Below are 72,089 nucleotides of genomic sequence, written 5' to 3' on the forward strand. Positions count from 1 at the left end.
CATAAGTACAGGATTTTTTAATAGAAATTATTTACAAATCAGTTTAACTTTCTGAAGCCAGTTGATATATAAAAATAATTTTTTTTCCTGGATAACCCCTTTAAAGCTATTATTAATATTCCCCAACTTACCTAACAGTGGACCATGATCCGACCAAAGTGGGGCTTCGATTGTACATTTAGGAAAGTTATCTAAAAAGCTTTGAGATCCAAATAAATAATCTATCCTCCCATAACTGTATTACTGAGAAATGACCATAATCTCTTTCACTTGGAGGGATCATTCTCCACAATTCCACCAACTTTAGTGATGACAAAGTTCGTCTAAAGCTTTTAATGGCTTCACGGGCACCGAACTTTTACCAGAGAACGTGTCTATGTTTGGGTTCAGTGGAATGTTACAATCCCCACCCAGAATAATTTTTGTTCCATCCGCAAAGACTTAAAACTTTTTCAAAAATTCTAACTCAAATAATACCTGATGCCTATTTGGAAAGTACACATTAGCCAATGTAAATAACAGATCTCCCACCTTCATTTTCAAAAACAGATATCTACCTTCCACATCCACTTCTGTATTTAGAAGAGAAAATTGAAGTGACTTATCTATAGAGACCCCGTTCTTCCTACTAGAAGGGTGCGGGGAATGAAACCAGTTAGTCTAATTCTAATTCAGACAATTTGGGACGCTAGTTATCTTACAGGAGTCGTCCGCTGCTCAACGTTTGAAAAAAACTGTTTCGAACGCTGGATCCGGCGTCGGGAGCTCGTGACGTCATAGCCCCGCCCCCTCATGATGCCACGCCCCACTCCCTCAATGCAAGTCTATGGGAGGGGGCATGACGGCTGTCAGGAAGGAACTGGAAGACACATAAGGAACAGGGAGACAGAACAAACATTAAATTTATATAAACAAAAAGCCCCTATTGGAGGTGGATCAACCATATTGGACCAACTCAACAAATCTATAGAATATCTATCCATATCATATATCCCTACAGTGAGCAATAAGGGAAACAAAAGTACTAGGCAAACTATGACCAATTCTCAACACTAGAGATGAGCGAACTTACAGTAAATTCGATTCGTCACGAACTTCTCAGCTCGGCGGTTGCTGACTTTTCCTGCATAAATTAGTTCAGCTTTCCGGTGCTCCGGTGGGCTGGAAAAGGTGGATACAGTCCTAGGAAAGAGTCTCCTAGGACTGTATCCACCTTTTCCAGCCCACGGGAGCACCGGAAAGCTGAACTAATTTATGCAGGAAAAGTCATCAACTGCCGAGCTGAGAAGTTCGTGACGAATCGAATTTACTGTAAGTTCGCTCATCTCTACTCGACACCTCTAATAATGTAGTATATCTAATATTCAAAAAATTTTTTAGAAAAATCAGGGTAGGGGAGAAGGGAGAGCACAAGAGGCAACAAAAAAAAAACAAAGGCCCACATTTCATAGATATTTCAATACCCTAAAGCATACCTCTTTAAAAAAAATAATAAAATTATATATATATATATGAAATAAACCTCTCTTTTTCCATAAAAAAGGTATATTTTTATAAAAGTACACAAAAAACTAAATAAAAGTGGTCGCACTTGTCGCAGTCAAACTGACCCATAGAACCATAAAATAAAGATCACGATATATTTTTGCTGCATAGTAATTAGTAAAACAAAAGCAAAATTACAAAAACAGAACAGAACTCTGGTCGGGCCGAGTGTTGCGCTCATGTTTGGTGAAGCATCATATACATGTAGGTCATGTGCGCTAGTATCAAATTATTGTTTATTATATTATTTTTATTGCCCTTTGTTGAGACGTAAAAAATATTTAAAAAAATACCAACTTTTTTTTTAAAAAGCCCCCACTCAATAAAAATTCAAATCACCCCATTTAAAAAAATAAAAAAAAAATAAAAATAAAGAACAATAGACATATTTGGTGTCGCCGTATGAAGAATTGTCCAAGCTATTAAAATATAATGTTATGAAAACGCACGGCGAATGGCGTAAACAAATAAAAAAATAAATAAAACAAATGCTGGAATTGCTGATTTATGGTCACTTCATATACTAGAAAAAAATATAAAACATGATAAAAATAACTGTACTGATAAAAGCGACAGATCACGGCGCAAAAAAAATTTGCCTCATACAGCCCCAGAAAATAAGTGTTATAGGGGTCAGATTAGCGCAGTTGTAAGCATAAATTATATAAAAAAATGTTAAACTCATAAAATAAAACAAAACCTACAGAATAGAAACAATGAATGTGTCGGCAGATAAGAACCATGTGGCCCATCTAGTCTGAACAATATTCTGAATACTATGAATAGTCCTTGTCTTATATGAAGGATAGCCTTATACCTATCTCTATCTTATATGAAGGATAGCCTTATACCTATCTCTATCTTATATGAAGGATAGCCTTATACCTATCTCTATCTTATATGAAGGATAGCCTTATACCTATCTCTATCTTATATGAAGGATAGCCTTATACCTATCTCTATCTTATATGAAGGATAGCCTTATACATATCCCTATCTTATATGGAGGATAGCCTTATACCTATCTCTATCTTATATGAAGGATAGCCTTATACCTATCCCTATCTTATATGGAGGATAGCCTTATACCTATCCCTATCTTATATGGAGGATAGCCTTATACCTATCTCTATCTTATATGAAGGATAGTCTTATACCTATCCCTATCTTATATGAAGGATAGCCGTATGCCTATCCCTATCTTATATGAAGGATAGCCTTATGCCTATCTCTATCTTATATCAAGAAAAGCCTTATGTCTGTCTCTATCTTATATGAAGAATAGTCTTATACTTATCCCTATCTTATATGAAGGATAGCCTTATGTCTATCCCTATCTTATATGAAGGATAGTCTTATACTTATCCCTATCTTATATGAAGGATAGCCTTATACTTATCCCTATCTTATATGAAGGATAGTCTTATACCTATACCTATCTTATATAAATAAAGATAATGTCCCATTTTTACCGAAAATGGCATCATTACAAAGTACAATTGGTCCCTAATATGGCCCGGTAGATGGAAAGAGTTTGGGCTTTAAAAAGGTCACTAGCCAATGGGAGGAGATCAGATGGAGCAGATGACGTCAGTCCCCATCATGGTCCTGTATAATGATATCTGAGGCTGCAGCTGATCCTGCGATGGATCCGGATGATCACAATACATAGAACCATCAGTGACCGACTCTGTGGATGGAGATGTCATCTCTGGTTATGGCTGGATGTTCCTTACCGGAGTGGTGTGGAGTCATGTGATGTCTGTTCTCTTCTCTATGAGACGTCTGGATCCTTTGTATCTGCCTCCTTATCTATAGCAGTGCGGGGTCCCAGGAGAAGGACCGTCTGCACCTCCGGGATGATTGTGCGATGACTTGTTACCCGGGATCCTTCATTATATTAATTGCATCTAAATCTGGGAATATTCACTTATTTCCCATAATACACAATGATCCTGAAAGGAGAAGTATCATGTAAGAAAACGTATCCCCTATCCAAAGAATAGGGGATATGTTTTAGATCATGGGGGTCCGAGTGCTGGGGAGCCCAAGCTCTCCTTCACTGCGGCATGTCATGACCCCCGCCAGAAGCAGGGGCCGACACGCCCCCTCCGTGTAGATCTATGGGAGAGCTATTCGGCAAACTTCGGCTCTCCCATAGAGATATATAGAGGGGGCGTGGCGGCCCCTGCTTTGGGTAGGGGTTGTGACGTGCCACTGTGAAGGAGAGCCGGGGCTCCAAACAGGAGATCGCGAGGGACCCCAGGGCTCGGACCCCTCACAATCTAAAACGTATCCCCTATTCTTTGGATAGGAGATGAGTTTTCTTACATGATACTTCTCCTTTAAGTTACCTGAGATTTCTAAAAAATTATGTTTAGAATGAACTGGAGGCTCTAGAACTAGAGGACCAAAATTGTTCCCTAAAAACTTTAACTTTTCCTCCACTCCATGATATCATGGTTTACTGTCTACTTAGGACATATATGTGATCCTCCCTGTTCACACTATATGGAAAGGTCCATGTATATACTACTATATCTCAAAGGGAAGAACAAGGTTCCACCAGAACAGAGTATGGGGGGTGCAGGAAGTTGTGGATACTTACATGGGTTGGACAAAATAATCAGAACCCCCCTATTTTTACATAGTCTAGTAGACCTCGTCCTGACACAACCTCCATTCCCCATAATGTCTACTTCTCTTCCCAGTCACGTAGTTTATGATGAACGAATTACTTGCACTGCTCTAAGAATCATTTACTATTGCAAACCCAACATGTTTTGTCAGGTTGTGCGCCAGAAATTCTGTCTGCACCAGTATTTGCGATAAAATTTGTGCCAGAATTGAAAAAAAACCTGACTAACTCAATTTTACAAAAAAAAGAAAGAAAAAGGGCTGGGGCCATCGGGAAAAGGGGGCATGGTCACCGAAAAGGGGCATGTTTCCGACATTTTCACAAAAACCCAACATATTTACTAAGGTTTCCACATAAAATGTGGTGGATTTGAGCCGAGGAAAACCCCACAGATCAGAGGAGGTGTAAAAAAAAAAGCAAAATGTAGGGAAAGTGGAAAATGTAGGGAAACCTTAGTAAATACCGTGGATAATAAATTGTAGGGAACTAAAACCCACAAAGAAACCTACACAACACTCTTAGTAAATCAGGGCCAGTGTGTTTGTTTTAGGGGTGTGATATGACAGATCTAAGAGAGTCCATAGGGGAATTATTGTTGTGCGCATGATGGGCTTCCTTGGCCAACCTCTAATTGTTGCCCACTTTGCTCTGAAATCTTAGCTTGGGACAGACCTTGCTGGTGTAATGTAATTGCCATGTGTCTTGTTGTGCTCAGTCTTGTAATGGTGTAGGACCTCTGACATAACATTGTGATCCACAGCCTTTGTAGCAGAGTTTGGCTGTTTCTTGCCCAGTTTCAAGCCTCCTTAAAAGCTATTTCTGTTTGTTTATGACTGCCTTTCAACCCACATATAAAACCAATTAGTATAATTGGTTAAATATAAACCTGACCACAGCCGTCATCCCCCCCCCCGCCTCTCATACACATGAATGGAGGGGACATGGCTGGGGTGCTGGCCTGGAGATAGCAGGGGTAATTTTAGGGGCTGTATTATTTGTGTTTTTTGGTTCTCCTTTGTCCCTAGTGTCAAGCTTTTGCTTTTGCCCACAGCTACTTCTGTCTGCAAATGTTTTACTGGTCTTTACATGCTGCGATGTGATCAAGGAAACAGTAGACCCCAACACACCCACTCAGGTCCCATATACCCCTACCATGCGCAAAACAACAATATAACCGGCGTGGGAACCGGTTGAGGAGGAGCTGACCTGTTCAGATCAGGAGGGTAGTGGTAATGTCAGCAAAGAAGAGTATAGCCAAGGTAGGGGAAAAAAAGAGGGTGGGCCACATGCAGTTGTGGGTGTGCAGCACAGTGCATGCCACTGTAAATACGTAAAGGAGTAGTTTTGGCCTGGACCAACACGTGTCTTTCACAGCCCACTGGGTAAACATCCTGCAGCACAGGAAAATTGTAGTGACACCTCCACGGTTGTGCTGATCAGGTTCCACTGCTGACACCACTTACTTATTCTCCTCCACTGACATCTTTCATCACCCTACGGATAAACAGCATAGCTTACTCTGCTCCCAAATCAAGTGCTGTCATGCTGTGTTACACTTGTTGAGTCTGGGAGAGAAAAGCCTCACAGCGGAGGAGCTGCTGCCCTGTCTGCAACAGGAAGTGTCACTCCGGCTTTCTGGCCATGATGTGACATTGGGAAACATGGTCACCGATGACGGTAAAATCATCATAGTGCTGCATCTAGGTGACATGACACATTCTCCCTGGTACATGTGCCAAATCTTGTCGGCAAACGTTCTTGGGAAATTGTAAAATTGTAGCGGTCTCAGGGATGTATTAGATATGTGCCGGAAAGTGCATGTACGTTTTAGCCATTCTTCTGTTTTTTAAAATTCCTTCCTTCACCTACAGCGTATAATGGTCTACGCCTCACTTGCAACATTTCAACACGATGGATCTCAACATTACACATGTTGGACCGCCAGTACCATCAGCGCAAAGTGGTGACAGACTTCCTAATGCAGCAGACAGATGCCTTTTGGAGCCAGTGTGACTTTCAGCTGAGGCATTGGCAGCTAATCAGAGACTTCTGCCGCGTGCGCCTTTTGAGGAGGCTATAAGAATTGTCAAGAAGGAGAACAGCGGAATTAGTGATGTATGAATACTAATGGGGAGGATTGAGCAAGGAGCGATGGAGGAGAGTTCACATCTGGCTGGCAACAGTATGGATGTTCTACTTGAAGAGGAGGGGTTCAATGAGGAGGATGAGGAAGTAGAACCTGAGACAATGGAGTTGGATGAGTTGGATGAGGAAGTGAGACCTGAGGAGGAGGACTTGGAGATTGAATCTGTCAAAGAGATAGGGGACAAGGAACCTACACAAGGATATCTAGCTGGATGCTTTGTTGCGTGAAAAGTGACAGGCATATTACGCGCTAAAAGGAAAAAAGTAACTACTGGATAGTAACGCTCTTAGACCCTCAGTATGGAGGAATTTTTCTTGCCTTCTGAGAAGGAGGCTGAATTGGAGTTCAGTAAAGAGAAGCTACAAAGCCAGTTTGCCACAGCTTTCCAGCACAAAACACCTGCAAAACGATGGTCCAGTCTCTGCTCTCCACTGAGTCTTTGCTCCACTCTCTCTGTCAGCACTACCCCTGCAAGAGAAAGGAGCAGTAGCAACAGCACCAGCAGCACTCTTCACGCTGTAGCACATGATGATGGAAATCTGCATCCGGTATTCTCCCCTGACATCAATCGTCATCAAAGGTATGTGAACCACCACCTGAACAACCAGGTTGAGGCCTACCTCAGCAGTGCCCTTTCTCTGACAGACACCATGAGCCCAGACCCCATGGACTTCTGGGTCACCAGATTAGTCCATTGGCTAGAACTTGCCCAGTTTGCGATGGGTGTTCCGTCTTTTCCACCATCTACTGTAGCATTAGAGAGTGTTAAGTGCGGCAGGCGGCATCGTCACCCCGAAGCGAACATGATTTTCAGCCAACGTGAAAAAACGTACATTTGGTAAAATCAATCAGTCATGTATAAGAGAGAAATTTACACCTCGTGTGTCAGATGCCCCTCATAAGACAGTACTACCACCACCCCTGCTGCATGCTGACTACTACTAGGAACACCAATGAACCACTTCCTTCTGTATGCTGGATACTGTAGAAACACCAGTCTGCCACTTCCTGCTGTACACTGGAAACTACAAGATGCTACCTCCTGCTGTACGCTGGTTACTACAAGGAACTCTAGTCCGCCACCTCCTGCAGTATGCTGGCTACTAACAGTAAGCCACCTCGTGCTGTACGCTGGATTCTATCAGTCAGCCACCTTCTGCATTACACTGGCTACAACAAGAACATCAGTCGGCCACCTCCTGCTGTAGACTGGATACTACAGGGCAGCCACCTCCTGCTACATGCTGGATACTGCTAGCAGTAGTAGTAACACTAGTCAGCCACCTCTTGCTGTACACTGGATACTACTAGAAACACCAGTCTGCCACCTCCTGCTGTATGCTTGATCCTACAGGGACACCGGTCCATCACCATCTGCTATACAGTGGCTACTAACAGTCAGCCACCTTCTGCTGTACGCTGAATTCTACTAGTAAAACCAGTCTGCCATGTCCTGCTGTACTTTGGATACTACTAGAAACTCCTGTCAGCCACCTCCAGCTGTACGTTAGATACTACCAGTAAGCCATGTTCTGTTTTATGCTGGTCGCTATTAGTAACACCAGTCTGCCACCTCCTGCTGTACGCTGACAACTACTAGTACCACCTTTGCCGGCGGCAAAGGAGCAAGGTCAAGTCACAGTCACAAGGTCAGGAGGCAGACGGCAATGGGGCAAGGTCAGGTCACAGGCTGGAGGTCAGGAATAACACAATGTAATGCTTTCTCTAAGGCACTAAGCACGAAGATCTGGCACCATGATAGGGACGTGCCGTACTTATATAGAGTCTTCCCCACAAGAGACCAATTATGGGCGTACTGGCCCTTTAAACCTAGCAACGCCGGCACACGTTCCCTAAGGGAAGGGGATGCACACTCTGGCGAAGCACAGATGAAGAACAACCATGGAGAGGTGAGGAGATGCCCGGGGCTCTGCATGTAGGCGCGTCCCACATAGTCCCAGAGCCACTGCCAATACTAGAAGGGGAGCGCTCACGGCCAGACAGAACTGCCAGAGTGTTACCCCTAGCAACGCCTGGGACACGCGTGCTAGTTCCAGGACCAGTAAGGACAGAGGGGAGGGAGCGCTCACGGCCAGAATGAATGGCCAGAGCGCTACCCCTTACAGTACCCCCGTTGGGTCTCATTCTCTTCTTGGGTCTTGGAAAGTCTCGAACTAAGCTGCAATCAAAAATATTCTCCTCTAGTTCCCAAGACCTCTCTTCTGGACCAAACCCTTTCAAGTCAACAAGAAAATAACATTTTTCTCTTACAGTTTTCATAGCAAGGATCTGCTCAACCTCGAAAACGTCCGAAGAACCAGAGACAGTGGTGGGAACAATGTCTTTTTGAGAAAAACTTTTTGAGCAGAGAAACATGGAAAGAATTTGGAATACGCAGCGAGGAGGGCAGATGTAATTTGTAAGAGACAGGATTGGTCCTTTGAAGAAATACAAATCGACCCAGGCAATGGGGACCCAACTTGTAACTGGGAATTTTTAAGCGTATATACTTGGAGGAGATCAAGACCCTGATAGCAGGAGAATAGGATGGAAGAGGTCTTCTCTTGTCTGCTTGAGATTTAATTCGGGAGGAAGGGCATAGCAATGAGCGCCTAGTCTCCTGCCAGATGGATACAAAACATCTACGGCTGGCACTCCTGAGGAATCTCATAGACGAAGAGGTGGACGAGGATGAAGACCGTAGATGGTGTGGACTCTATGATTATAAGAGAACTCTGCCCAAGGCAGCAGATGAACCAAATTATCCTTCTGAGCCGAAACAAAATGATACAGGTAGCGATGTGGGAAGGAAGACCATATAGATGAAAAATTTGTTGAAGAAAATGTTTGGCCAATTGAGGAGCAGAAGGAAGCCTGGGCAAAGGAATAAAATGTGCCATCTTGGAGAACCGATCAACAACCACCCAGATGACGGTATTGTTAGAGGAAGGAGGAACATCGGTAATTAAATCCATGGCTATATGAGTCCAAGGGGTATCTGCAATAGGCAAGGGCTGTAAGAGTCCAGCAGGTCTCAACCGGGGAGTCTTGTCACGAGCACAGGAGGTACAAGAATTGACGAAGTCAATGACATCCTGTTTGAGGTGCGGCCACCAATAGTGAAGAGAGATTAACTGTAAGGACTTCTTAATCCCAGAGTGTCCAGCCAGCAGAAAGGAGTGTCCCCAACTGAGGACAAGACGTCTGAGACGAGGAGGCACGAACGTCTACCCAGGTGGGACTTGAAGAAGGGAAGCTGGAGCCGCAGTAATAAGGCTGACACATTTGATGTCATAATTTGTTATATGTTACATTTCTTATGTATATAAAATTCAATAAAAACATTGTGAAACAGGAGGAATGATATGACGAGGAGTGATATCCTGACCAACAACATCGGAGGATCGAAAAAGAGCATTGGCTTCAACATTTTTCTTAGCCGGACAAAAATGAATGAAGAAGTTGAATCGAGAGAAAAAGAGCAACCATCTTGCTTCACGGGGATTCAGGCATTGTACAAATTGTAGATATAGAAGATTTTTATGATCAGTAAAAATGCTGACAGGATGTGTAGAGCCCTCTAATAGATGGTGCCATTTTTCTAAGGCCAGTTTTATGGCGAGGATTTCCCGATCACCAATGCAATAGTTTCTTTCCCCAGGAGAAAAGATCTCTGAGAAAAAACCACAAGTAATGTTTTTGTGCTCCCCCAGCACTAACCAGCGGTACTGGCTGGTAGCGCGGGGGACGCTGATCAGTTTAATGCCTACCATGGCCAGATTCGCCACGCCGTTTGCCCGTTATCTTCTTTCGTCTTGATATGCAAATTAGCTGCTAACTGACACAGGCGGGGTTACTGCCTTCATCTGGCACTGTGACGTAACCGCTGCTGGCCCGCAGCACCATCCATCATATCTCTCTCTCCTCCCCGCTCTGTACAGGACTCCCCTGCGCATGTGCTGGCTTCCTGTCTACACCCGGAAGTCACTTCAGTGCAGTGAAGTCCTGAAATCAGCGGGGAGGAGAGGGAGATGATGAGGGAGAACATACATATTCATAAGCTAGGCGGTGCTGTGGGCTGGGTGGCGGTTATGTCACATTGCCAGATGAAGGCAGGAACCCCGCCCATGCCAGTTAGCAGCTAATTTGCATATCAAGAAGAAAGAAGATAACGGGTGAACGGCGCGGAAGATCTGGGCTTGGTATGCATCAAACTGATCAGCATCCCCCACACTACGAGCCAGTACCGCTGGTTAGTGCGGGGGGAGCAAGCTGACAGTTTTCCTTTAAAGGATTTTTTTGTCAGAACTGCATCAGCTCCTACAGATGATGCATCTACCTCCAAAAAGAACGGTTTTCCAGGATAAGGTCTTGAAAGAAGAGGTGCAGAAGCGAAAACAGACTTTAACTGAGAGAAAGCCTCTTTAGCCTCAGGAGACCAATTTTTTCAGTTATTGTTCTTTTTACTAAGGGCTACAATTGGGGCAACTAAGGAAGAAAAATGTGGACTGAATTGAAGGTAGTAGTTGGCAAACCCCAAAAATCATTGAATAGCCCAAAGACTAGAAGTACGCGGCCAATCCAAAATGTCAGAAAGCTTGGCAGGATCCATCAGAAAAGGAAGACTTGTTCTCTCAAAGAGACATTTCTCCAGCTTGGCAAATAGACGATTCTCCAGGAGATGCTGCAGGACTTGGCGGACATGAACACGATGAAGTTTTAAATCAGGGGAGAAAACTAAGATATCGTCCAGAAAAACTACCACGCAGATATACAATAGATCACGGAAGATGTAGTTTACAAATTCCTGGAAAACAGCAGGCGCATTACAAAGACCAAAAGGCATGACTAGGTTCTCAAAATGGCCGTCTTGGGTGTTAAAGGCCATTTTCCATTCATTGCCTTTTCGAATGTGAATTAAATTGTATTTTCCTCGCAGATCTAATTTAGTGAAGATTCTGGCTCCACCTAGACAATCAAATAGTTCTGAGATCTTGGGCAAAGGGTATCGATTTTTGATTGTGATTTTATTAAGTCCTCGCTAGTCAATGCAAGGACTAAGAGAACCATCCTTCTTCCCAACAAAGAAGAATCCAGCCTCAGCAGGGGAGGTAGATATCCAGATGAAACCTTTTTTGAAGGTTCTCTTGAATATATTTTTCCATAGCTTGAGCCTCAGGTACAGACAGCGGATAAATTATTCCCCAAGGAGGTGTAGTACCAGGATGGAGATCAATGGGACAATCATAAGGACAATGTGGTGGAAGAGTCTCCGCTTGTTTTTCGCAGAATACATCAGCAAAATCATGATAAGGGGAAGGCATGCACAACATAATGAGTGATGATTGAACAGGAGCGTATGAGCCTCGTTTTATGTGGAACCAATTGTACTTTGAAATGACACTAGTTGTTTTACTACAAAACAGTGGAATGAAAAAAACCTAAAAAAATCATTGTGCGACAAAATCGAAGAAAAAACGCCATTTTGTTACTTTTGGGGGCTTCCGTTTCTCCGCAGTGCCTATTTCGGTAAAAATAACACCTTATCATTATTCTGTAGGTCCATACGATTAAAATGATCTCCTACTTATATAGGTTGGATATTGTCGCACTTCTGGAAAAAATCATAACTACATGCAGGAAAATTTATACGTTTAAAAATTTTATTTTCTGACCCCTATAACTTTTTTATTTTTCCACGTACAGGGCGGTATGAGGACTCATTTTTTGCGCTGTGATCTGAAGTTTTTATCGGTATGATTGGTATCGGTATGATTGGTTTTGTTTTGATCGGACTTTCTGATCACTTTTTATTAATTTTTAATGGTATAAAAAGTGACCAAAAATACGCTTTTTTGGACTTTGGAATTTTTTTGCGCGTACGCCTTTCACCGTGCGGTTTAATTAATGATATATTTTTATATTTCGGACATTTACGCACGCGGCGATACCACATATGTTTATTTTTTTCATTTACACTGTTTTATTTTTTTATGGGAAAAGAGGGGTGATTCAAACTGTTATTAGGGAAGGGGTTAAATGATCTTTATTAACACTTTTTTGAAACTTTTTTTTGCAGTGTTATAGCTCCCATAGGGACCTATAACACTGCACACACTGATCTCTTATACTGATCATTGTTATCCCATAGGGACCTATAACACTGCACACACTGATCTCTTATACTGATCATTGTTATCCCATAGGGACCTATAACACTGCACACACTGATCTCTTATACTGATCATTGTTATCCCATAGGGACCTATAACACTGCACACACTGATCTCTTATACTGATCATTATTATCCCATTGGGACCTATAACACTGCACACACTGATCTCTTATACTGATCATTGTTATCCCATAGGGACCTATAACACTGCACACACTGATCTCTTATACTGATCATTGTTATCCCATAGGGACCTATAACACTGCACACACTGATCTCTTATACTGATCATTGTTATCCCATAGGGACCTATAACACTGCACACACTGATCTCTTATACTGATCATTATTATCCCATAGGGACCTATAACACTGCACACACTGATCTCTTATACTGATCATTGTTATCCCATAGGGACCTATAACACTGCACACACTGATCTCTTATACTGATCATTGTTATCCCATAGGGACCTATAACATTGCACACACTGATCTCTTATACTGATCATTGTTATCCCATAGGGACCTATAACACTGCACACACTGATCTCTTATACTGATCATTGTTATCCCATAGGGACCTATAACACTGCACACACTGATCTCTTATACTGATCATTATTATCCCATAGGGACCTATAACACTGCACACACTGATCTCTTATATTGATCATTGTTATCCCATAGGGACCTATAACACTGCACACACTGATCTCTTATACTGATCATTGTTATCCCATAGGGACCTATAACACTGCACACACTGATCTCTTATACTGATCATTGTTATCCCATAGGGACCTATAACACTGCACACACTGATCTCTTATACTGATCATTGTTATCCCATAGGGACCTATAACACTGCACACACTTATCTCTTATACTGATCATTGTTATCCCATAGGGACCTATAACACTGCACACACTGATCTCTTATACTGATCACTGATCATTGATCACGGTTAAAATGATACCCAATAAATGTAGGTTTTATTTTATTACTTAAAAAATGTATAACTACATGCACCTAGGTTTGATTTTTTCTTACTTCTGGAAAAAATCATATCTACATGCACGAAATGTAATACGTTTAAAATTCTCATCTTCTTACCCCTATAACCTGTACAGGGGAGTATGTGGTCTCATTTTTTGCGCCGTGATCTGAGATTTTTAGCGGTACCATTTTTGTATTGATCGGATTTTTTGATTGCTTTTTATTCATTTTTTTATGATATACAAAGAGACCAAAAATACGCTATTTTGGACTTTGGAATTTTTTTGCGCGTACGCCATTGACCGTTCGGTTTAATTAATGATATATTTTTATAGTTCGGACATTTACACACGCGGCGATCCCACATGTTTATTTTTATTATGGCTACATATTAAGGGGGGTGATTTAAACTTTTAACAAGGAAGGGGTTAATGGGTGTTTTTTCAAACTTTTTATTCAAAAAATTTTTTTTTTTTTTTTACACTTTTAGTCCCCTCTTGGGACTTTTAGGATGAATCATTAGATTCCTCATACAGATCAATGTGGTTTTATAGAACCAGCTGCGCAGCAGCCAGCATAGGACGTGAGGTAAGCCCTCCGGCTACCTCAGCAGTGGATCGCCCCCCGTGATCTCGCTACAGGGGGGGGGGGGGTTTGGGTGATCCACCCACTGAACCACCAGGGAGGGTTTAAATGTCCCTTTAGATGCCACAATCTAAAGGGTTAATTGCCGCATGTCGGCTATTAATCCCGGCCCCATCTAATTTTTAAAGGGGTTAATGCCGAGCATCACCGCGATTGGTGATTAGACACGGTTCCTGGCCGTTGATAGCCGCAGGGACCACCCCGCTATGAAACGGGGACAGCTCGTGAGCCCTTGTCATAGCAAGGGAACCGTACAGGTACACCCTGTGTCCTTAACAGGTTAATCACTTTTTGTTTATTTTTTCTGATATATCATGTGACCAAAAATCATCCCGGTGTTTGTTTGCTTTTGCTGTTGCGGTTTCAAAAATATATTTTAATAGTTTTGACATTTCCACATGTCTGATACCAAATGTTTTATTTTTGGATTTCAATTTTTATTTAAAGTGTGATCACTGATGTTGGCTCCCCCAGCCATCTATAATGCTCAGTTTATAGTTCATGTCCATCATGTTTCAACAAAGAGTTAAATCTGTCAGAGCACAAAAGGCAGCCATGTTGGGGCCTGAATGACCACGTAATTGTTTTCCTTTTTTCATCATGATTTGCAAAACCTACCATATAAAGTTTTTGGTTTTTTTAGGGAATCCTGAAAAAAGGGTTTATATATTGTTTATTGTGTTTTTTTTAATTTTTACATAAAATGAAATATTATGAGGCTTTTACTCTCTTTTGTTTTTTTTTCCCCACTAGGGTACTACAAGCTGGAATATGTAGTACTCCAAAGAATTGCTGCCTGTCAGTGTTATACCGACTCCAGTCCATAATAGATGATCTGATCCATTTAGTCTTATAAAACCTACTGTAGGATGGGTCATAGGCCGCTAAGGTCTGATCATTAGGGACCCAGTCTGCCACTAGTTAGCACAGTAAAGGATCAGCAGATCTCCGTAGCACCTTCACTGCCCTTCACCGATTGTTGGGCCGAGTCCCTTACAGTAATGGCCTATCCTGACCTGTCATTTATTGGTTCCCCAGGAGAGACCACCACATGCCAGCCCTACATTTGTATTCAGATCCATATTTAGGGTTCATTTTCTATCTACTAGGAACTCGTCACATGAAAGCTGGACTATACCGATAGGTCTTCGCAACGAGATGAGACAGGCCAAGAAAAGAGGTGATCTGTAAGGAAACATGTATCGGAAGGGGACACCACTGATAACTATGTATTGGGTCATCTGTCTGAACCTCCATATGACCAACCATGTGCCCATGTCCCTATAGAGGTTGTGTCCTTACTCATCCAGTTTAACCACCATTTTCTTTTAATTTGTTTTGCAGCTTCTTGAGGAGTAGTAAAATATTAATGTTCACATCTAATGTTTATTCAAGGACAAGATGAATCAAAGCCGGCCGGCAATGTTTGAGTTTTCCGGACTGACCGATAATACAGCTCTTGCCGTTTTCCTCTTCGTATTCTTCCTCCTTGTTTATACGATAACTGTGGTGGCCAACATTGGGCTTTTTGTCGTTGTCTATAAGACGTCCTCCCTCCACACCCCCATGTACTACTTTCTTCGGTACCTCTCGGTGGTGGACCTCTTTTATTCCTCAGATATTGTCCCTAAAATGATTTCAGACATTTTTTTCAGAAGAAAGTTCATCTCATTTCATGGGTGTGCTCTTCAGTTCTACTTCTTTGCTGCTTTGGCCAGTATTGATGTTCACCTCCTCTCGAATATGTCCTATGACCGGTACGCTGCCATCTGCCAGCCTCTACAGTACGTTTCCATAATGACCACAAACAAATGTTTCTATATGGTTCTCATAGCTTTTGTTCTTGGCTTTTTGCAGTCCTCAGTACAGACCAGTTGTATATTCAGCCTTCAATATTGTGGCTCGAATCATATCGACCATTTCTACTGTGACATTTCTCCACTGCTCAAGCTTTCCTGCTCAGATACCTTTACGTGTGAGATGGCCATCACATCCCTCATTGGGTTTTACAGCATAGTTTCTCTGGCCACCATCCTGATTTCCTACAGTTTCATCATATTTTCCATTTTAAAGATTAAATCGGCTAAGGGCCGACAGAAAGCCTTCAGCACCTGCTCCTCACACGTCATCTGTGCCTCCATCTTTTACGTGTCCGTGTTCCTCACTTATTTACATCCTCCCTCTAATGTAAATGATAAGCAAAGTAAGGTGGCCTCCATCTTCTATTGTGTCATGACGCCCATGTTAAATCCTCTCATATACAGCCTGAGGAACCAGGAGGTAAAGACCATCATTGTCCAAGCAATGCACAGTCTAAATAGTAAGACAATGTAAATTTTTAATGCCAGAGCTCAGATCCTATCTATGTTATTTGCCTCCTGACGGGTTACCTGCAGTATTCGTGGTCCATGCTTCTCCCCACCATCTCCCCTCCACTCAAATACCCAAAATCTGTCCCAAACCTATCCCAGCTCTGCACCCCCTATTTAACACAGTCACACCTGCTTTTACTTGATTGACCAATAGGTTTTCTCATGTTAGAAGGTGAAGATGTTCCTCTTAGTGTATTTCACATTTGACCTCTGCCTGTGTTCCTGACTCTATTCCTACCCGATCCTTTCCTCCATGTTGCCTCTCTGTGATGCCTGACATGTCCATTCTGCCTGTCTCTGACCATGATACTTTGCTGTCTTAATCCGACTTCAGCTTGTACCACAATTGTCTCTGCCAGTCCCCTCAGTGTCTAGCTCCAATGTCTTCTGGTCCACTGGGCCACCAACCATACCATGGACACTTCCAGAAGTAGCAACCTAGTAGATTCCGGCAATGAAGACAAGATTCCTTTATACTGGTTAAAGGGTGAAAACCTGGGAGCTACATAGTCAACTCTCTCAGGGGAAGCCCAAAGCAAAACCAGTTGGGTGGCCTTTCAGGTCTACGTCCATTACAGGTTACAAGGCTCATCAAATTATGGGACTTTTGTTAAGCTCTTGTCATTCTATTCCACAAGAAGTATATATGAAAATACATGGCCCCATAACTAAGCACCAGATGTCAGAATACATCACATGATGGATGCTATGTATTGTTGGTCAGCTCTATCTTCCTTTTTCTCCTCCTGCTTTCCCAAACTCAACATGGAGAAAACAGAATTCATCATTTCCTCCCCATCCTGCTCCACCCCCACCTGGTCTTTCAATCATAATCAATGGCTCCAACCCCCCACCCAGTCTATCAATCACAGTCAATGGCTCCAACCCTCCACCCAGTCTATCAATCACAGTCAATGGCTCCACTCTCTCTCCAGCCCCACAAGTCCGCTGCCATTGAGTCACTTTTGACTCAGCGCTGTCTTTCAAACCACACATCCAGACCCTTATCACTGTCTGTCGCCTTCAACTCAAAAACATCTCTCGAATCCGCTTTTTCCTCAACTTTGACTCAACTAAACTCCTGGTGCATGTCCTCTTTATCTCCCACTTGGACTCCTCTGTGGCCTTCCATTAATAACACTTGCTCCCCTCCAATCCATCTTCAACTCTGCTGCTCAACTAAGCCCCCTCTCACCTCGCTTCTCCTCTGCTTCTCACCTTTGCCAATCACATCAATGACACTGGCCGCTGCCCAACGAATTCAATTTAAACTGTTCACCATTACATATAAGGCCGACTACAACCTGTCCCCTCCATACATCTACAACCTGTCCGCTCCATACATCTACAACCTGTCCCCCCATACATCTACAACCTGTCCCCTCCTACATCTCCCTATACTGCCCCGCACGTAATCTCCGGTCTTCTTGAGACCTCCGCCTACGCTCCCCCTGGTCCGCACTTCACATGACCATCTCCAAGACTTCTCCCGAGCTTCCTCCATACACTGGAACTCACTACCCTGGCACATCCGGCTCTGACCCACAATCAAGACCTTCAAAAGCTGAAAAACCATCTATTCAAGCAAGACTACGACCTTCAATAATCCTGTTGCCCCTGCACGATTAACCTCTTCAGGACGCCGGGCGTATGCATACACCCTGCATCCCAAGTCCTTAAGGACGTAGGACGTATGCATACGCCCGTGGGAATTCCGGTCCCCGCCGCTAGCCGGTAGGGGACCGGACCGGGATTCCTGCTGAAATCATTCAGCAGGCATCCCGGCACATCGCCGAGGGGGGTCCTGAGACCCTCCTATGTCGGCGATCGCAGAAAATGGCATGTCAATTCAGACATGCAATTTTCTGCTATTCCGGTCTGACCGGGTCTCTGGTGACCCGATCACCCAGAAAATATGGATGATCGGAGCTGTCAGGGACAGCCCCGATCATCCTGAGGGAAAGGAGCGAGGTCGCAGTGCTGCAATCTCCTCCTATCCCCTGCCATTGGTCAGAACTGATTCTGACCAATGGCAGCGCAGGACAGTGGGTTGCCATGGCAACCCCCTGTTCTGCCCACCCCTGGATGTCGGGCAGAACGGGGGGAGAAGTTGGAGACCAGTACCTCACCTGAAGATGGCGTGGGGACCTAAGATGATCGTGGAGACTGCAGAGATCCCGGCTCAGGTAGGGAAACGACGATTTGGGGAAATGAAAGTGAAGGTAAAGCAATCTTTACTGTGGCAACCACTAGGAAGGCAGAACTGCAACTCACAGCATGCCCAGACAGCCAAAGGCTGTCTGGGCATGCTGGGAGTTGTAGTTTTGCAACATCTGGAGGGTCACCGTTTGTAGACCACTGTTACAGTGGTGCCCAAATGGTAGCCCTCCAGATTTTGCCAAACTACAACTCTCAGCATGCCTAGACTGCCCAGGCATGCTGGGAGTTGTAGTTCTGTAACATCTGTCCCTTCAGATTTTGCAATTTTCATGAAATTTTAGAAAATTGCTGCTCTACTTTGAAGCCCTCTAATTTTTTCAAAAAGTAAAACTATGTCCATTATATGATGCTAACATAAAGTGGACATATTGTATTTGTGAATAAAAATAAAATGTATTTGGAATATCCATTATCCTTACAAGCAGAGAGCTTCAAAGTTAGAAAAATGCAAAATTTTCAAAAATTTCATGAAATTTGGGGATTATTCACCAAAAAAGGATGCAAGTAACAATGAAAATTTACCACCAAAATAAAGTAGAATATGTCTCGAAAAAACAATCTCAGAATCAGAATATTCGGTAAAAGCGTTTTAGAGTTATTAATTAGTGTTGCTCGCGAATATTCGCAATTCGAATATTATTCGCGAATATCGCATATATCGTTTTTTTTTTTCTTCACAGTACACATCACAGTGATCATCCCTCTCTGCTTCCAGCTTGTGTGGTGTAAAGAAGGCTCTAATACTACTGTGTGAAACTGGAGTGCGATAATTCGCATATGCGAAAATTAGCATATGCTAATTTTCGCATATGCGCATTTCCTCATATGTTAATTTTCGCATACGCGAATGTTCGCATGCGCGAAAATAAAACGAGAATATAACGAATATGCGAATATTCGCGAATATATGACGAATATTCGTCCATATATTCGCGAATATTCGCGAATTCGAATATGGCCTATGCCGCTCAACACTATTATTAATGCGTAAAGCGACGGTGGTCAGAATTGCGAAAAAGGGCTCAGTCCTTAAGGTGAAAAAGGGCTGCGTCCTTAACCCCTTAAGGACGCAGGACGTAAATGTACGTCCTGGTGAGGTGGTACTTAACGCACCAGGACGTACATTTACGTCCTAAGCATAACCGCGGGCATCGGAGCGATGCCCGTGTCATGCGCGGCTGATCCCGGCTGATGATCGCAGCCAGGGACCCGCCGGCAATGGCCGACGCCCGCGATCTCGCGGGCGTCCGCCATTAACCCCTCAGGTGCCAGGATCAATACAGATCCCGGCATCTGCGGCAGTTCGCGATTAAAATGAACGATCGGATCGCCCGCAGCGCTGCTGCGGGGATCCGATCATTCATAACGCCACACGGAGGTCCCCTCTCCTTCCTCCGTGTGGCTCCCGGCGTCTCCTGCTCTGGTCTGTGATCGAGCAGACCAGAGCAGGAGATGACCGATAACACTGATCTGTTCTATGTCCTATACATAGAACAGATCAGTATTAGCAATCATGGTATTGCTATGAACAGTCCCCTATGGGGACTATTCAAGTGTAAAAAATAATGTAAAAAAATGTAAAAGTAAAAAAAAAGTGAAAAATCCCCTCCCCCAATAAAAAAGTAAAACGTCCGTTTTTTCCTATTTTACCCCCAAAAAGCGTAAAAAACATTTTTTATAGACATATTTGGTATCGCCGCGTGCGTAAATGTCCGAACTATTAAAATAAAATGTTAATGATCCCGTACGGTGAACGGCGTGAACGAAAAAAATTTTTAAAAGTCCAAAATTCCTACTTTTTTAATACATTTTATTAAAAAAAAAATTATAAAAATGTATTAAAAGTTTTTTATATGCAAATGTGGTATAAAAAAAAGTACAGATCATGGCGCAAAAAATGAGCCCCCATACCGCCGCTTATACGGAAAAATAAAAAAGTTATAGGTCATCAAAATAAAGGGATTATAAACGTACTAATTTGGTTAAAAAGTTTGTGATTTTTTTTAAGCGCAACAATAATATAAAAGTATGTAATAATGGGTATCATTTTAATCGTATTGACCATCAGAATAAAGAACACATGTCATTTTTACCATAAATTGTACGGCGTGAAAACGAAACCTTCCAAAATTAGCAAAATTGCGTTTTTCGTTTTAATTTCCCCACAAAAATAGTGTTTTTTGGTTGCGCCATACATTTTATGATATAATGAGTGATGTAATTACAAAGGACAACTGGTCGCACAAAAAACAAGCCCTCATACTAGTCTGTGGATGAAAATATAAAAGAGTTATGATTTTTAGAAGGCGAGGAGGAAAAAATGAAAACGTAAAAATTAAATTGTCTGAGTCCTTAAGGCCAAAATGGGCTGAGTCCTTAAGAGGTTAAGGGGTTAATGGCTACTTCACCACCTGCCCTCAGGTGACCTGCTGTCCCCCTCGCCTACTGTTCCTTCCGCTCTTCTTGTAGATTGTAAGCCCTTGCGGGAAGGGTCCTCCCCCCTGTCTGTGTCATTCGCCAAGTTTATCTTTGTAATGCTCAATGGTCCCATGTTAGTGTTATGTATTGTTACCTTTATCATATGTAAAGTGCCCTGGAACCAAGGGCACAATATCAATAAATCAATAAATCAATAAATAAAAATAATAATAAATGTACATGGGTTGGTTTATTGGAGGTTGGGTTTATGGCAGGTCTGAAATTTTTTTCCTAAAGCAAAGGTTTGGGCTTTTATCCATTTTCTCCTCTTCTGAACATCATCGAGATTTCTTATCAAGTTTAGTAGACTTAGAGCGCAATTGGAGATATGTCATTATGTCTTCATTATAAGGGTAACCACAGGACGCCTCTACCTGTAATTGTCAGGTATGGAAATGTTCTTCATATGATCTTTATTACTGCTCATAAGCCGGAGCTTAAATAATACCATCAAAAATTATAAATAATACTATCACACTGTAAGGGAATAGAAACCACTATACACAAACCAACACGACCTAAAACACCACTATACAAGTGACAAATCGTTGTACCACACTATAACTACACATTACCATCACATAATACCACCATACTGATACTGAAAACCCCCCACAATATACAGACCAATTCCCCATACAGTGTCCATATAGTGGTGATCTCAGCTCTAATCAGGCTCTGCAGACCGTATAAGTGATTACAGTGCAGTTACATCCAGTGACTCACAGGAGGTGTGTTCTTGGAGTCATTCTCTTTTCTTCTTTACCATGAAGACTTCTTCCAACCAAGACTTTCCTCCGCAGAATTTGCCAGAAAACCCCAAAAATTAGGCCCTGCATTTTTCCAGAACATTCCTAACCTTTCCCCATATGATGCCTCCCTTGATTCCCTGCATAGTATGAAGGAGTAGGTTAGTCTGTTGGTGGGAAGAATAGGGCTGGTGGGTAGGTTATTCCCTGCATTACCTGAGATAAAAAGAAAAGAGAAAGGGACCGCGCCTCGCGTATTAACCAAGACCCTAGATGGGAGGTAGAGTGGAATGGCACCAGCCTTTCGGTTGGCCGCTCACCGTATAGCAGATGAATAGCGCTTATCACCCCTAGATACCTGTATCCTTGGTCTGGATGAACTGCAAAGCCCAATGGGTCACAGGAGTGGATGATCCAATCCTGTTCTTATGAAGTAAATGGAGAGAGCAAAAAAACGACCCACACATCAGGCGCTGTTCAGAGTCCCAGAACGCTGAATAATTATATCCAACGCAGATATAGCATTTAAAGTGCCAACAGGCACTATATTTATTAGGAAAAGACAAATCTATAACCTCGGCCTGTAGATTTACTCGTTTGTGAGTTATCTGTCTGTGCCTCGGTCAGTTGTCCGGTCCAGTTCGATATCATATATTAGTGACTTGTTCCTTGTGGCTTGTGTTCACACCTGTTTCTGTGAATCTTGACCCCTGTTTAGACCTGTTTATATTTAGCAAATTCCTCCTACGTTCAGGTCTATTCCTTAGAGTGTGGCTTTGTCCCTAACCTGAAGTCTATGTGTTCTTTTTATGTTGTATTCCTCCATTGTTGGAGTTTGGTTTTGTAGTCAATCTAGTGTTAATTGGTTCTAGGTCATCCTGATCTATATAGTGTCTGACTTCAGATAACCTTCCATCCCCTGAATCCCTGGTTAATCTTTCTGCTTTATATTTCCTGTAATCCAGTTCCGTTCACATTCTCATACCTGCCGTATCTTGCTATTATTAGCCTTTTGTCCGTACGTTATATACCCTCCACTATGTTTCCCTAATATCTGTTTGTATCTACTTTGCATTCCTGAGGTTATTTAGTATCCTGGTTCCCTGTCTTTGTTAGTTTGGAACCTTTCATATTCTGACATGTGTCCCCAACCTTGTACAGTTCCTGTTTTGGCTCTGTCACCCCTGCACTTTAGTTCAGCGTAGGGACTGGTGCCCAGTTGTAGAGCTGCTGCTTAAGGCGGCTATGCATGTAGGCAGGGAAAGCAGAGGGAAAGCTCAAAGCTCACTCTTCCCTGCCCTATGTGACATGATCATGACAGAAATCCCCCCCAGTAGATCGGTCGGTAAAGAATCCCCCTGGTAGATAGGCAGGGAATCTCTTTAGTAGGTAGGTAAAGAAGAAGATAGGTAGGGAATACCCCCAGTAGTTAGGTAGGTAGGTAAAGAATTCCCCCGGTAGGCCTGTAGTTAGTTCACTCTCCCCTCCAATTTGGTAGATGCCCCTAGTAGATAAGTAGGGAATCCCCCTGGCAGTAATCCTCTCCTTCCTTTGCTCCAGTAGCTCGATATGTAAAAAGTTACCTAATATACCCCTAATGATAGAAATTCCACTCACCTTTCCTCTGCTTCTTCTGGTGCCTCCTTGTACATATCACTAGTCATTTTACTTTCTCATGGGGTCGCCTCTGATCAGAATCCCCAGCCAATGACTGGGGATTTGGATTTTTTCACCTCCCACCACCTTGGTGCCCTAAGGTAGCTGCCTTACCTGCCTTATGGGTAGTGTAGACACTGACCATAAGAGCTTACACTCCACAGAGAGAAATGGAGAGAGAAACAGGAGGGAGAAATGATGAGGACCTGGAACAGGGACTAGAGATGTTTTAGGTGAAAGCTACAGGACCTGGTAATGGACTGAATGTGACAGATCAGAGACAAGTCATTGGCCCTGTATATTACATCTGCACCACATCTGATCACCAGATCCATCACTGTCACATTATGGTGTTAGACAAGGAAACTACAAAGGGTTGAGAATTTAGGAAAGTAGAAAAAAATAGGTTCAGGGGTCGGACAATATACAGAACTGTGCAAAAGTTATCGGCAGGTCTGGAAACAATGCTGCAAAGTAAGACATTAATTTTTAACAAATAACAAAATGTAAAGTGAATGAACAGAAGAGAAATCCAATGGATCCATTCCATGAGGAGCCAGAAACTAATTCAAGAGCTAAAGGAGACGGGTTGGTAGAGCATGGATTCTGGTGGTTTATCATGGGGCACAGGGACAAGACAGGGTGACCATTTAGTTCATAGTCAATGCATGAACAAGGACTTTACAACACCAGATACTCTCAGAGACTCTTCTTCTAGGAGTCTATTATACCATTGGCACATATTGCACCTTTCTCTGAGTTGAACACTGTTGAGGGTGTACAGGAAGCCTGGGACCTTGTGAACTGTCTTCAGGAAGCTCTGATGTCCATCCAGAACTACTTTTTTTTTTTTTTAGAGAATCAGTACCAGGGAATGTCCCCATACAGATACTGGTATCGGTGCCAACACCAGACATTTGTACAAGTACACGTGCAAATGTCCTTAATCCTCATCCCGATAAAAATCCTTCTCACCTTCCCCATGCTCCCGCGCTGAGGCCTCTTCATCCTTCGCCCTATTATCCAGAGTGGTACAGAACCTGCTGTGCTATGATGTCTTTTCATCGGTCAGTAGATTCTGCACCACTCAGGTCTGAAAGAGAAGATCCTGCACCACTCAGGCCTGAAGGAGAAGGTCCTACACTCAGGCCTGAAGGAGAAAGTCCTTCACCACTCAGGCCTGAAGGAGAAGGTCCTACACTCAGGCCTGAAGGAGAAGGTCCTGCACCACTCAGGCCAGATGGAGAAGGTCCTGCACCACTAAGGCCTGAAGGAGAAGGTCCTGCACTCAGGTCTGAAGGAGAAGGTCCTGCACCACTCAGGCCTGACGGAGAAGGTCCTGCACTCAGGCCTGAAGAAGAAGGTCCTGCACCACTCAGGTCTGAAGGAGAAAGTCCTTCACCACTCAGGCCTGAAGGAGAAGGTCCTACACTCAGGCCTGAAGGAGAAGGTCCTGCACCACTCAGGCCTGATGGAGAAGGTCCTGCACCACTATGGCCTGAAGGAGAAGGTCCTGCACTCAGGCCTGAAGAAGGTCCTGCACTAAGGCCTGAAGGAGAAGGTCTTGCACCACTCAGGCCTGATGGAGAAGGTCCTGCACCACTAAGGCCTGAAGGAGAAGGTCCTGCACTCAGGTCTGAAGGAGAAGGTCCTGCACCACTCAGGCCTAATGGAGAAGGTCCTGTACTCAGGCCTGAAGGAGAAGGTCCTGCACCACTCAGATCTGCAGGAGAAGGTCCTGCACCACTAGCAGAAGGATGGAGAGGCCTCAGTTCAGGAGCAGAGGAAAGACAGTTTTTAATATGTTCTTTACTTGTTAGGGGAAACTATTCAATGGTGGCATCTATCTAATAGGGGGTTCCCTACCTATTTGCCTACCTAACTATTGGGGGCTTCTTCCTCTAAAAGGGAAGGTTTTCTACCTACCTACCTGAGGCTATAACTTAATAGGGAGATTTCCTAGTTATCTATCTTTTTTGGGGGGGGGGGGGGCTTGTTCTGCCTAGAAGGGGAGGATTCCCCACCTATATACCTACTGGGTGCTTCTACCTAATACGGGGGAGGATGATTCCCTACCTATCTACTTGGGGCATGGCGATTTAAAAAAATAGGTGGTGTGATCAACCATCATGTAAGCCTGCGGAGAGACTTTTTGACATAGGCCATATAGTGCATAATTCTCTTTTTGGTGCAGGGGGTTGGGTCTACACATTTACTTCATAACACAACATTGAGGAAGCCCTATAGGAGAACCTTGTAATCTGTGAACTGATTGTATAATGATACTTCTAACACTTTGGTTCCTCAGACTGTATATAAGGGGGTTCAGCATTGGTGTCACTGCTGTATAGAAGACTGATGCCACCTTGTCTCGTACGGTGAAGGCGCTGGAGGGAGGATGCATGTATGTGAACAATACAGTGCCATAGAAGATGAAGACGCACATGAGGTGTGAGGAGCAGGTACTGAAGGCTTTCCTCCGACCTTCTGTGGATCTCATGTGTGTAACTGAAATGATTATTAGGGTGTATGAGACAAGGATAGTCACCAGGGAGCCTGAGGCCAAAGCACCTACAATGTAGAAAGTGACCATGTCACAGGAAGAAGTATCTGAGCAGGACAGTCTGAGCACTGGGGGGACATCACAGTAGAAGTGGTCAATGAGGTTGGACCCACAGAACTGTAGACTGAAGGTGCAGCTGGTCTGTACCGAGGACTGTAAGAAACCAACAGAGAAGCATAGAAGAACAAGACGTAGACATTTCTTCTTAGTCATAATAGACACATAATGGAGAGGGTGGCAGATGGCAACATAGCGGTCATAGGACATGGCGGAGAGCAGAAATGATTCGGTAGCAGCCAAAGCAGCATAGAAGAAGAACTGAAGAGCGCAACCTACAAAGGAGATGGTCACGCTCAAACACTTAAGGTCCACCAGCATCTTTGGCATTATGGTGGAGGAATAGAAGACGTCCACCAGGGAGAGGTAAGTCAGGAAGTAGTACATTGGGTTCTGCAGGTTTGATGTGTTACTGACAATGACCACCAGGCTAACATTGGCCAATACAGTCACAATGTAGACGTGCAGGAAGAGTACGAAGAGGAAGGATCTCAGGTCCTCATCGTCAGTCAGTCCAGAAAACACAAACTCTGTGACCTCGGTCTGGTTCGTGATGTCCATGAAGAAACAAAATAATCGATCCAATGAATCAAAACGGTTCCAGTTTATAAATGACACCAAGAGACATGAACTACACCTGGAAAAAAAACAATAGATAAATAACTAGATGATAACACAATCAATGATGCTGGTATTGTACTAGGTTTAATTTGGATACATGTTGTCACTGAATTACTTTTAGGTTATTTTGCATAGTTAGTGTGGTTAAAGCCCTGTCATGGTGGCACAGGGTGGTAGCAGGGCAGTCCCACGCTCCCTTGGGCCAGCACATTGGTGAGAGGGTCACACTGGTGTTGGTAGAGAGATTAACCCGGGGTACACCCTGGTGACGGTATCCTGGCTGATAGCATTTTGGTATGCCTATGATATTGGGGAGATGCAGATGAAGCCAAGACACTTGGACATGAGAAGTTGTGTTATATTAAAGTCAATTTACTGGACAAAATAACATCTTCCACAAGATGGCGGTAGAAAAGCTTGAACTGATCAGCCATGATGCCATAGATAAGCAATGTATGAGAGCTGGAAGCCTCGACTCTGTACATTGTTTGCAGTGTGCTGATGGATTATCACCATCACAAACAGTGTACAGAGCCCAGGCTTCTGGTTCCTTTCCATTGTATATTTTAGGTGCCATGGCTGTACCAATCGGCTAATCAATGGGGGTGCAGGGTGTTGACATGCCACTAATGAACTATTGATGAGCTACAGTTTCCTATTGCAGGATGCAGGTCTGAACAGAGACATGATTTGCTGTAGAAGAAGAAAAATTCATTTAATATTCCGATACCTCTGTGTCCATTATAACATTGTCAGGGGTTACCGATAACCAGGGTTACTTCATGCAGCTATATTTTAGTGTTTAAAAGTCTATAAAACCCGCTAGAGCATTAAACAAGCTATTGGTTACCGCATGTGACAGGAACTTTGACACTGACTGTATTACCAGTTTCTTAGTTAACTCTAAATATGGCCACGTGTATCGACCTTTCTATTTATCCAAGAGCTGGAAACTTTTCTTATGTGACTGAATTAAATATATTCATCTCGAGTGTAGCTTGTGTCAAAGAGTGGTCCAGTGAGAACACATTTTTCCATTCTGAACCTCCATCTGGTTCCATTCTGTACTCTTTCTATGTATACTGCTCTCCTTCTATGTATACTGCACACCTTCTATGTATACTGCTCTCCTTCTATGTATACTGCACTCCTTCTATGTATACTGCACTCCTTCCTTATAGTCCTGCCTCCTCTTGGCTTTCAGAGTTTATCCTGTCTCCCTCCCCCCTCCTGAGCTGAGATGGTGACCCTATTGACCCACCCATTGTCCTATTGGGTCACCATGAGATCACTTGACTCAACTGAAGGAAAGGATTGCAGGAATTTCCAAGTAGAAAGGAATTACTAAATATGTTAGCCATTTATTTATGCCATACATAAAAAGCTTTGTACATATACAAGAACTAAGCTCGGTACATACAGTACCAGAACCAAGCTCAGTACATATATGAATCACAAGAACAAAGCTCAGTACATACAATACCAGAACCAAGCTCAGTACATATATGAATCACAAGAACAAAGCTCGGTACATACAATACCAGAACCAAGCTCAGTACATATATGAATCACAAGGACTAAGCTCAGTCAATATATACAAAGTGTCACGATTCGGCTGGCTGGAGGTGGATCCTCTGTGCCAGAGAGGGATTGGCGTGGACCGTGTCGGTGGTCCAGTTCTAAGTTGCTACTGGTATTCACCAGAGCCCGCCGCAAAGCGTCTTGCAGCGGCGGTAGCAACCAGGTCGTATCCACCGGCAACGGCTCAACCTCTCTGACTGCTGAGATAAGCGCGGTACAAGGGAGTAGACAAGAGCAAGGTCGGACGTAGCAGAAGGTCAGGGCAGGCAGCAAGGATCGTAGTCAGGGGCAACGGCAGGAGGTCTGGAACACAGGCTAGGAACATACAAGGAAACACTTTCACTGGCACAATGGCAACAAGATCCGGTGAGGGAGTGCAGGGGAAGTGAGGTATAAGTAGGGAGTGCACAGGTGATGACACTGATTAGGCCTGCTGCGCCAATCAGTGGCACAGTGGCCCTTTAAATCACAGAGACCCGGCACGCGCGCGCCCTAAGGAGCGGGGCCGCGCGCGCCGGGACAACACAGACGGGGAACGGGTCTGACCGGGGCGCTGTGAATAAGAGAACGCTGCGAGCGCTCCGGGGAGGAGCGGGGACCCGGAGCGCTCGGCGTAACACAAAGCCAAAGACTAGGCTTAGTACATACACTAACAAAACCAATTAGACAGTATTACATATATGCAGCACAAGAACTAATAGGATAACATTCTGTACCAGCTCCCCACATACAAATGGTACCTGAACCAAGCTCATTAATGCGAGTTCCTTACATAATACAGGATAAGAACTAAGCTCTGTGCATATAGACGTAGACAAAATGCTTTCTGAAATAACTTTAAACTGATGAAAGTTATGAATAAAAAATTACTGAAAATTACCTGATGACAATCCGACATTACTTCTGACTTGTGGTTCAACAGAAGCATTTTGAAAAAACAAAAAAAGAAAAATAAATGATTAAATTATAAATGATGGTCCTTAAGAAAGAATATGACAATAGGGACATATTTACGTTGCGTCCTTCATTTAGGGTCACAGGTGTCCAAAACTTGTCATTAGTCAGTCGCCTATTTATAGGGTGAAGCAAACAGTAGAACTCCAAGGTGTAGACGGGATATACGGACACTCAACCACCAGGTAACAAGATAAAACGTTTATTCACCCATAATGCAACGTGTTTCACAGCACAGCCTGATGAAGCAGCTGTGCTGTGAAACACGTTGCATTATGGGTGAATAAACGTTTTATCTTGTTACCTGGTGGTTGAGCGCCCTTATATACCGTCTATACCTTCGAGTTCTACTGTTTGCTTTGCTACATTTGATGAGACGGGGAGTGGCTGCCGACACCTCTATTGTATCTTACGTCCTGATCCATTGTTGCACTTGGTGGAGTGTAACCCATTGTGGTAAGTGCAATATCCACCTGCATAATTCCTTTTTGTGCAACAACAGTATTACACTATGGAGCGCTGTCTGTTTTTTGTTTCTATTTATAGGGTGAGGAGTAGTCACTGTGCTGTTTGGTAACATGATGTGAACCACATTATACATGGACCACAGAAAGACAAGGAGAGAGTTGTCTCAGGAGATTCGAAGGAAAATTATAGACAACATGTTATGGGTAAAAGCCATAAGACATCTCCAAGCAGCTTGATGTTCCTGTGACACATATTATTTAGAAGTTTAAGGTCCACAGGACTGTAGACAACCTCCCTGGACTGTAGACAGCCTCCCTGGACTGTAGACAACCTCTATAGACTGTAGACAACCTCCCCTGGACTGTAGACAACCTCCCTGGACTGTCGACAACCTCCCCCTAGACTGAAGACAACCTCGCCTGGACTATAGACAACCTCCGCTGGACTGTAGACAAGCACATTGTGCCCCCTGAATATTATAGTGCTGCACACTGTGCCCCGTGAATATTATAGTGCTGCACATTGTGCCCCCTGAATATTATAGTGCTGCACACTGTGCCCCCTAAATATTATAGTGCTGCACATTGTGCCCCTTGAATATTATAGTGCTGCACATTGTGCCCCCTGAATATTAAAGTGCTGCACACTGTGCCCCCTGAATATAATAGTGCTGCACATTGTGCCCCCGGAATATTATAGTGCTGCACACTGTGCCCCCTGAATATTATAGTGCTGCACACTGTGCCCCCTGAATATTATAGTGCTGCACATTGTGCCCCCTGAATATTATAGTGCTGCACACTGTGCCCCCTAAATATTATAGTGCTGCACATCGTGCCCCCTGAATATTATAGTGCTGCACACTGTGCCCCCTTAATATTATAGTGCTGCACATTGTGCCCCCTTAATACTATAGTGCTGCACACTGTTCCCCCTGAATATTATAGTGTTGCACATTGTGCCCCCTGAATATTATAGTACTGCACATTGTGCCCCCTGAATATTATAATGCTGCACATTGTGCCCCCTGAATATTATAGTGTTGCACACTGTGACCCCTGAATATTATAGTGTTGCACATTGTGCCCCCTGAATATTATAGTTCTGCACACTGTGACCCCTGAATATTATAGTGTTGCACATTGTGCCCCCTGAATATTATAGTTCTGCACACTGTGACCCCTGAATATTATAGTGTTGCACATTGTGCCCCCTGAATATTATAGTGCTGCACATTGTGCCCCCTGAATATTATATTGCTGCACATTGTGCCCCCTGAATATTATAGTGCTGCACATTGTGCCCCCTAAAGAAAAGTATTCCCTAAAATAACAGTACCAAACATGTATTTACCAAATATATATATGAAATATATCTGTACCCCGATATAATGCCCTCCGGCTGCCGCACCATTGTCCAGGAAGCAGTTTGGATGGTCCTGGTGAATGTTTTATCAACCTCCCAGATCCCATCCCCCCTCTGCGGGTGTGTGTATATATGTGCCTATTAATGGATGTATACAGAGATGTCTCCCACCTGAGATGTGATACGGGCAGCACATGTCATGGCAGGATCTTTGTCTCCATTGTCTCTGGCTGTATTAAAGTGTCTCAAACCTGACCGACGTAGAGATGTCTCTTCTCTGATGTGTCTTTAGACGTCTCTCACGTTTCATGGTGACATAACAGGATCCTTATGTATTATCTCTGTCTCTTTATATAACAGCTCCTGATCCCTCAGAGAAGTCTTCCTCCACCGCAAGTTACTCCTAAGGAGGTGAGACCCTCAGGGAATAATTTCTATAGGGAGATGATTATTTGCTTACATTCGAGTCTGAGAAAGAAAAACTGAGGGGATAAAAATACAAGAAATGGAGGTGACAGTGACCTGTACGACAAAATCTATCCATCCAGGCGGAGACTGATGACATCATCGCCGCTTCTGTGGTGTAGTGATGTCATGCAGACCTTGTGTGGAGCCAAGTCATCTGGACCGTCAATGATCACACATTGTCATATTCTAGACCAATGGTGCCAAACTGTGGCCCTCCAGATGTTGCAAAACTTCAACTCCCAGCATGCCCGGACAGCCAAAAGCCTGTCTGCCTTCTCCAGGGGATCCACAATGTCCCTGAAAGGTCAGTCAAGGCTTCCCTCTCATCTCATCCCTTACCAGTGGTCTCAAACTGTGGCTCTCTAGATGTTGCAAGACTTCAACTGCCAGCATGCCCGGACAGCCGTTGGCTGTCCGGGCATGCTGGGAGTTGAAGTTTTGCAACATCTGGTTGGCCACAGCTTGAGAAAACTGAGTTAGATAGACCCATAGGCATAAGTCTCTTTGAATGTCAGTCTCTTCCTTTCCTAGGATACTTAGTCTCTGGCCAGGGACTTCAAATGGACCCAGATAAACTCTCTGCCGTATTAGATTGGCCACGCCCCTCCGGACTCCGTGCTATCCAACGTTTTTTGGGGTTCGCCAATTATTACAGACAATTTATTCCACACTTTTCCACTATTGTGGCCCCTATCGTGGCTCTAACCAAGAAAAATGCCAATCCCAAGTCCTGGTCTCCCCAAGCGGAAGACGCATTTAAACATCTCAAGTCTGCCTTTTCTTCTGCTCCCGTACTCTCCAGACCTGACCCATCTAAACCCTTCTTATTGGAGGTAGACGCCTCCTCAGTGGGAGCTGGAGCGGTTCTTCTACAAAAAAATTCTTCCGGGCATGCTGTTACTTGTGGGTTTTTTTCTAGGACCTTCTCTCTGGCGGAGAAAAACTACTCCATTGGTGATCGAGAACTACTGGCCATAAAATTGGTGCTTGAGGAATGGAGGCACCTGCTGGAGGGATCCAAATATCCAGTTATTATATACACTGATCACAAGAATCTTTCTTATCTCCAGTCTGCCCAACGACTGAACCCTCGCCAGGCTAGGTGGTCGTTGTTCTTTGCCGTTTTAACTTTTAAATCCATTTTCGCCCTGCTGACAAGAACATTAGGGCCGATGCCCTCTGTCGTTCTTCAGATGCCTCTGAAGCGGAAGCCTCTCCGCAACACATCATTCCTCCGGACTGTCTGATCTCCACTTCTCCAGCTTCCATCAGACAAATTCCTCCAGGGAAGACCTTCATTTCTCCACGCCAGCGCCTCGGGTTTCTCAAGTGGGGACACTCCTCCCACCTCGCAGGCCATGCGGGCATCAAAAAATCCTGTCAACTCATCTCTCGATTTTATTGGTGGCCGACTCTGGAGACTGATGTTGTTGATTTCGTGCGGGCTTGTACTGTCTGTGCACGGGATAAGACTCCTCGCCAGAAGCCTGCTGGTCTCCTTCATCCTCTGCCCGTTCCTGAACAACCTTGGTCACAGATTGGTATGGACTTTATTACGGACCTGCCCTTATCCCGTGGCAACACAGTTGTTTGGGTGGTCGTTGATCGATTTTCCAAGATGGCACATTTTATCCCTCTTCCTGGCCTTCCTTCAGCGCCTCAGTTGGCAGAGCAATTTTTTATACGCATTTTTCGCCTTCATGGTTTGCCCACGCATATCGTCTCGGATAGAGGCGTCCAATTTGTGTCTAAATTCTGGAGGGCCCTCTGTAAGCAGCTCAAGATCAAATTAAACTTCTCTTCCTCTTATCATCCCCAATCCAATGGCCAGGATGACTGGGCAGATCTTCTACCATGGGCCGAATTCTCATACAACTTCAGAGTCTCCGAATCTTCTGGTAAATCCCCATTTTTCGTGGTGTACGGCCGTCACCCTCTTCCTCCCCTCCCTACTCCCTTGCCCTCTGGTTTGCCCGCTGTTGATGAAGTGACTCGAGATCTTTCCACCATATGGAAAGAAACCCCAAATTCTCTTTTACAGGCTTCATCCCGGATGAAAAAATTTGCTGATAAAAAAAGAACTCCCCCCATTTTTGCTCCCGCAGACAAGGTATGGCTCTCCGCTAAGTATGTCCGCTTTCGTGTCCCCAGTTATAAACTGGGACCACGCTATCTTGGTCCTTTCAAAATCTTGTGCCAGATCAACCCTGTCTCTTACAAACTCCTTCTTCCTCCTTCTCTCCGTATTCCCAATGCCTTCCATGTCTCTCTCCTTAAACCACTCATCCTTAACCGCTTCTCTCCCAAAGTTGTTTCTCCCACTCCTGTTTCCGGTTCGTCTGACGTCTTCTCGGTGAAGGAGATTCTAGCATCCAAGACAGTCAGAGGTAAAAGATTCTTCTTGGTTGACTGGGAGAATTGTGGCCCAGAGGAGAGATCTTGGGAACCTGAGGACAACATCCTAGACAAAAGTCTTATCCTCAGGTTCTCAGGCTTCAAGAAGAGGGAGAGACCCAAGGGGGGGGGGGGGGGGGGTACTGTTACGCCGAGCGCTCCGGGTCCCCGCTCCTCCCTGGAGCGCTCGCAGCGTCCTCTCATTCGCAGCGCCTCGGTCAGACCTGCTGACCGGGTGCGCTGCGATATTACTCCCAGCCGGGATGCGATTCGCGACGCGGGAATGCGCCCGCTCGCGATGCGCATCCCGGCTCCCGTACCTGACCCGTTCCCCGTCTGTGTTGTCCCGGCGCGCGCGGCCCCGCTCCTTAGGGTGCGCGCGCGCCGGGTCTCTGCAATTTAAAGGGCCACTGCGCCACTGATTGGCGCAGCAGGCTTAATCAGTGTTATCACCTGTGCACTCCCTACTTATACCTCACTTCCCCTGCACTCCCTCGCCGGATCTTGTTGCCATTGTGCCAGTGAAAGCGTTTCCTTGTGTGTTCCTAGCCTGTGTTCCAGACCTCCTGCCGTTGCCCCTGACTACGATCCTTGCTGCCTGCCCTGACCTTCTGCTACGTCCGACCTTGCTCTTGTCTACTACCTTGTACCGCGCTTATCTCAGCAGTCAGAGAGGTTGAGCCGTTGCCGGTGGATACGACCTGGTTGCTACCGCCGCTGCAAGACTATCCCGCTTTGCGGCGGGCTCTGGTGAATACCAGTAGCAACTTAGAACCGGTCCACCGACACGGTCCACGCCAATCCCTCTCTGGCACAGAGGATCCACCTCCAGCCAGCCGAATCGTGACACCATGTTTATCTTTGTCTCCTTGTTCCTGAGAGACTGACCGTCCGCATACAGATTCCTGTCAACCAGGTCCTTCTTCTGTCGACGTCAAGTTCAGACAAGACAAATACCAAATGGATAACATGAGTGAAATCCTCAGGCAGCTTAGGTCCAAATAGGTTCATCCGGCCGGTAAGCCCTAACCCTGGAACCCTGTGTGTAGAAAGTCTAGGCTGGTCACAGCCGTCTTTTATGTCTCTATGCCTATGTCTTCTCTTCCGTCCTCAATCAAATCTAACTAAGTCAAGTCCCAGTCAGTTCAGACCATTCTAAGCCATATCTAAGTCGAGGAGAACTACAAGTCCCATAGTGCCAAGAAGCACTGTGGCTCTCTGTTGTAGCCTTCAGCGATTATTGCACTAAAGTGAACTGTCGTGTTTGTATTCCTGAAGTAAAGTAAAAGTGGTTTCCCTAACCTGGCCTTCGTGGTATTTCTTGCCCAGTGCCTGGCACAGCCAACCGATTATCCTTGCTAGGCTTCTTATACACTGCTGTTAGTACACGGCAGAGCCGGGCAGAATAGCGGGAGAAAAATTACTGCATGTGCCGTCTTTTTCTCTAGCTATTCATAACGGCGCTTGGCAGCCCCATAATAGTAAATTGGAGCCGCCGGGACCTGTTGTTGCCCATTGCTCCCTGTCATGAGAACGGACGATTAAGTCGGGGAACAACGGCAGTGTGAAAGAGGCCTTAGTGTGGTGGTTAACACTCCTGGCATCATGAACTCCAGTCACAGTCACAGCACCCCACAGTATACACACGCCATTACCACACACCACCACTGGGTATTTGGAGCCCTCCAGCCAACGTCTCCATTCCTCCAGTGCCATCTTTAGTTCTCATTCATCCACATTATTGTTGTATCCAGAGAGAGCGCCCATAAACTGTTGCACCATCTGTTTGTTTTTGGGAACGGCCAGTCAGATGATATGGATTTTCTTTATGTCCATCCCAATGAGCCCTGTGGACAATATATACCCCAGGAACTCCACAGTTGTTACCTTGAAGTAGTTTTTTCCAAGTTTTCCATATAGTTGATGTTGCCATAAATGGGCTAGTACCATCTTGACATGTTACTTGCATGCCAAGGATTGTGCCAGCGGTACCGATGGACAGCGGCTCCCGGAACCTCGCCGCACACCACCCAAAGCGCATCCCAGAGTTGTGTCTGTACATTGCACAGCTGCAAAAGGTGAGTGGCACCCCCTATAAGGATTGTGGGAGAGATTTATCAAAACCTGTGCAGAGGAAAAGTGGTGAAGTTACTCATAGTAACCAATCAGATTGCTTCTTTCATTTTGAAAAAGGTCTCTGGGAAATGAAAGAAGCAATCTGGTAGGGGAGAAGCTATAGGAGCCATCTGGTGAGGGGAGGAGCTATAGGAGCCTGCTGGTTAGGGGAGGAGCTATAGGAGCCTGCTGGTGAGGGAAAGAGCTATAGGAGCCTGCTGGTGAGAGGAGGAGCTACAAGAGCCTGCTAGGGAGGGGAGAAGCTAAAAGAGCCTGCTGGTGATGTGAAGAGCGACAGGAGTCTGCTGGTGAGGGGAGGAGCTATAGGAGCCTGCTGATGAGAGGAGGAGCTACAGGAGCCTGCTGGTGGGGGGAGGAGATACCAGGGCCTGCTGGTGAGGGGAGGAGCTATAGGAGCCTGCTGGTGAGAGAAGGAGCAATAGGAGCCTGCTGGTAAGAGGAGGGGCTACGGGAGCCTTCTGGTGAGGAGAGAAGCTATATGAGCCTGCTGGTCAGAGGATGAGCTACAGGGGCCTGCTGGTGAGGGGAGGAGCTACAGGAGCCTGCTGAGGAGGGGAGGAGCTACAAGAGCCTACTGGTGAGAGGAGAAACTACAGGGGCCTTTTGGTGAGGGGAAGAGCTACAGGGACCTGCTGGTGAGGGGAGGACTTATAGGAGCCTGCTGGAGAGGGGAGGAGCTACAGGGGCCTGCTGATGAGGAAGGAAGGAGATGACTTTAGGAGCTTGGTGATTGATTGAGCAGTCCACTGCTGACACCATCTGACGTTTTCCAGAATCGCCATATGGGTAATCCAACTCTCTTCTCTGGGCATCCACAAAAATCATATTCCTCCACAACCAGACGGCGAGATGGCAGGAGGTGATCCACTGCTTCCACTGCTCCAGTGACCATGTGCTTTACATCATTACTGACAACGCTTGGCATTGTGCATGCTTAGGCTTGTGTCCAGCTGCCCAAGTATGGAAACCCTTATCATGGTATTCTAGACTAACCATCCTTGTGCTGATGTCACCTCCGGGGGGCAGTATGGATTTCTGCAGATAGTTATACAGCAGAGGATTTTGCTTTGTCCACCACTTCTTGGCTTAGTTGTCCAGGGCAAATGCACCACAGAAACATAGAATGCCATTCGGCCCACCTAGTCTACATGAGAAGTTCTGCGCCATTCCATCACTCAGGTGATGGAGCCCAAAGTGGAGAATGAAGAGGGCCCAGCCCTAGAGTGGAAGCAGAGGGAAGGTGACCTATTGGAAACTACTTAATAGGGCATCTATCTAATGGGATAGGGGAATTACTTAAAAGGGTATTCCGACCAAAGACATCTTAGTCCCTATCCAAAGGATATAAGGGATAAGATGTCTGTGACCCCTCACGTTCTCCGTGCGGCACCCACATTCTATGCTGGGCTGCTGCTCAAGTCTCCGGGATTGGAGACGTGACATCACGCTTGCCCCCTTGTGACGTAACAAGATGCCCCCTCCCATAGACATGAATGGAGGGGGCGTGGCGTGACATCACATCTTCACTCCCGGAAACGCAGTGGTTTCCGATTCTGGAACAGCAGCCCAGCATATCCTTTGGATAAAGGATAAGATGTGTTTGGCCGGAGTACCCCTTTAACTACTGGGGGCTTCTATCTAATGGGGGAATAAACTGCCTACCTACCCACTGAGGGTATCTACCTAATAAGGGGTATTACCTACCTAATGGTGGTTCTATCTAATAGGAGGGATTAACTACCTAATGGGGCTATCTACCATATAGCAGAGCAGAAGTTTCACAGACTGACTTGTGGTACAGGTTACATCCTATGACAGTGCCATGTTTATAGTCACTATCCAAAGGATAAGGGATAAGATGTCTGATTGCAGACGATCTCTTGACTGCACCCGGCATTTGTTTAGAGCATTGGGTGCAGCTCCGGAGGCGCGTGACATCCCGCCACGCACCCTCAATGCAAGTCTATGGGAGGGGGCGTGGCAGCCGTCACGCCCCCTCCCATAGATTTGCATTGAGGGGGCATGGCCATGACGTCACGAGGGGGGCGTGACCGTGACTTCACCAGTCTCCTCCTCGCATCGCCAGTCATCTGGTATGGAGTGAAGTTCTGTGGTGTCGCAGCTGAGATCGCAGGGTTCTCCAGTGACGTGACCCCCCCGCGATCAGACATCTTATCCCCTATCCTTTGGATAGGGGATAAGATGTCTAGGGACAGAGAACCCATTTAATGCATTGATGCATGGAAAGGCGTAAACCAAAAGAGAGACCAAAAGAGGAAGAATAAATCTACTAAAAAGATACAGTGAATTGGATCGCATCGTATAGACCTGAAGAACCTGAAGAACCAAGAGGATCGGTGTATGGTGTCCAATACTGAGGTCAGGTCGCCCATCACTCTCCTCTCCGCTCCTATAATTAGTGGTGCAGAGGGTCGAGTCTACACATTTATTTCCTACGGGGATTTATTCTGATGCCATATTGGGGTCAGGAAGGAATTTTTTCTCTGTCATGGGGCATTTGACATCAGCCTCATGTTTTTTTTTTTTTGCCTTCCTCTGGGTCAACACAGTAGGTTTTAGGTTGAACTCAATGGACTCTTGTCTTTTTTCAATCTTACAAACTATGTTACTAGGTTACACAACATTGAGGAAGCCAACCCGGTGAAATGGATCGCAACCCGACCTGGTAACAAGTGAGTATCTGCCCCCTTCCTAATTAGGTGTCGGGATTAGCACATGCAGGATAGAAAAAGTGACACTGACACACACGTTCAACAAATGATACTTCCTGTATTTGAAACAATTACGAGGGTTTTTATAATCTTGTAACAATGTGCAAAGCTATACGTCATGAATAACTGTCCTCGTGATTGGTTTCTTCCATCTGCAGGTGTTTTTTGTCCATCACGTGGTCTTATCTTCTTGGGTGTAGATCCTGTTCGGGCGCCATCTTGAGACATTCTTTCAAACACGATGGGAGGGGGGAGTAAGTACCATTTTAGCCAGTATGTTCTGAAATAGGCATTTTACCTCATCCACCAGTCCGGGAGATTTGTAATACACTGCTCAAAAAAATAAAGGGAACACAAACAACACAATGTAACTCCAAGTCAATGACACTTCTGTGAAATCCCACTGTCCACTCAGGAAGAACGCTGATTGACAATCAATTTCACATGGAACAGACAACACGTGGAAATTATAGGCAATTAGCAAGACACCTGCAATAAAGGAGTGGCTCTGCAGGTGGTGACCACAGACCATTTTTCAGTTCCTATGCTTCCTGGCTGATGTTTTGGTCAGTTTTGAATGCTGGCAGTGCTTTCACTCTAGCGGTAGCATGAAACGGAGTCTACAACCCACACAAGTGGCTAAGGTAGTGCCGCTCATCCAGGATGGCACATCAATGCGAGCTGTGGAAAGAAGGTTTGCTGTGTCTGTCAGCGTAGTGTCCAGAGCATGGAGGCGATACCAGGAGACAGGTCAGTACATCAGGAGATGTGGAAGAGGCCGTAGGAGGGTAACAACCCAGCAGCAGGACCGCAACCTCAGCCTTTGTGCAAGGAGGAGCAGGAGGAGAACTGCCAGAGCCCTGCAAAATGACCTCCAGCAGGCCACACATGTGCATGTGTCCACTCAAACGGTCAGAAACAGACTACATGAGGGTGGTATGAGGGTCCGACAGATCGGAGTTGTGCTTATAGCCCAACACAGTGCAGGACGTTTGGCATTTGCCAGAGAACACCAAGATTGTCAAATTTGCCACTGGCGCCCTGTGCTCTTCACAGATGAAAGCAGGTTCACACTGAGCACATGTGACAAACGTGACAGAGTCTGGAGACGCTGTGGAGAACGTTCTGCTGCCTGCAACATCCTCCAGCATGGTGGTCAGTAATGGTGTGGGGTGGCATTTCTTTGGGGCCGCACAGCCCTCCATGTGCTTGCCAGAGGTAGCCTGACTGCCATTAGGTACCCCTTGTGAGACCATATGCTGGTGTGGTTGGCCCTGGGTTCCTACTAATACAAGACAATGCTAGACCTCATGTGGCTGGAGTGTGTCAGCAGTTCTTACAAGAAGAAGGCATTGATGCTATGGACTGGCCCCACCCGTTCCCCAGACCTGAAACCGATTGAGCACATCCGGGTCATCATGTCTCGCTCCATCCACCACAGACTGTCCAGGAGTTGGTGGATGCTTTTGTCCAGGTCTGGGAGGACATCCCTCAGGAGACCATCCTCCACTTCATCAGGAGAATGCCCAGGCATTGTAGGGAAGTCATACGGGCACGTGGAGGCCACACACACTACTGAGCCTCATTTGGACTTGTATTAAGGACATTACATAAAGTTGGATCAGCCTGTAGTGAGGTTTTTACACTGTGATTTTGAGTGTGACTCCATATCCAGACCTCCATGGGTTGATACATTTGATTTCCATTGATAATTTTTGTGTGATTTTGTTGTCAGCGCATTCAACTTTGTAAAGAGGAAAGTATTTCATACAATTAGTTCATTCATTCAGATCTACGATGTGTTATATTAGTGTTCACTTTATATTTTTGAGCAGTGTACTATGAACTGATCGTATAATGATACTTCTCACACTTTGGTTCCTCAGACTGTATATAAGAGGGTTCAGCATTGGTGTTACTGCTGTATAGAAGACTGACGCCACCTTGTCTCGTACGGTGAAGGCGCTGGAGGGAGGATGCATGTATGTGAACAATACAGTGCCGTAGAAGATGAAGACGCACATGAGGTGTGAGGAGCAGGTACTGAAGGCTTTCCTCCGACCTTCTGTGGATCTCATGTGTGTAACTGAAATGATTATTAGGGTGTATGAGACAAGGATAGTCACCAGGGAGCCTGAGGCCAAAGCACCTACAATGTAGAAGGTGACCATGTCACAGGAAGAAGTATCCGAGCAGGACAGTCTGAGTATCACAGGAGTATCACAGTAGAAGTGGTCAATGAGGTTGGACCCACAGAACTGTAGACTGAAGGTGCAGCTGGTCTGTACCGAGGACTGTAAGAAACCAACAGAGAAGAAAAAAATAAGGAGTCGTAGACATTTCTTCTTATTCATAATGGACACATAATGGAGAGGGTGGCAGATGGCAACATAGCGGTCATAGGACATGGAGGAGAGGAGGAGAGTCTCGATAGATCCTAGAGCGGCATAGAAGAAGAACTGAAGAGCACAACCTACAAAGGAGATCGTCTTCTTCAAACTCTTAAGGTCCACCAAGGTCTTTGGCATTATGGTGGAGGAATAGAAGACGTCCACCAGGGAGAGGTAAGTCAGGAAGTAGTACATTGGGTTCTGCAGGTTTGATGTGTTACTGACAATGGCCACCAGGCTAACATTGGCCAATACAGTCACAATGTAGACGTGCAGGAAGAGTACGAAGAGGAAGGATCTCAGGTCCTCATCGTCAGTCAGTCCGGAAAAGACAAACTCTGTGACCTCGGTCTGGTTCGTGAAGTCCATCAAATCGATCCTTACTGGAGAAACAAAAGAGTCCAGATCTCAAGGATCAAAAGGATTCCAGGAATGACACTAAGAGCAATAACACAAACTCTACTGGGAACTATTAATAGTTAATTGTATCTATATCAGAATATCCTATCATATTATAACAAGATACATTATACGGGGATTATCATAGGTCGGATACACAACCTATTGCTGAACGAGTGTCATTTGTATAGTTCGCACCATTAATAAACAATGGAGAAATCCATAGTATACTTGAAAAGAATGTATAGATGACGGAACCCACCATACAGCAGCAAAATCTTTATTGTAGAAGTCAGTGCATGCAGGTCATCCGCAGGCAGAGACAGTGAGGACGGGGGTCCTGCAGTCCGCCCATTTCTTTAAAGGAGTACTACGGTGGAAAACAAAATGTTTCTAATCAACTGGTGCCAGAAAGTTGAACAAAAAAATCTTAATCCTTCTAGTATTTATCAGCTGCTGTATACTGCAGAGGAAGTTGTGTAGTTCTTTCCAGTCTGACCACAGTGCTCTCTGCTGACACCACTGTCCATGTCAGGAACTGTCCAGAGCAGGAGCAAATCCCCATAGCAAACCTATCCTGCTCTGCACAGTTCCTGACACGGACAGAGGTGTCAGCAAAGAGCACTGTGGTCAGACTGGAAAGAACTACACAACTTGCTGTGGAGCATGCAGCAGCTGATAAGTACTGGGAGGATTAAGATTTTTTAATAGACGTAATTTACAAATCTGTTTAACTTTCTGGCACCAGTTTAAAAAAAAAAGAAAAAAAAAAGAAAAAAAAAAGTTTTCCACTGGAGTACCCCTTTTCAGGCTATGTTCACAAGGCAGAATTTCCGCATAAATATCCACACTTTTTAAAGGTGCTCTGTGTATTCATGCAGAAAGATGCGGAACTCCGGCCATATTAATGCGGCCGTGGAATTCCTAATCTATGCGAAATTTCTGCCATCTGAACATAGCCTGAATCTCTTTGTCGCCTCCTCTGCACCCTCTACAGTTCAGCCATGTCCTTCTTATATACAGGTGCTCAGTGCTGGACACAATACTCCATATGATCTGACTAATGATTTATACAGAGGTAACTATGTCCTTGTCAGGACCCTCTATACATCACATGACTTTCTTAGGCTGGGTTAACACCACATTTTTGTAATACAGTTCCCGTATACGTTTTCATTTTGAAAACAGTACGGAACCGTATTGAAAACCGTATGCATTGGCTCTCCATTGAAAACCGTATACATTGGCTCTCCATTGAAAACCGTATACATTGGCTCTCCATTGAAAACCGTATGCATTGACTCTCCATTGGAAACCGTATGCCATAAGATGCATCCAGATGCATCTGTTTTGCATCTAGTGCGGTTTTGTCAGGTTTTTTCCCGCACCCAAAATTGTAGCCTACCACGGTTTTTGGTCCGGGTAAAAACCGTATTGAAACGTATACATTTTTTTAAAACATGGGAGTCAATGGGAACTGTACAGAACTGAGTGTGTGTACGGTTCCATCCGGTTTGGACATACGGTTTTTGACTTTGCACAGTTTTTTCTTGGAATTTCAACCAAACAAGTGAAACTTTATTCATAATGGAATGAAAAGTTTAAAACGTATACGGATGCAACCGGACATCATTTTTCAAACCGTATATGGATTAAAATTTGTACACCCGTTTTTATACAGTTTAGTCCGGTTTTTAGGAATCCATTTTTTTAAATCAAAAACCTGATACGGGAACTATATTGCAAAAACGTGATGTGAATGCAGCCTTAGCCTTGGCAGCAGCTGCCTGGCACTGGTCACTAAATTAGATTTTACTGTCCACTAGTACCCTCAACTCCTTTTCAGTAGAAGTTTTAGTTAAAGAGTACCTGTCATTAACTTGTTACATTTTAAAATCCTCCCAAGTCACTGCCCCCATCATGATAAACCACCCCCTGCCTTTATTTTTATTGTTTGTTAGTTTTCTACCTTGATATTGCTCTGTATTTTCAGATTCACAGACTGGGAAGAGGCGTTCCCCAGCAGGCGTGACATTATCTGAAGCCATACAGGGGAGAACTTCTTCCCTCACTCTTCTACACACAGCCCAGAGCAGTTCAGTGTGAGATGAGCTATGATTGGCTAACCACAAATAAAACATATTTTTTTTTTACAAAGTATATTAGAAAGATTTTCTATTTACCATAAGGAGTGCAACAGCAAAAATTTGTTTTAATGAGAGTGCCCATTTAATGTCTTATTATTTAGCATATAATTGTACATTTTGTCACCATGTCCCAGGTGCATCACCTTACATTTATCATTCGCCATGTTTTTTTCCTTCCTAAAACTCCCAGCATGCCCGGACAGCCACAACACAACAGCTGGAGGCACACTGATTGGGAAACACCACTCTAAAAGGTCAATAATTGACTAGTAACATTGACCCAAATATATTCCATCAATACCCACCTTCTGTTTCCTATCACTGCCCCAGTGACTTCTACATATAGGCCCAGCTCCCTTATTTTATGTACCAACCTTGTATGTTTGAAAAAACCTAAAACAAAGAAAAAAAAATAAACTAACAACATATTAACAAAAAATAAATAAATATATATATATATATATATATACAATGCAACTGCCCTGAGAAGCCAGGAGAGCATCCAACCTGAGGAACGTTTTCATGTCAACATTCTCCGGAAGAAGAATTCGGGCATCGGGCGGGCGATCTTGTGACTTTCAGGAGCCTTACAGTCCCGGTGAGTGTCAGGGATATGAGGGGCATTCAGAATTGTAGGTGTATGTGAAGCATTCAGCATTGTAGGTGTAGGTGAAGCATTCAGCATTGTAGGTGTAGGTGAAGCATTCAGCATTGTAGGTGTAGGTGAAGCATTAAGCATTGTTGGTGTAGATGAAGCATGCAGCATTGTAGGTGTACGTGAAGCAGTCAGCATTGTAGGTGTAGGTGAAACATTCAGCATTGTAGGTGTAGGTGAAGCATTCAGCATTGTAGGTGTAGATGAAGCATTCAGCATTGTAGGTGTAGATGAGGCATTCAGCATTGTAGGTGTAGATGAAGCATTCAGCATTGTAGGTGTAGATGAAGCATTCAGCATTGTAGGTGTAAGTGAAGCATTCAGCATTGTAGGTGTACGTGAAGCATTCAGCATTGTAGGTGTAGGTGAAGCATTCAACATTGTAGGTTTACGTGAAGCATTCAGCATTGTAGGTGTACGTTAAGCATTCAGCATTGTAGGTGTTCGTGAAGCATTCAGCATTGTAGGTGTACGTGAAGCATTCAGCATTGTAGGTGTAGGTGAAGCATTCAGCATTGTAGGTGTAGATGAAGAATTCAGCATTGTAGGTGTAAGTGAAGCATTCAGCATTGTAGGTGTAGGTGAAGCATTCAGAATTGTAGGTGTAGATGAAGCATTCAGCATTGTTGGTGTAGGTGAAGCATTCAGCATTGTAGGTGTAGATGAAGCATTCAGCATTGTAGGTGTTGATGAAGAATTCAGCATTGTAGGTGTAAGTGAAGCATTCAGCATTGTAGGTGTAGGTGAAGCATTCAGCATTGTAGGTGTAGATGAAGCATTCAGCATTGTTGGTGTAGGTGAAGCATTCAGCATTGTAGGTGTAGATGAAGCATTCGGCATTGTAGATGTAAGTGAAGCAATTTTCTACACTTTTTTGTGTGCTGGTAATGTGTACGAGCACCAAATTTATTAAATGGTCGCAGGGCATTTGATAGATTTTGTGCAGGTCACATTTTCTGAAATTTCTCTCTTCACATACACCAAAAAGCTAAGCTAAGTCCAGGCCGGTGCAGTTTAGAGACTTTTCAATGGTTTTAGGCCTTTTCTTGAGTCTTTTCACAAAAAGTCTCAGTTGATAAATTCCGTACCACTGCCTAAGACCAACCTTAACAGCTGTTCTGTACACACTTTTTAAAGGGTACCTTTCATCAAAAAAACTTTTGATATATTATAGATTAATGAAGAAAAAACTGATGTCCAGCGCTGCTCCCGTATAAAAGTAGAATTCTTTATTCAAACATGACACCAACAGGTACAGAAGACACAGTAGTCACAGGTAGGTGACGCGTTTCAGATCCACCAAAGAGCCTTAGTCATACTATGTATACGGGAGCAGCGCTGGACATCAGTTTTTTCTTCATTGCTTACACTTGGGTACGGTTCCTACCAGTCCGTGTGCAGCAGGACATGGGAGGTGAACTGAACACTTTTCTACACAGCTTCTATTATAGATTAATGTATGCAGAATAACTTTCCAATTGCATGTTATTTAAAAATATGCTTCTTTCTATTTAAATTTCCACTTTGAAAAAATGGCCACTAGAGGTCTCCCTACCAGTCCTTTTTTTATAGATTTCTCATGCTGGAGTCCTAAATCTCAGACTGCAGCCGGGAAATAGACGAGCTCAGCTGGCAGCTCTGAATCTTCTCCTCTCTTTTTGCAACTGCATGTGCAGAGAGAAGAAAGATTGGAGCTCAGATAGAAAATAAATGCAGTAAGGCAGAGTCAGGAGTATGCTCTGCTGTGCTATGAGCACAGTGCTGGCTCCTGCCTGTCTGGTTGACAGGAAGGGAGCAGTGCTGAGCTTGTCTGTTTCCCGGCTGCAGTCTTATATTTAGGACTCCAGCATGAGTCTGAAATCTATAAAAAGGACTGGTAGGGAGACCCCTAGTGGTCATTTTTTCAAAGTGTAAAATTAAATAGAAAGAAGCATATTTTTTAATAACATGCAATTGGAAAGTTATTCTGCATACATTAATCTATAATATATCACACGTTTTTTTGATGAAAGTTACCCTTTAAAAATAAAGTGTAAACCAAAAAGGCGCAAAAAATAACCTCAGGAGCAGTGCTGCGCCAAATGAGAGACAAATCTACACACAAAAACATCTCTAAAGACAATGATAATGCCCCCAATGGATCCTGTTTGTGGTTGTTATATGAGGCGAGGTTTTGTAGGCCCTTATAATGCAGAAATAGGTTCCTCATTGTGTCTCAGAGGATGGTGGGCTCCTTATCAGGATGTTCCTCACTTTTGGGGATCGTCTGTAACACAGCTGGGGGGTGGGGGTTGGGGTCGCGGGAGATAATACTTTAAAACTGTCCTAATGTAGAATATATAGATGTTTTCTCACAATCTCCATTTTTATTATTCCTGGCGATATTAAAATGTCTCACACCTATGAAGATGTATTTTACCAGATCCCTAACATGTCTCTTACCTGATGTATCTTTAGATGTCGGTTACCTGATCCCTAAGATGTCTCCTATCTGATCCCTAAGATGTCTCCTACCTGATTCCTAAGAGGTCTCTTATCTGATGTATCTTTAGATGTCTCTCACGTGTCATGATGTCTCCGATATAACAGGATCCTCATGTATTATCTCTTTTTATAATAGATACTGATCCTCAGAGGTCTCCTCCTCCTCCACCCGGACCTGAGGTGGCTCCTCGGGGACGAAACCATCAGAGAAAGTATTATCTGTATTTTTATTTTTAAAGCAGATGATTATTTACTGAATATTTTATATTCCTTAGAAAAATACAAGAAAATAAGGTCAAGCTGAAATATAGAGCAGAAATCTCCCCCTAAAGCTTAAAGTAAAGGAGAAGATCCAGGAGAATCATTGGAGAAGAACCAGGAGAATCATTGGAGAATAACCAGCAGAATCATTGTACCGAAAAATATGCGACCACTTTAAATATGCAGAGGCTGCAGGAAGGTAGGGAGAAGGAACGTCACTGATGTACCAAGGGCCCAGACTAAAGGAGCGGAGCAAAAGGATGTGTGGCCCAGCCCAAACAATAACCTAACCTCAGTAACCGCAGCTTTGGTGCTCTGACCACTGCTATTAAGCCATAGTAGTAGGTCCTGACCCCAGACATAGGGGGCACCGAGAGGGTCTACAACTATATGGGGGCACAGAGAGAGGGTCTACAACTATATGGGGTCACAGAGAGGGGACCTAAAACTATATGGGGGCACAGAGAGGGGACCTACAACTATATGTGGGCACAGAGAGGGGTCTACAACTATATGGGGGCAGAGATAGGGGACCTACAACTTTATGGAGGCACAGAGAGGGGGTCTACAACTATATGTGGGCACAGAGAGAGGTCTACAACTATATGGGGTCAGAGAGAGAGGACCTACAACTATTTTGAGGCACATAGAGAGTGTCCACAACTATATGGGGGCACAGAAAGGGGGTCTACAACTATATAGAGGCACAGAGAGGGCGTCTACAACTATAGGGAGGGCACAGAGAGGGGGTCTACAACTATATGGGGGAACAGAAAGGGGGTCTACAACTATATGGAGGCACAGAGAGGGGGTCTACAACTATAGGGAGGGCACAGAGAGGGGGTCTACAACTATATGGGGGAACAGAAAGGGGGTCTACAACTATATGGAGGCACAGAAAGGGGGTCTACAACTATAAGAAGGCACAGAGAGGGGGTCTACAACTATATGGGGGCACAGACAGAGGGGTCTACAACTATATGGGGGCACAGAGAGGGGGTCTACAACTTAATGGGTGTACAGAGAAGGGGTCTACAACTACATGGAGTCACAGAAAGGGGGTCTACAACTATATGGAGGCTCAGAGGGGTCAACAACTATATGGAGGCACAGAGAGAGGGTCTATAACTATATGAGGTCACAGACAGGGGGTCTACAACAATATGGGGGAATAGAGAGTGGGTCTACAATGATATGGGGCACAGAGAGGACCTACAACTATATGGAGGCACAGAGAGGGGGTTTACAACTATATTGGGGCATAGAGAGGGGACCTACAATTATATGGGGGCACATAGAGGGGGTCTACAACTATATGGGGGCACAGAGAGAGGGTCTACAACTATATGGGGGCACAGAGAGGGGACCTAAAACTATATGGGGGCACAGAGAGGGGACCTACAACTATATGTGGGCACAGAGAGGGGTCTACAACTATATGGGGGCAGAGATAGGGGACCTACAACTTTATGGAGGCACAGAGAGGGGGTCTACAACTATATGTGGGCACAGAGAGAGGTCTACAACTATATGGGGTCAGAGAGAGAGGACCTACAACTTTTTTGAGGCACAGAGAGAGTGTCCACAACTATATAGGGGCACAGAAAGGGGGTCTACAACTATATAGAGGCACAGAGAGGGGGTCTACAACTATAGGGAGGGCACAGAGAGGGGGTCTACAACTATATGGGGGAACAGAAAAGGGGTCTACAACTATATGGAGGCACAGAGAGGGGGTCTACAACTATAGGGAGGGCACAGAGAGGGGGTCTACAACTATATGGGGGAACAGAAAGGGGGTCTACAACTATATGGAGGCACAGAAAGGGGGTCTACAACTATAAGAAGGCACAGAGAGGGGGTCTACAACTATATGGGGGCACAGACAGAGGGGTCTACAACTATATGGGGGCACAGAGAGGGGGTCTACAACTTAATGGGTGTACAGAGAAGGGGTCTACAACTACATGGAGTCACAGAAAGGGGGTCTACAACGATATGGGGCTCAGAGGGGTCAACAACTATATGGAGGCACAGAGAGAGGGTCTATAACTATATGAGGTCACAGACAGGGGGTCTACAACAATATGGGGGAATAGAGAGTGGGTCTACAATGATATGGGGCACAGAGAGGGGACCTACAACTATATGGAGGCACAGAGAGGGGGTTTACAACTATATTGGGGCATAGAGAGGGGACCTACAATTATATGGGGGCACATAGAGGGGGTCTACAACTATATGTGGGCACAGAGAGGGACCTACAACTATATGGGGTCAGAGAGAGGGGGCCTACAACTTTTTTGAGGCACAGAGAGAGGGTCCACAACTATATGTGGGCACAGAGAGGGGTCTACAACTATATGGGGTCAGAGAGAGGGAACCTACAACTATTATGAGGCACAGAGAGAGGGTCCACAACTATATGGGGGCACAGAAAGGGGGTCTACAACTATATAGAGGCACAGAGAGGGGGTTAACAACTATATGGAGGCACAGAGAGAGGGTCTACAACTATATGAGGGCACAAAGAGGGGGTCTACAACTATATAGGGGCACAGAGAGCGGCTCTACGACTATTTGGGGGCACAGAGAGGGGGCCTAAAACTATATGGAGGCATAGAGAAGGGGTCTACAACTATATGAGGGCCCAGAGAGAGGGTCTACAACTATATGGGGGCACAGAAAGGGGGTCTACAACTATATGGAGGCACAGAAAGGGGGTCTACAACTATATGGAGGCACAGAGAGGGGGTCTACAACTATATGGAGGTACAGAGAGAGGGTCTACAACTCTATGAGGGCACGGAGAGGGGTCTACAACTATATAGGGACACAGAGAGGGGGTCTACAACTATATGGGGCACAGAGAGCTGACCTACAACTATATGGAGGCACAGAGAAGGGGTCTACAACAATAGGGAGGGCACAGAGAGGGGGTCTACAACTATATGGGGGCACAGAAAGGGGGTCTACAACTATATGGAGGCACAGAAAGGGGGTCTACAACTATATGGGGGCACAGACAGAGGGGTCTACAACTATATGGGGGCACAGAGAGGGGGTCTACAACTTAATGGGTGTACAGAGAAGGGGTCTACAACTACATGGAGTCACAGAAAGGGGGTCTACAACTATATGGAGGCTCAGAGGGGTCAACAACTATATGGAGGCACAGAGAGAGGGTCTATAACTATATGAGGTCACAGACAGGGGGTCTACAACAATATGGGGGAATAGAGAGTGGGTCTACAATGATATGGGGCACAGAGAGGACCTACAACTATATGGAGGCACAGAGAGGGGGTTTTCAACTATATTGGGGCATAGAGAGGGGACCTACAATTATATGGGGGCACATAGAGGGGGTCTACAACTATATGGGGGCACAGAGAGAGGGTCTACAACTATATGGGGGCACAGAGAGGGGACCTAAAACTATATGGGGGCACAGAGAGGGGACCTACAACTATATGTGGGCACAGAGAGGGGTCTACAACTATATGGGGGCAGAGATAGGGGACCTACAACTTTATGGAGGCACAGAGAGGGGGTCTACAACTATATGTGGGCACAGAGAGAGGTCTACAACTATATGGGGTCAGAGAGAGAGGACCTACAACTATTTTGAGGCACAGAGAGAGTGTCCACAACTATATGGGGGCACAGAAAGGGGGTCTACAACTATATAGAGGCACAGAGAGGGGGTCTACAACTATAGGGAGGGCACAGAGAGGGGGTCTACAACTGTATGGGGGAACAGAAAGGGGGTCTACAACTATATGGAGGCACAGAGAGGGGGTCTACAACTATAGGGAGGGCACAGAGAGGGGGTCTACAACTATATGGGGGAACAGAAAGGGGGTCTACAACTATATGGAGGCACAGAAAGGGGGTCTACAACTATAAGAAGGCACAGAGAGGGGGTCTACAACTATATGGGGGCACAGACAGAGGGGTCTACAACTATATGGGGGCACAGAGAGGGGGTCTACAACTTAATGGGTGTACAGAGAAGGGGTCTACAACTACATGGAGTCACAGAAAGGGGGTCTACAACTATATGGAGGCTCAGAGGGGTCAACAACTATATGGAGGCACAGAGAGAGGGTCTATAACTATATGAGGTCACAGACAGGGGGTCTACAACAATATGGGGGAATAGAGAGTGGGTCTACAATGATATGGGGCACAGAGAGGGGACCTACAACTATATGGAGGCACAGAGAGGGGGTTTACAACTATATTGGGGCATAGAGAGGGGACCTACAATTATATGGGGGCACATAGAGAGGGTCTACAACTATATGTGGGCACAGAGAGGGACCTACAACTATATGGGGTCAGAGAGAGGGGGCCTACAACTTTTTTGAGGCACAGAGAGAGGGTCCACAACTATATGTGGGCACAGAGAGGGGTCTACAACTATATGGGGTCAGAGAGAGGGAACCTACAACTATTATGAGGCACAGAGAGAGGGTCCACAACTATATGGGGGCACAGAAAGGGGGTCTACAACTATATAGAGGCACAGAGAGGGGGTCTACAACTATATGGAGGCACAGAGAGAGGGTCTACAACTATATGAGGGCACAAAGAGGGGGTCTACAACTATATAGGGGCACAGAGAGCGGCTCTACGACTATTTGGGGGCACAGAGAGGGTGCCTAAAACTATATGGAGGCATAGAGAAGGGGTCTACAACTATATGAGGGCCCAGAGAGAGGGTCTACAACTATATGGGGGCACAGAAAGGGGGTCTACAACTATATGGAGGCACAGAAAGGGGGTCTACAACTATATGGAGGCACAGAGAGGGGGTCTACAACTATATGGAGGTACAGAGAGAGGGTCTACAACTCTATGAGGGCACGGAGAGGGGCTACAACTATATAGGGGCACAGAGAGGGGGTCTACAACTATATGGGGCACAGAGAGCTGACCTACAACTATATGGAGGCACAGAGAAGGGGTCTACAACAATAGGGAGGGCACAGAGAGGGGGTCTACAACTATATGGGGGCACAGAAAGGGGGTCTACAACTATATGGAGGCACAGAAAGGGGGTCTACAACTATATGGAGGCACAGAGAGGGGGTCTACAACTATATGGGGGCACAGACAGAGGGGTCTACAACTATATGGGGGCAAAGAGAGGGGGTCTACAACTTAATGGGTGTACAGAGAGGGGGTCTACAACTATATGGAGGCACAGAAAGGGGGTCTACAACTATATGGAGGCACAGAGGGGTCAACAACTATATGGAGGCACAGAGAGAGGGTCTATAACTATATGAGGTCACAGACAGGGGGTCTACAAGAATATGGGGGAATAGAGAGTGGGTCTACAACGATATGGGGCACAGAGAGGGGACCTACAACTATATGGAGGCACAGAGAGGGGGTCTATAACTATATTGGGGCACAGAGAGGGGACCTACAATTATATGGGGGCACAGAAAGGGGGTCTACAAATATATGGAGGCACAGAGAGGGGGTCAACAACTATATGGAGGCACAGAGAGAGGGTCTACAACTATATGGGGGCACAAAGATGGGACCAACAACTATATGGAGGAACAGGGAGGGGGTCTACAAATATATGGGGGCACAAAGAGGGGACCTACAATTATATGGGGCACAGAAAGGGGGTCTACAACTATATGGAGGCACAGAGAGGGGGTCTACAACTATATGGAGGCACAGAGAGGGGGTCTACAACTATATGGAGGCACAGAGAGAGGTTCTACAACTATATGAGGGCACAGAGAGTGGGTCTACAACTATATGGGGGCACAGAAAGGGGGTCTACTACTACATGGGGGCACAGAGAGGGGACTTACAACTATATGGAGGCACAGAGAGGGGGTCTACAACTATGGGGAGGGCACAGAGAGGGGGTCTACAACTATATGGGGGCACAGAAAGGGGATCTACAACTATATGGAGGCACAAAGAGGGTGTCTACAACTATATGGGGGCAAGGACAGAGGGGTCTACAACTATATGGAGGCACAGAAAGGGGGTCTACAAATATATGGAGGCACAGAGAGGGGGGTCTACAACTATATGGAGGCACAGAGAGAGGGTCTACAACTATATGGGGGCACAGAGAGTGGACCAACAACTATATGGATGAACAGAGAGGGGGTCTACAGATATATGGGGGCACAGAGAGGGGACCTACAATTATATGGGGCACAGAAAGGGGGTCTACAACTATATGGAGGCACAGAGAGGGGGTATACAACTATATGGAGGCACAGAGAGAGGGTCTACAACTATATGAGGGCACAGAGAGTGGGTCTGCAACTATATGGGGACACAGAAAGGGGGTCTACAACTATATGGAGGCACAGAAAGGGGGACTACAACTATATGGAGGCACAGAGGGGGGTCAACAACTATATGGAGGCACAGAGAGAGGGTCTATAACTATATGAGGTCACAGAGGGGGTCTACAACTATATGGGGGCACAGAGAGTGGGTCTACAACGATATGGGGCACAGAGAGGGCACCTACAACTATATGGAGGCACAGAGAGGGGGTCAACAACTATATGGGGGCCCAGAGAGGGGACCTACAACTATATGGAGGCACAGAGAGGGGGTCAACAACTATATGGAGGCACAGAGAGAGAGGGTCTACAACTATATGGGGGCACAGAGAGGGGGTCTACAAATATATGGGGGCACAGACAGGGGGTCTACAACTTAATGGGTGTACAGAGAGGGGGTCTACAACTATATGGGGGCACAGAGAGGGGGTCTACAACTATATGGGGGCACAGAGAGGGTCTATAACTAAATGGGGGCAAAGAGAGGGGACCTACAACTATATGGGGGCACAGAAAGGGGGTCTACAACTATATGGAGGCACAGAGAGAGGGTCTACAACTATATGGGGCACAGAAAGGGGACCTACAATTATATAGGGGCACAGAGAGAGGGTCTACAACTATATGAGGGCACACAGAGTGGATCTGCAACTATATGGGGACACAGAAAGGGGGTCTACAACTATATGGAGGCACAGAAAGGGGGTCTACAATTATATGGAGGCACAGAGGGGTGTCAACAACTATATGGAGGCACAGAGAGAGGGTCTATAACTATATGAGGTCACAGAGAGGGGGTCTACAACTATATGGGGGCACAGAGAGTGGGTCTACAACGATATGGGGCACAGAGAGGGGACCTACAACTATATGGAGGCACAGAGAGGGGGTCTACAACTACATGGAGGCACAGATAGGGGACCTACAATTATATGGGGGCACAGAGAGGGGCTCTACAACTACATGGGGGCACAGAGAGGGGGGTCTACAACTATATGGGGGCACAGAGAGGGGTCTACAACTATATGGGGGCACGCACAGACAGGGGGTCTACAACTATATGGTGGCACAAAAAGGGGGTCTACAACTATATGGAGGCACAGAGAGGGGGTCTACAACTATATGGGGGCACAGAAAGGGGATCTACAACTATATGGAGGCACAAAGAGGGTTTCTACAACTATATGGGGGCAAGGACAGAGGGGTCTACAACTATATGGAGGCACAGAAAGGGGGTCTACAAATATATGGAGGCACAGAGAGGGGGGTCTACAACTATATGGAGGCACAGAGAGAGGGTCTACAACTATATGGGGGCACAGAGAGTGGACCAACAACTATATGGATGAACAGAGAGGGGGTCTACAAATATATGGGGGCACAGAGAGGGGACCTACAATTATATGGGGGCACAGAAAGGGGGTCTACAACTATATGGAGGCACAGAGAGGGGGTATACAACTATATGGAGGCACAGAGAGAGGGTCTACAACTATATGAGGGCACAGAGAGTGGGTCTGCAACTATATGGGGACACAGAAAGGGGGTCTACAACTATATGGAGGCACAGAAAGGGGGACTACAACTATATGGAGGCACAGAGGGGGGTCAACAACTATATGGAGGCACAGAGAGAGGGTCTATAACTATATGAGGTCACAGAGGGGGTCTACAACTATATGGGGGCACAGAGAGTGGGTCTACAACGATATGGGGCACAGAGAGGGCACCTACAACTATATGGAGGCACAGAGAGGGGGTCAACAACTATATGGGGGCCCAGAGAGGGGACCTACAACTATATGGAGGCACAGAGAGGGGGTCAACAACTATATGAAGGCACAGAGAGAGAGGGTCTACAACTATATGGGGGCACAGAGAGGGGGTCTACAACTATATGGGGGCACAGACAGGGGGTCTACAACTTAATGGGTGTACAGAGAGGGGGTCTACAACTATATGGGGGCACAGAGAGGGGGTCTACAACTATATGGGGGCACAGAGAGGGTCTATAACTAAATGGGGGCAAAGAGAGGGGACCTACAACTATATGGGGGCACAGAAAGGGGGTCTACAACTATATGGAGGCACAGAGAGAGGGTCTACAACTATATGGGGCACAGAAAGGGGACCTACAATTATATAGGGGCACAGAGAGAGGGTCTACAACTATATGAGGGCACACAGAGTGGGTCTGCAACTATATGGGGACACAGAAAGGGGGTCTACAACTATATGGAGGCACAGAAAGGGGGTCTACAATTATATGGAGGCACAGAGGGGTGTCAACAACTATATGGAGGCACAGAGAGAGGGTCTATAACTATATGAGGTCACAGAGAGGGGGTCTACAACTATATGGGGGCACAGAGAGTGGGTCTACAACGATATGGGGCACAGAGAGGGGACCTACAACTATATGGAGGCACAGAGAGGGGGTCTACAACTACATGGAGGCACATATAGGGGACCTACAATTATATGGGGGCACAGAGAGGGGCTCTACAACTACATGGGGGCACAGAGAGGGGGGTCTACAACTATATGGGGGCACAGAGAGGGGTCTACAACTATATGGGGGCACGCACAGAGAGGGGGTCTACAACTATATGGTGGCACAAAAAGGGGGTCTACAACTATATGGAGGCACAGAGATGGGTTCTACAACTATATGGGGGCACAGAGAGGGGGTCTACAACTATATGGGGGCACAGAGAGGGGGTCTACAACTTAATGGGTGTACAGAGAGGGGGTCTACAACTATATGGGGGCACAGAGAGGGGGTCTACAATTATATGGGGGCACAAAAAGGGGATTTACAACTATATGGAGGCACAGAGAGGGGGTCTACAACTTATTGGGCCACAGAGAGGGGGTCTACAACTATATGGGGGCACAGAGAGGGTCTATAATTAAATGGGGGCACAGAGAGGGGACCTACAACTATATGGGGGCACAGAAAGGGGGTCTACAACTACATGGAGGCACAGATAGGGTCTACAACTATATGGGGGCACAGAAAGGGGACCTACAACTATGTGGGGGACAAAGGGGGGGGGTCTACTGTGATACAACTATATGGGGGCACAGAGAGGAAACTTACATTTATATGGGGGCACAGAGAGGAGACCTACAACTATATGGGGGCACAGAGAGGGAGTCTACAAATATATGAGGGCACAGAGAGGGGACCTATAACTATATGGTGGGCAAGAGGGGGTATATAACTACATGGGGGCACAGAGAGGGTCTACAACTATATAGTGCACAGAGAGGGGGTCTACAACTTAATGGGTGCACAGAGAGAGTCTACAACTATATGGGGTCACAGAGAGGGGGTCTACAACTATATGGGGGCACAGAGAGGGGGTCTACAACTATATGGGGCATAGAGAAGGGGTCTACAACTATATGGAGGCACGGAGAGGGGGTCTACAACTATGTGGGGCACAGAGAGGGGTCTACAACTATATGGGGACACAGAGAGGGGATCTACAACTATATAGGGCACAGAGATGGGACCTACAACTATATGAAGGCACAGAGAGGGGGTCTACAACTATAGGGAGGCACAGAGAGGGGGTATACAACTATGTGAAGGCACAGAGAGGGGACCTACAACTATGTGAAGGCACAGAGAGGGGTCTACAACTATATGGGGGCACAGAGAGGACCTACAACTATATGGAGGCACAGAGAGGGGGTCTACAACTAAATGGGGGCACAGAGAGGGGGTCTACAACTATATGGAGGCACAGAGAGAGGGTCTACAACTATATGGGGGCACAGAAAGGGGACCTACAACTATATGGGACACAAATAGGGGGTCTACAACTATTTAGAGGCACAGAAAGGGGGGTCTACAACTGTATGGGGGCACAGACAGAGGGGTCTACAACTATATGGGGGAACAAAGAGGGGGTCTACAGTGATATACAGGGGCACAAAAAGGGGCACTACAACTATATGGCTGCACATAGAGGAAACCTACATCTATATAGGGGCACAGAGAGGGGACCTACAACTATATAGGGGCACAGAGGGGGTCTACAAATATATGGGGGCACAGAGAGGGGACCTACAGCTATATGGGGGCACAGAGAGAATCTACAACTATATGGGGGCACAGAGAGGGGTCTACAACTATATGGAGGCACAGAGAGAGGGTCTACAACTATATGGGGGCACAGAGAGGGGACGTACAACTATATGGAGGCACAGAGAGGGGGTCTACAACTATATGGGGGCACAGAGAGGGGACCTATAATTATATGGGGGGCACAGAAAGGGGGTCTACAACTATATGGAGGCACAGAGAGAGGGTCTAAAACATGTATGGGGGCACAGAGAGGGGGTCTACAACTATGTGGGGGCACAGAGATGGGTGTCTACAACTATATGGGGGCACAGAGAGGGGGTCTACAACTATATGGGGGTACAAAGAAAGGGGTCTACAACTATATGGGGCATAGAGAGGGGGTCACCAACTTTATGGGGGCACAGAGAGGGAACTTAAAACTTTATGAAGCCACAGAGAGGGGATATACAACTATATGGGGGCACAGAGAGGGGGGTCTACAACTATATGGGGCACAGAGAGGGGGTACACAACTATATGGGTGCTCAGAGAGGGGACCTACAACTATTTGAAGGCACAGAGAAGGGATCTACAACTATATGAAGGCACAGAGAGGGGGTCTACAACTATATGGGGCATAGAGAGAGGGTCTAAAACATGTATGGGGGCACAGAGAGGGGGTCTACAACTATGTGGGGGCACAGAGATGGGTGTCTACAACTATATGGGGGCACAGAGAGGGGGTCTACAACTATATGGGGGCACAGAGAGGGTCTATAACTAAATGGGGGCACAGAGAGGGGCACTACAACTATATGGGGGCACAGAGAGGGGACTTAAAACTATATGAAGGCACAGAGAGGGGATCTACAACTATATGGGGGCACAGAGATGGGATCTACAACTATATATGGCACCGAGAGGGGACCTACAACTATATGAAGGCCCAGATAGGGGGTCTACAACTATAGGGAGGCACAGAGAGGGTGTATACAACTATATGGGGGCACAGAGAGGGGACCTACACCTATATGAAGGCACAGAGAGGGGTCTACAACTATATGGGGGCACAGAGAGGGGACCTACAACTACATGGAAGCACAGAGAGGGGGCCTACAACTAAATGGGGGCACATAGAGGGGGTCTACAACTATATGGATGCACAGAGAGAGGGTCTACAACTATATGGGGGCGCAGAAAGGGGACCTACAACTATATGGGACACAAAAAGGGGGTCTACAACTATTTGGAGGCACAGAGAGGGGGTCTACAACTGTATGGGGGCACAGACAGAGGGGTCTACACCTATATGGGGCACAAAGAGGGGGTATACAGTGATATATGGGGGCACAAAAAGGGGCACTACAACTATATGGTGGCACAGAGAGGATACCTACATCTATATAGGGGCACAGAGAGGGCACCTACAATTATATGGGGGCACAGAGAGGGGGTCTACAAATATATGGGGGTACAGAGAAGGGGTCTACAACTATATGGGGCATAGAGAGGGGGTCACCAACTATATGGGGGCACAGAGTGGGAACTTAAAACTTTATGAAGCCACAGAGAGGGGATATACAACTATATGGGGGCACAGAGAGGGGGGTCTACAACTATATGGGGCACAGAGAGGGGGTACACAACTATACAGGGGCTCAGAGAGGGGACCTACAACTATTTGAAGGCACAGAGAAGGGATCTACAACTATATGAAGGCACAGAGAGGGGGTCTACAACTATATGGGGCACAGAGAGGGGGTACACAACTATATGGGGGCTCAGAGAGGGGACCTACAACTATTTGAAGGCACAGAGAAGGGATCTACAACTATATGAAGGCACAGAGAGGGAGTCTACAACTATATGGGGCATAGAGAGGGGGTCTACAACTATATGGGGGCACAGTGAAAAGGTCTTAAACTAAATGGAGGCACAGAGAGGGGGTCTACAATGATATGTGGGGGCACAGAGAGGGGCTCTACAACTATATATGGGGCAAAGATTGGGCCTAAAATTATACGTCGGGGCGCAAAGCGGGTACCATTACTTTGGGGGGCAATACATATGGGGAGTTTGTAAAGAGGTGGGCATTGTGTCTGGCAAGTTCTGTGGAGACAAGTCTTGGCCATAAAAATTCATCATGGTGGTCTAGGCTGGATACTAGTGAAGGAAAGGAGATTGTACCACACTGTATGTGCGTATACTATATACACCGTATAGTGGGAATTTTTAGGACAATTTTGTATCGCTAATGAATGTCCCATTTTTGTTTCCATAATCTGGTCCCATTGACTATAATGTGTAATGTCGGGGAGACCTTCTGTGAATCCAAATCATACAGTCCTTCAATGTTTACACATAGTCATACACTAGACAAGAACCACAAAACGTCTCCATGACATCACAGAAATAAATCCGGCATACCTGGACTGAGTATTACACCACGGATACTCACACGGCCCCGCTCTGGTTTTTGGTGATCTACGTTTCAGCCACTGGTGCCCACTCCTAGCCTCAGCCATGTTGGGTTGTCACGGCAGCGACAGGTTTTGGGACTGACCACCTAAATAAATGCCTACACATCTAGGTATTCTCTTTGCTTGGATATTGTTCCTCCATATTGTGACCTTTATATTCTCGATTCCCTAATCTTGAGCCTGAACTTGACCTCGGTCTTGTTACTGGATTATTCTCCTTTCTTTGGATTTTTTGGCCGGTTTCTGTGGTTCAACTTCATCTCACCTCTGGCTTTCCTGACAGCAAATCAGGGGCAACTCTGCCATGAGGCCTCTTGATTAGTAGCCTTAGGTGGCGCCACCTGCTGTCAGAAAGTGGGCGGCACAGAGAGCGTCCCCTGCCAGACCAATAACGTACATTTACGGCATTGGTCAGGTGAGGGAGTGTGATGTTGGCTTGAGAGCCAGGCCCTCACCATACCCAATGAGGGCTGGCTGCTATGTGCAGCCGACACCAGCTGATAATTCCCTACATCTGAGATCACTCCTGTGCTGGTTATTTAACCGTTTAAAGGGGAACTACCGAGCTGACAACTTATCCCCTATCTAAAGGATAGGGGATAAGTTGCCTGATTGCACAGGGTCCCGCCGCCGGGGACCCCCGCGATCTTGCACGCAGCACCCAGCTCTCATCAGGCCCCGGAGCGAACATCGCTCCAGGTCTGATGACTGACGATCACGGGGCCGGAGTATCGTGACGTCACGGCTTCGCCCCCATGTGACGTCACGCTCCGCCCCTTAATGCAAGTCTATGGTAGGGGGCGAGACAGCTGTCTCGCCCCCTGCCATAGACTTGCATTGAGGGGCGTAGCGTGACGTCACACAGGGGCGGAGCTGTGAAGTCACGATCACCGGCCCCGTCATCAGACCCGGAGCGGATGTTCGCTCAGGGGCATGAGGAGAGCGGGGTGCTGCGTGCGAGATCGCGGGGGTCCCCAGCGGCGGGACCCTGTGCGATCAGGCAACTTATCCCCTATACTTTAGATAGGGGATAAGTTGTCAGCACGGTAGTACCCCTTTAAATGACACAGTCAATAGCATAAAAACAGTTTTTGGCATGCAGCCCTGGTATCTAGTGGTCCATTTGCCACCCTGCGATATACAGTAATTACTGGGTGCCAATTGGTTGTCAGGACAGCCCGAGGCCTGTACTAAGTCTTGGTGCCTGCCGTGACTCGGCTATTGATGCAGGCTGTACCAAAAGAGGGCTGATCTAACAGATCAATGTAATGCAGAGGAATGTCATTGATCTATGTGAGCAATTGAATGTTTTAAACTTAAAAATCCACTCTTAGGCTGGGTTCACACCACATTTTCGCAATACAGTTCCCGTATACGGTTTGAGCGTCAAAACCGTATGGAACCGTATTGCAAACCGTACTCATTGACTTTGTATTGCAAACCGTATGTTAACCGGTTGCATACGTTTTGTATCCGTTACGGTTAAAAGCGTTTAATTTCCCGTACTTCAAACCGTAGTCTACTACGGTTTGAAGTCCGTTTGAAAAATCGTATTTAAACCATATCCGTTTTTTATATAATGGTGGTCTATGAGAACCGTATTCAACCGGATACACTTACGGTTACATCCGGTTTTCACAATACGGTTTACGAATCTGCACATGCGCAGTTGGTTCCGAAAGTTCCACCAGCTTCTAGAATCTTCTATCTGGGAGTGTTTTTTAGTGTAAAACCGTATGCAACCGTATATACGTTTTTTATTATAATGCGGTTTTTAACCGGAATCCGGCATATACGGTTTAGTACGGTTTTTAGCGATACGTTTCCTTAAAAAAAAAAACGTGACACGGGAACTGGATTGCAAAAACGTGGTGTGAACCCACCCTTAGTAAAAATTATACCCCATATACGACTGAAACAGATAATAGTCCGGCACTGCGTTCCACCAGGACCTGTCCTTCGCCTATATGTGACCAACAGCCTTCAATATTGGGAAATATTACGTGGTGCTCTGATAAAAGAGCTTCGACATGACAAATATACTTCCAAAATGAATGTCGGCACTCACATAGGACAGGACGATATCCGTAGGGCGGGGGTACCACAAGGCGACAGCACTGTTTCGCTCACCGAAGAGCTTCAACTGGCCTCGCTGAGGCCAGTTGAAGCTCTTCAGTGAGCGAAACAGTGCTGTCGCCTTGTGGTACCCGCCCCCCACGTATATTGTCCTGTCCTATGTAATATGTGAGTATACACAATAAAGAAGAATATACAAAAGACTAGCTTTTGCCCGCGGCTTCCCTCGCGTTAAATTTGGGGTAACATAGATGTACTTTTTACAATCCTATAGTAATGAGGCAGCTCTGGGTAAAGTCTACGGGAATCCAAACAACCCACCCATGTTAATGTTTTCGTATTTCGATAGATTTTTCGGAGGATTATTATTATGTAAATACAGATACAGACAGACGTTGTTTTTATTTACCCCTTAAGGACGCAGGGTTTTTCCGTTTTTGCATTTTCATTTTTTCCTCATCACCTTCTAAAAATCATAACGTTTTCAATTTTGCACCTAAAATTCCATATGATGGCTTATTCTTTGCGCCACTAATTCTGCTTTGCAGTGACATTAGTCATTTTACCCAAAAATCCACGGAAAAACGGGAAAAAAATTCATTGTGAGGCAAAATTGAAGAAAAAATTTCATTTTGTAACTTTTGGGGGCTTTCGTTTCTATGCAGTGGATTTTTTGGTAAAAATAACACCTTCTCTTTATTCTGTAGGTCCATACGGTTAAAATGATCCCCTACTTATATAGGTTGGATATTGTCGTACTTCGGAAAAAAATCATAACTACATGCTGGAAAATGTATATGTTCAAAATTCTCATTATCTAACCCCTGTAACTTTTTTATTTTTCCGTGTATGGGGCGGTATGAGGGCTCATTTTTTGCGCCCTGTTCTGATGTTTTTATCAGTACCATTTTTGTATTGATCTGACTTTTTGATCGCTTTTTATTCATTTTTTCATGATATAAAAAGTGACCAAAAATATGCAATTTTGACTTTGGAATTTTTTTTGCGCATACGCCATTGACCATGCGGTTTAATTAATTATATATTTTTATGGTTCGGACATTTCCGCATGCGGCAATACCACATATGTTTATTTTTATTTACACAGTTTTTTTTATGGGAAAAGGGGGGTGATTCAAAGTTTTATTAGGGAAGGGGTTAAATGAAGTTTTTTTTTTTTCACTTTTATTTTTGCAATGTTATAGCTCCCATAGGGACCTATAACACTGCACACACTGATCTCTTATGCTTTGCATGGATCAGCGAGATAGAGGCTCGATTGCTCAAGCCTGTAGCTCAGGCTTAGAGCAATCAAACGCCAATAGGACGCGATGGAGCAAGGTAAGGGGGTCTCCGCTCACGTCCTAGCTGATCGGGACATCGCGACGTCCCGATCAGCCTGACTGAGCTGCCGGGAAGCGTTTACTTTCATTTTTAGACGCCGTGTCTAAAGGGTTAATAGCGCGCGGCACAACGATTGGTGCCGCACGCTATCAGCCCAGGGTCCTGGCTATCATTAGCAGCCGGGACCGACCCGTTGTGTGATGCGGGGTCACGGCGTGACCCCGTTTTAAACAATGGGACCGGCCGAGGGCCGTACAGGTATGCCCTTCGTCCTGAAGGAGTTAAGAGTAATGGTTCAAATTTTCTAATTCAAAAATCAACCTAATCTTAATTCATACAAACTCTGAACCCTCGTTTAACCCCTTTAGGGGTGGAATTTTAGAAAATGTTAAAACACGTGTTTCTTTATATCTAATTGTTACCCTAAATACAAAGGTTCGTGCTTTTAGCTTCAAAAATGACAGACTTCCATACAAACTTTCAACCCCTTTTTCACCCCCTTAAGGGTTGAATTTCAAAAAATCCTTTCTTATTCCTCGTCTACGTCTTAAAAACAACACCTGTGAAAAAAATTCTGCTTTCTAGGTCCAAGGGTTTAGGCTGGGCGTTGATGAGTCAGTGAGTCAGGCCTTCTCTCTCTCTCTCTCTCTCTCTCTCTCTCTATATATATATAGATTTGGTAAGTGCCGACATTCATTTTTCTTGGGAAGTATAAAAATCTACATATTTGTCATCACATGCGGAATTGTCCAAACTATAAATCTCGCACAGTCAATGGCGTAAGCACCAACAATTCTCCAAATGCCAAAGTTGATAATTTGCCCCCAAAAAATTATTAAAAGTAATTAAAAGGCCAAAACTAAGCAAAAGTGCTACAAGAATAAACTACAGATCACAGTGCCTATATATATATATATATATATATATATATATATATATATGGGGGGCACCATCCTATAGTCTGCCTCTTGCAGCAGAGAGGCTAGATTCACCCCTGAGACTAATCCACGAATCTCTTGGCTACGTTCCTCACTCCAGCACACCGGCCAAAAATCAGTGACCGTTCTGGAGACCATCACCTGAGAATCCTACTGGGAAAGTCCAACCTCCATGCAGGGTTAAAGATAAAAAAAACACTGAGGGATTCTCTAGGCCCATACCCCAGTCCAGCAGGCACCAACCCAATGATCTAAGACTAAGATCTTCCTTAATCCGAACCTCCCAGTTTTGCCTTTAAGACTTTCCTCATACTTCAGTTTTCACAGTTTAGGGGTACCATAAAACACATCTGTTTAGGCCAATCACATTCCATATTAAATGGGTACTCCACCCCTAGACATCTTATCCCTTATCCATAGGATAGGGGATAAGATGTCTGATCACAGGGGGTCCAGTCACAGAGACCCGCAGATCTCTCTGCCAGCCACCCCAGTATTTGGAACATTTCTGTTAAGAACCCAGAGTTCGGGATGCCACGCCAGTCACGCCCCCGCCCCCTCCATTCATGTCTATGGGAGGGGGCGTGACTATCGTCACGCCCCCTCCCATAGACATGAATGGAGGGGGAGTGGTGTGATATCATGAACATGGAAGCCCGAACTTGGCATCCTGAACATAAATGCTCAGCACACCAGGGTGATCGCGGGGGGTCCCTGCCGCTGGACCCCTTACCCTGTTAAGACATCTAGTATGTCCAGGGGCGGAGTACCCCTTTAATTTCCATCCCATTATCTCCTTTATGCTGGCCTGAGGACCCACTCATTTTATTGGCCACTGGCTGATCCCTCTCACAGCCCTGACCTCACCTCTGAGATAACAGGATGGAGCCAAGTTTCCTCATTTCCTTATAACGAATTTGGAGCAAACTGATCTTGCAGAACCACGTTTCAGTCAGAACTTTGGGAAATAGGCTAGTTGGGGTGGGTCAGAGGCCTCAGAAAAGCCCATACACAGAGCTGCAGCGGCCATTATAGAGAGAGGGGCTGATAATAGAACATATCTATGTGGGAGGTGGCCCTCCTTTTCTATTGCAAACCCGACATGTCTTGTTGGGCCGTGCGCCAGAATTTGTGCCAGAATTGAGAAAACCCGACTAACTCTCCATTTTACTGAGAAAACCTGAAAAAGGGGCATGGCTGTCGGCGAAAGGGGGCCTGGCCATCGAAAAGGGGCGTGTTCCCGACATTTTAACAAAAACCCAACATATTTACTAAGGATTCCACAGAAAATATGGTGGATTTCAGCTGAGGAAAACCCACAAAGAAACCTACACAACACTCTAAGTAAATAAGGACCAGTGTGTGTGTGATGAAAGGCCGGAGAAGCACTGTTGCACTAATATTTTTAAACACTACCATTGTGGGCTTGTGGACTCCATTGGCCTTTTCGGGTCAGAAAAAGATCTCTGAAGTAGAGTTAGTGAGCAGCTGCATTGTTGTGGCCATTTGCTTTGTCAGAGTGAGACTAAATCTGTGTAAAGTGTGCCAGTTTTTTTTAAGTGGCCCACAAGAAGAAATGAGTGTGCAAAGGGTTTGTGTCACATTTGCACAAGCACAGATACAACTGTACTAGTATTTGATAGTGGCACACACACGTATAGGTGGGGAAAATCAGAGAAAAAACCTTGTGCAGTAATCTCAGCAGATTTAAGTGTGCCAGTTTCTTAGAGCCACACATGTATATTAGTCAGTGAAAAAAAAATACCCCCAATTTTTATTTATTTTTTTGCGAGTTCAGAAAACACGTTGTCTAATGATTCGTTGTTTCAACCATGCCAGTTTATGGGGCACATTCTATTTTATTAGACTCAAAAATTCTATAATGTTACTATGTACCCAGGGCTGGTGCAAAGATTCTTGCCACCCTAGGCAAAAGCTAATTTTGCCACCCCTTTACCCTGCCCATTGACTCTGCCCTTTGACATGTCCCATCTTACTACAGAGGTGACACACTGTAACAAACCTCCTCCTCATGTAATCTCCTTACTACTGGGGTGACACACTGTAACAAAACTCCTCCTCATGTAATCTCCTTACTACAGAGGTGACGCACTGTAACAAAACTCCTCCTCATGTAATCTTCTTACTACTGGGGTGACACACTGTAACAAATCTCCTCCTCATGTAATCTCCTTACTACAGAGGAGATGCACTGTAACAAGCCCCCTCCTCATGTAATCTTCTTACTACTGGGGTGAAACACTGTAACAAACCTCCTCCTCATGTAATCTCCTTTCTACTGGGGTGACACACTGTAACAAACCTCCTCCTCATGTGATCTCCTTACTGCTGGGGTGACACACTGTAACAAACCTCCTCCTCACGTAATCTCCTTACTACAGAGGTGATGCACTGTAACAAGCCCCCTCCTCATGTAATCTTCTTACTACTGGGGTGACACACTGTAACAAACCTCCTCCTCATGTAATCTCCTTACTACTGGGGTGACACACTGTAACAAACCTCCTCCTCATGTAATCTCCTTTCTACTGGGGTGACACACTGTAACAATCCTCCTCCTCATGTAATCTCCTTACTACAGAGGTGATGCACTGTAACAAGCCTCCTCCTCATGTAGTCTCCTTACTACTGGGGTGACACACTGTAACAAACCTCCTCCTCATGTAATCACCTTACTACTGGGGTGACACACTGTAACAAACCTCCTCCTCATGTAATCTTACTACTGGGGTGACACATTGTAACAAACCTCCTCCTCATGTAATCTCCCTACTACTGGGGTGACACACTGTAACAAACCTCCTCCTCATCTAATCTCCTTACTACTGGGGTGACACACTGTAACAAACCTCCTCCTCATGTAATCTCCTTACTACTGGGGTGACACACTGTAACAAACCTCCTCCTCATGTAATCTCCCTACTACTGGGGTGACACACTGTAACAAACCTCCTCCTCATGTAATTTCCTTACTACTGGAATGACACACTGTAACAAACCTCCTCCCCATGTAATCTCCTTACTACTGGGGTGACACACTGTAACAAACCCCCTCCTTATGTAATCTCCTTACTATTGGGGTGACACACTGTAACAAACCCCCTCCTCATGTAATCTCCTTACTACTGGGGTGACACACTGTAACAAACCTCCTCCTCATGTAATCTCCTTACTACTGGGGTGACACACTGTAACAAACCTCCTCCTCATGTAATCTCCTTACTACTGGGGTGACACACTGTAACAAACCTTCTCAACATGTAATTACTGTAATGCCGAGCGCTCCGGGTCCCGCATCCATCCCGAAGCGCTCACGGCGAATCTCCTCCTGCAGCCCCCCGGTCTGTCCCTCTGACCGGGAGCGCTGCCACAGTGCCGCCGGCAGGGATGCGATCCGGGTGGTGGCACAAGTCCGCCCGCGGGTCGCATCCCGTTCCTCTTACCTCCCTCTGCCCTCTGTGTCCTCCCAGCGTGCGCGGCCCCGCTCTCTAGGGCACGCGTGCGCCGGCTCTCTTAAATTTAAAGGGCCAGTGCACCATTAATTGGTGCCTGGCCCAATTACCGTGTTTCCTATAAAACATCACTTCCCTTTCCTGTCCTGGCCGGATCTTGTTGCCTTAGTGCCCTGTGAAAGCGTTTAGTGTGTTCCCAAGCCTGTGTACCCAGACCTCCTGCTGTTGCCCCTGACTACAACTCTTGCTGCCTGCCCTGACCTTCTGCTACATCTGACCTTGCTCTTGCCTTGTCCCTGTGTACCGTGCCTGTCTCAGCTGTCAGTTGGGGTTGAGTCGCTATCGGGTGGAACGACCTGGGGGTTACCTGCCGCTGCAAGTCCATCCCTTTTACATATTTTTTTTTGTCGCGCACATTTGCATTGAGCACTTTAGATATAGACCTTTTTAGAATTGTTTTTTTGCAGATCTAGCACTTTTGATATATTTGTCTATCACAATATTATGGACACTATTAGAATTATTTTGATATAATTACAGTTATTAGGCCACCTATAAAATTGCTATCTATATTTTTGGATTAATAATTATGTACAGATGTGGGGGGAGATTTATCAAAACCCGTCTAGAGGAAAATTTGCCCAGTTGCCCATAGCAACCAATCAGATCACTTTTTTAATTTTTAACAAGGCCTCTGCAAAATGAAAGGAGCGATCTGATTGGTTGCTATGGGCAACTTTTCCTCAGCCCGGGTTTTGATAAATCTCCCCCATGGTCCTTTATGGACCTTCCTGAATGTGGATAATATAAAAAATATTCCAAAATATTAAAATATGATATTATTATTAAATCAATTATTAATCATATTCATATTAAAATTTATATAATTATTACATGTACTATTATTATGATTGTTAAATTAATTATTATATTAATTATTATTATAATAGGTAATATAAAAATAATTAATATAATAATAAATAATATCATAATAATAAAAATTATTATTAATATTATTATTATTATATGAATATATTATAATTTTGCACTTTCTCACTTTCATTTTTAGTTTATATCTCATACATATTGTATTGACCTGTTGTCATTCGCACATATTATGTTCACTTTCGGAATTGTATTAAAGGGGTACTCCGCTGCCCCAGCATTCAGAACACTTTGTTCCAAACGCTTGGAGTGGGGCGGTGGGGATCGTGACGTCACAGCTATGCCCCTTGTGACATCACACCACGCCCCATCAATGCAAGTCAATGGGAGGGGGCGTGGTATCTGCCACGCCCCCTCCCATAGACTTGCATTGAGGGGGTGTGACATAATGAGGAGTGTGGCTGTGATGTCACAACCCTCGCCACCCTCACCCAGGGGATAAGATGTTTAGGGGTGGAGTACCCCTTTAAATTGTGTGTATATATATATATATATATATATATATATATATATATATGCTATACATTCACGTCACTTGATGAAGTCAAGTTTGACGAAACATACGTCGTGGCCGAGTACTTTGTGGGTGAGTTTACTATGGTGTTCCACATTCTATTTCAGTGTTAAAAATTATACAAAATACAAGTTTTGAGGCTTATTTAAGGTTCATCGGAAACCAAACTTTTTTTTTTTTTTTTTTAAAGACGTTTCAGGAAGTTTTCTTATCTTTACTTAGAACCAAACTTTTTGACAGTATTCTGCAACTTTTTTGTGAAGTTTGCCAAACTCTTCTTCATGGGCGATGCGGGTCGGAATCCCCCTGAATGTGAGATAAAGAACAGATATAATGGAGGTGATCTATACAGAATAGGGAAATGTTCTGCCTGTTCCATATCACAGGGTTAATATATAATTGTTCCTGGTAATAATTCTGAGATTTCTCTGCCGCTCGTGGCCGCGCTCTGGGACCACAAAGAGGTAAACAAGTCTCTTATAAAAAGACAGAGATATACAGGCAAAACGATCTCTGCAGATCCCAGATCTCATCCTGACAGCTGCTGATCCCACAGGTGAGACCCATCATACAGAGACCCCAGTGTAATATTCCTATTATTATATGGTGATATATTGTGTACTGTACATTATACAGCTCAAAGACCCTTCTTACAGAGACCCCAGTGTAATATTCCTATTATTATATGGTGATATATTGTGTACTGTACATTATACAGCTCAAAGACCCTTCTTACAGAGACCCCAGTGTAATATTCCTATTATTATATGGTGATATATTGTGTACTGTACATTATACAGCTCATAGACCCTTCATACAGAGACCCCAGTGTAATATTCCTATTATTATATGTGATATATTATGTATTGTACATTATACAGCTCATAGACCCTTCATACAGAGACCCCAGTGTAATATTCCTATTATTATGTGATATATTGTGTACTGTACATTATACAGCTCATAGACCCTTCATACAGAGACCCCAGTGTAATATTCCTATTATTATGTGATATATTGTGTACTGTACATTATACAGCTCATAGACCCTTCATACAGAGACCCCAGTGTAATATTCCTATTATTATATGTGATATATTGTGTACTGTACATTATACAGCTCAAAGACCCTTCATACAGAGACCCCAGTGTAATATTCCTATTATATGTGATATATTGTGCACTGTACATTATACAGCTCATAGACCCTTCATACAGAGACCCCAGTGTAATATTCCTATTATTATATGATGATACATTGTGTACTGTACATTATACAGCTCAAAGACCCTTCATACAGAGACCCCAGTGTAATATTCCTATTATTATATGTGATATATTGTGTACTGTACATTATACAGCTCATAGACCCTACATACAGAGACCCCAGTGTAATATTCCTATTATTATATGTGATATATTGTGCACTGTACATTATACAACTCATAGACCCTTCATACAGAGACCCCAGTGTAATATTCCTATTATTATATGTGATATATTGTGTACTGTACATTATACAGCTCAAAGACCCTTCATACAGAGACCCCAGTGTAATATTCCTATTATATGTGATATATTGTGCACTGTACATTATATAGCTCATAGACCCTTCATACAGAGACCCCAGTGTAATATTCCTATTATTATATGTGATATATTGTGTACTGTACATTATACAGCTCATAGACCCTACATACAGAGACCCCAGTGTAATATTCCTATTATTATATGTGATATATTGTGTACTGTACATTATACAGCTCATAGACCCTTCATACAGAGACCCCAGTGTAATATTCCTATTATTATATGTGATATATTGTGTACTGTACATTATACAGCTCATAGACCCTTCATACAGAGACCCCAGTGTAATATTCCTATTATTATGTGATATATTGTGTACTGTACATTATACAGCTCATAGACCCTTCATACAGAGACCCCAGTGTAATATTCCTATTATTATATGTGATATATTGTGTACTGTACATTATACAGCTCAAAGACCCTTCATACAGAGACCCCAGTGTAATATTCCTATTATATGTGATATATTGTGCACTGTACATTATACAGCTCATAGACCCTTCATACAGAGACCCCAGTGTAATATTCCTATTATTATATGATGATACATTGTGTACTGTACATTATACAGCTCAAAGACCCTTCATACAGAGACCCCAGTGTAATATTCCTATTATTATATGTGATATATTGTGTACTGTACATTATACAGCTCATAGACCCTTCATACAGAGACCCCAGTGTAATATTCCTATTATTATATGTGATATATTGTGTACTGTACATTATACAGCTCAAAGACCCTTCATACAGAGACCCCAGTGTAATATTCCTATTATATGTGATATATTGTGCACTGTACATTATACAGCTCATAGACCCTTCATACAGAGACCCCAGTGTAATATTCCTATTATTATATGATGATACATTGTGTACTGTACATTATACAGCTCAAAGACCCTTCATACAGAGACCCCAGTGTAATATTCCTATTATTATATGTGATATATTGTGTACTGTACATTATACAGCTCATAGACCCTTCATACAGAGACCCCAGTGTAATA

The 72,089-nt window shown here is 45.0% G+C and overlaps 3 protein-coding genes across 3 annotated transcripts; 1 reads left to right on the plus strand and 2 right to left on the minus strand.

The window, feature by feature from the left end:
• The first annotated feature begins 15,551 nt into the window (after positions 1–15,551).
• On the plus strand, positions 15,552–25,171 carry LOC130366649 (olfactory receptor 1019-like). The gene is made up of 2 exons (XM_056568970.1): positions 15,552–16,470; positions 24,918–25,171. The coding sequence occupies exons 1-2, from the start codon at positions 15,552–15,554 to the stop codon at positions 25,169–25,171; spliced, it is 1,173 nt and encodes a 390-aa protein (XP_056424945.1).
• A 666-nt stretch (positions 25,172–25,837) lies between these two features.
• LOC130366650 (olfactory receptor 1019-like) lies at positions 25,838–31,498 on the minus strand. Its single transcript, XM_056568971.1, has 3 exons — positions 31,406–31,498; positions 29,328–29,354; positions 25,838–26,882 (listed from the first exon to the last, which is right to left on the minus strand). Exon 3 carries the CDS (start codon positions 26,804–26,806, stop codon positions 25,838–25,840), a length of 969 nt encoding a protein of 322 aa, XP_056424946.1. The 5' UTR covers positions 26,807–26,882; positions 29,328–29,354; positions 31,406–31,498.
• An 8,588-nt stretch (positions 31,499–40,086) lies between these two features.
• On the minus strand, positions 40,087–44,286 carry LOC130366724 (olfactory receptor 1444-like). The gene is made up of 2 exons (XM_056569046.1): positions 44,206–44,286; positions 40,087–41,733 (listed from the first exon to the last, which is right to left on the minus strand). Exon 2 carries the CDS (start codon positions 41,721–41,723, stop codon positions 40,779–40,781), a length of 945 nt encoding a protein of 314 aa, XP_056425021.1. The 5' UTR covers positions 41,724–41,733; positions 44,206–44,286; the 3' UTR covers positions 40,087–40,778.
• Between the last annotated feature and the right edge of the window lie 27,803 nt (positions 44,287–72,089).

The sequence above is a fragment of the Hyla sarda genome, chromosome 4, assembly GCF_029499605.1.
Source record: "Hyla sarda isolate aHylSar1 chromosome 4, aHylSar1.hap1, whole genome shotgun sequence".
Lineage (NCBI taxonomy): Eukaryota > Metazoa > Chordata > Amphibia > Anura > Hylidae > Hyla > Hyla sarda.

Excerpts from the sequence above, each read along its gene's own strand:
- LOC130366649 (XM_056568970.1), top strand. The coding sequence starts at position 15,552 with ATGAATCAAAGCCGGCCGGCAATGTTTGAGTTTTCCGGACTGACCGAT. Across the intron at positions 16,471-24,917 it reads AGCAATGCACAGTCTAAATA|GTCTGAAGGAGAAGGTCCTG; the intron begins GTAAGACAATGT and ends TCCTGCACTCAG.
- LOC130366650 (XM_056568971.1), bottom strand. The coding sequence starts at position 26,806 with ATGGACATCACGAACCAGACCGAGGTCACAGAGTTTGTGTTTTCTGGA.
- LOC130366724 (XM_056569046.1), bottom strand. The coding sequence starts at position 41,723 with ATGGACTTCACGAACCAGACCGAGGTCACAGAGTTTGTCTTTTCCGGA.